The 71,159-nt window shown below is 42.1% G+C and overlaps 1 protein-coding gene and 1 pseudogene across 2 annotated transcripts; one reads left to right on the top strand and one right to left on the bottom strand.

Moving 5' to 3' along the window:
* The first annotated feature begins 10,434 nt into the window (after positions 1-10,434).
* Slc35f5 (solute carrier family 35 member F5) lies at positions 10,435-43,854 on the top strand. 2 transcript variants are annotated; one of them, XM_028771478.1, is made up of 16 exons: positions 10,435-10,646; positions 12,085-12,175; positions 12,306-12,447; positions 16,258-16,401; positions 18,298-18,360; positions 20,631-20,712; positions 22,206-22,396; positions 24,668-24,749; positions 26,170-26,257; positions 29,249-29,313; positions 32,919-33,023; positions 33,568-33,727; positions 37,150-37,240; positions 37,876-38,030; positions 39,131-39,227; positions 42,953-43,854. In XM_028771478.1, exons 1-15 carry the CDS (start codon positions 10,541-10,543, stop codon positions 39,204-39,206), a joined length of 1,641 nt encoding a protein of 546 aa, XP_028627311.1. In that variant the 5' UTR covers positions 10,435-10,540; the 3' UTR covers positions 39,207-39,227; positions 42,953-43,854. The 2 variants fall into 2 exon arrangements, with proteins under 2 accessions (XP_028627311.1, XP_028627312.1); XM_028771479.1 differs by lacking the exon at positions 10,435-10,646 and adding an exon at positions 10,809-11,098.
* LOC114624540 lies at positions 33,912-34,264 on the bottom strand (annotated as a pseudogene).
* Positions 43,855-71,159: the final 27,305 nt, after the last annotated feature.

Genomic DNA, 71,159 nt, shown 5'->3' with positions numbered 1-71,159 from the left:
TCTATCTATCTATCTATCTATCTATCTATCTATCTATCTATCTATCTGTCTGTCTATCTATCTTTCTACCTATCCATCTGTCGTCTAACTCCATTATCCTATATCTTTCTACTTGTTATTTGTTTCTATTATCTATCATCTATTATCCCATCTTTCTTCATAAACTTCTATTGCTTTTAGTTATTATCTATCTATAAGATTTTTGTATAAGTCCATTGTGTGTCTATCCTGCAGCAACATATCATCTAGATACAAGTCTATCTTCTATCATGTGTATCTATCAATTATCTATTTGTCTATCTCTATCACGTAAATTTATCTATCCTCTGTCTTCTATCTATCATGTGTCTCTGTCTAGGTATGTAAACCAACACCCCCTATTACTGCTACTCTCAGCAATGAACTGTTAAGAGGAGGTTGCAGACACTGTAAGTCCCTGTCTTTCCTCATGTGTCTCCTATAAACAAGAATATTCTTCCAGAATTCAGAACATTAACAAATTTAGTAAGCATGACTCAGACACCATATTACCCGTCTACTGCAGAGTCCATATTGAAGTTCCGGCAATTGTTTCTGAAATATTCTTTAACATTTTATTCATATAAATCTTCAATTCTGCATGAATTTACCATGCACATATTGATTTGAGTATTTATAATGTAGAATGGCTAAGTTGACTTGACATGCATGCATTACTTCCTATGACATTTGTACATCTTTTGTGACAACTAAAATCTTAGCAATTTTCAAGGCTATAATACATTATAATTAACTTCAGTCATTATGGTGTACCGTGGCTCTCTCCCATCTAACAGGAACTTTATACCTTGGGCCAGCCTCCCCATTTCCTTCTCTATCATCTTAGTAGTCACTACCCACTCTATGAACTCAGCTTTTTTAGATGTCACATAGAAGTAGAATGATGTAGCACTTGCCGATCTACGTCTAAGCAGCCTTTCTTAATCTTAAACTTCATTCATGTCATGAAGGATAAAATCCTCCTGTTAAAGGAATAAACTTTTAAAGGCTACTATCCTGCTGTGTATATAGATACCCAGTTTCTTTGTGTATTTTTTGATGGATAAGTAATTTGGTTACACATCTTAGCTGTTGTGAATAAAACTTGAATGAACCCAAGAGTGCAAACAAAGTGCTTCAATTACCTTTGATTGCTTCATCCAGTAATGGGAGTGCTGGATTGTCCCACAGCTGTACTTTAAAATTTTTGAGGAATCTGAATTATGTTTTCCACTCTCACCTATTTATACTCTCATCAGTGATGAGATGATTTTCTCTCTGTATGGTTCCAAAATTACCGTCCTTTTTCTTAAAAGGATACATTTCTAATGTTTAATTTTTAAAGATTGGTTTATATTTATGTGTATGGTGAATGTCGTCCCTGCATATATGTAACTGCACCATATGCATACAGTACCCATGGAGGCCAGGAGAGGGCGCTGGATCCCTAGAACTTGAGTTATAGATGTTTGTGGGCTGCTTTGTGGGTACGGGAAACCAAACCTGGGTTCCCTGCAAGAGCAGTACCACGTTCTGACCTGCTGAGCTATCTCTCTAGACCCCATGGTCTTTTTATATTAGCCATTTGATGTGTGTGAAGTGCTGCCTCACTGTGCTGCTGGTGTTTATTTTCTCAGGGTGGATATATACATGCTATGGCATATGTGTAGATGTGAGAAGACAGCTTCTGGCAGTTAGTAGCTCCTGTCTGTTTCCCACATCACGTTTGAGGCAGTGTGTCTCTTATTTCTGCTGTAAGTACTTCAGGCTGTCTGGCCTGCAACCTTCCTGGTGATTCTTGTCTCTGTCTCCCATCTTACTATAAAACTGCAAAGATTACAGGCACTTGCCATCCTGTATGGCTTTTTACAAGGTTTCTTGTGATTGAACTCAGGTCTTCAGGCTTGTGTAGTACGTGCTTTGTTCCTGCTGAGCCATGGCTCTGGCCTTCACCTGCTTTCAATTTGCATTTCCCTAGTGATTAGTGGTTTTGAGAATTTTTTCATGTATCTGTTGGGCATTTATGGACCTTGAGAAATGACTATTCATCGTCTTCTAGCTCAGCAAATACCACCTTGACTTGATTATAAGTCTTGTTTGGATGATTCCTTGAGGTCGGGCCAGTGAGTGTTCCCACAATATCTCCATGCTGCTCAACTTCTAGTGGACACTTAATGACGTGGGCTTTGGTCTTTCTGTCTGGGCATGGTGCTTCAGTGGCAGAAAGCTTGCCCACAGGTGCCCATGTCTTACATCAAGGCCTGTAGGTTCTCACTGCATACAGATTTAATGTCTAAACTCGGTTGTCTTGATTTCAGATCACACTTTGGACTTCCCACAGCTCACCTGACTAACCTGATTTTCATTTGCTTCACTACATACACGCTCTGCTCTGCCAAACCAGTTTTATGACTCTCTTTGGACACACCTTTTCCTCTTTCTCATACATTCTTTATTGGCTTAAATAACCCCACACTTTCCCCATTACTAACATTGTATCTTCATTATTAAAATCAAGCCCAAGGCTGGTGAGGGTGAGGTTGCTCAGTGGTTGTGGTGTGAAATACTTTTTCCGGGGACACACAACATATGCATACATGTCTACTCATGCCTGACAAGGAAGCCAAAATAGGTCAAAGTAATGATTCTATAAAGTTCAACTTGGTGAAACAATGATTTTATCAGGGTTATCGACAGGAGTATGAGGTGGTGTTTCAGGAGCAGAGAAAACTCAAATGCATTACTAAGAATCCTACCTCACTAAGGCTAACCACTCAGAAAGCTGCAGGATTTAAAAGCAGCACAACAGGTCCTAGACTCTCCTATCAGCAGCTCAGCTGGTCAGTCTCCTCCCCAGCAGTTATTTATTGCTTCTGTAATCCTGACGAGGGGCATTCCTGAACTCTCTAAGTTTCATCTTTCCCAGACAGGAGAGGTGTGTTTACTTTCTGAGTTTCATGAACCCTTTCCCCAACTTCCTGCTGGGAATGTTTCAACTAGAGGAAAAATTTTACACAACAGCATTGAGCATTTGGCTAGAATGCTTAAGGCCCTGGGTTCAATCTCCAGAAACACACACACACACACACACACACACACACACACACACACACAGGGCAGACATATACACACATACAGACATACACACACAGACAAAGCTCATATATGGAAACATACCTTGGGCTTAGGGACACCTATTCTACATACATATACACTACACACTACACACACACACACACACACACACACACACACACACACACACACACACACACACAGAGTGACATTTTATTCAGCCATAAAGACGGATGAAAACTTATGATGAGCCTGGGGTTCTTAATTTTAAGTGAAGTGAGTCAGACCCATAAAGACAAGTATCACATATTTTCTCTTATGTGTGGAAGTTAGAGTAAAATATTTATATGCAAAATGTGAACACAAGAGGGAGATTATGTGGGGGCAGGAAGAAGACCGGTGGGAAACATAGTTCAAGAAAGGGTAAGGACTAGAGACTATGAGCTAAGTACAGTGACACAGACCTATTTTTAAAATGCCCACAGGGCTTGTTCCTCCAACTTGCCCATAAACTTTATGGAATTTATAGTTTTATGAATACAATTATATTTAATACTTTAAGTGTCTAAGAACTTCCCAAGTTTATGACATCTGTCATATACCCATAAAATGCAGTATATTTCATGATTTAAAGGAAATATTGTATAAACAAACAATACACACTTTTAAAAAATAACCCACTTAATCATTTCTCAGAAGTAAATTAAATAAACTGGTATTTCCCTAGCCAGCCATGTGCCTAGCATGCTGATAGGTCCTGCAGGAAGTATGATGTCATACATTTGACATTTGTGAGAGGGTGAATGTGCTGACAGACCCTAGCTGGACTTGTATAAAAATAGGACTCTGACCCACCACAATCTGCAACAAATCAGGTGGCCATGACTTGACAAATAACTGCCAGCTTTCCTGGATCTTTCATGTCCATTTAGACTAGACCAGAGAAAGTCAATTACACACCCTAGCCAATCTTTCTATATGCTTACTTTTAATTAACTGGCAACCAAATTATATCTACTAATGGCTTCTCAGGTTCAGAGGGCATACCTATATTTTTTTTCCACTTCCACTAAAAGTGTTTTACTGCCTTGTTTGTTTTGAGTCACTGGCAAATACAAGCTGTGTTGGCTATCTGATTGGCTGGAACAAGCCTTATTAATATAGGTGGACCCTTTGGCATTTCTGGGGTTTTAATCCCAAGATTCCATTCAAACCCCAAACTTTGAGGATATTCAAGTCCCATACATAAAATGATATATTATTTGTACAAAGCTCAGCTATATTTCCTTTGTCTCCTTTAAATAATTTCTCTATTATTTATAGTACCCAGTACAATGTAATGCTGTGTAGTTTTTCTCTGTGTTCATGTGTGCAGTTCATAAATGTACAAGCACTTGTGCAAGTAGGTAGAAGCTTGCATGGCTGGTATCTGCAGAAGCCAGAAGAGGGTGTTGATTCATCCCCTGAAACTGGAGCTACAGACAGTTGTGAGCTGCTGTGTGAGTGCTGGAATTTGAACCAAGGTCCTCTATGAAAGCAATAGGTGGGGGGCTGGTGAGATGGCTCAGTGGTTAAGAGTATTGTCTGTTCTTCTGGAGGTCATGAGTTCAAATCCCAGCAACCACATGGTGGCTCACAACCATCCATAATGATATCTGATGCCTCCATATGGGTGTCAGAAGACAGCTACAGTGTACTTACATATAATGAATAAATAAATAAATAAATAAATAAATAAAAATAAAAAAAAGAAAGCAATAGGTGCTACTGAGCCATATCTCCAGCTCCCCATTTAATTTTTGGCACAGGGCATGACAAATGGGTTATACTGGCTGGCCAGAAAACCACAGGGATCTGTCTACCTCTGACCCTCCAGCACTAGGATTCTAAGTGTGCTATCTACCATTCTTAGCTTTTTTTTTTTTTTTAAATGTGGGCTCTGGAGGATAGATCTTGGGTCCTTGTGCTTACATGGCAAGTATTTTTCCCCTCTAACTTATCTCTCTAGCAATATAAAGTTTTTATATTATATTGCTTAGGGGAAATGACGATAAGAAAAAGTTTTCACATGCTCAATACAGGTGTAGTTTTTCTGAGCATTTTATATTTGTGGCTAGTTAAATCCATGGCATGTAACCTATAGACACAAGGACTGTCAATATCTCTGTTTCTTTGCATGTGGGTGCTCACTTATTCCCATACTTGGAATTCATGGATTTGAAAGCAGAGTTCAACTACCAACATAGAGGTCTAATGTCTTGGGGCAGAATCCTCTGTAAGTTCCTAGGCCTTGAACCTAAATTGCAGCCTTTGAGACTTGGTATACTGACTAGTCAATGGAGGACTAGGCTGGACACACATAAATTTGATTTTACATTATGACACACATAGTTTGAGAGGATTGAACTTTCCAGGTTGCATTTCTGGGAATGTTTTGAAAGGTGTTACATTCAATATCAGATAGATCTTAACAAATTATAATAGACTTTACAAGGCCTTTTAGAGTGATCAATTTCAGAGAGTAAAAATGAAATTAATAAAAAAAAATCAAGCCCACGAAGTTAGGTAAAGAGATATAAGCAGATAAGAATGAAGACAAGAAAGTGATTCATTATACTAGAATGATTAAGGGGCAGAAGGATGCTCAAGTTCATTTAAGAAATGTTGACTACCAGCCATTGGTGCTATTCTGCACAATGGAGAACAGAATGAAAATCCTTGTTGTTGTGGAATTAATATTGAAAGCATACCATTGAAATTTTGTGGGAAGGGAAAGGCAATGACACAAGTTTCTAAGACTTATCTCCCATATAATTAAGAGATGGAGCTGTTCAAGAATGGTGGTTTATGCATGGTGGTTCCAGTTACTCTATACCAGGAAGGTCGCCTGAGTTCAGGAGTTTGAGAACAGCCATAAGCAGACATTAGAGATAGTTGTCTTTGCCTACCATATGCAAACTCTAAGTTTGATCTCTAACTCTTTGAAGGAAAAACAAACAAACAAACAGACAAACAAACAAACCAATCAGAACTTGAAGTTACCAGACCAGGCAACAGACAGATATTTTCTAAGACTTTTAAGTGACTGAGGATTTAATGAGTAAAACATTTGGTGTATACATGGGGGAAAATGCCTGAATTGATCAGTGTCTTAGGATTACTATTGTAGTGATGAAATATCATGACCCATATTACAGTTCATCATCAAAGGATTCATCACCAAAAAAAATCAGGACAGGAACTCAAGAAGGGCAGGAACCTGGAGGCAAGAGCTGATCCAGAGGTCATGGAGGAGTACAGCTTACTTGCTTGCCTTTTAGGGCTTGCTCAGACTGCTTTTTTATAGCACCCAGAACCACCAGTCCAAGGATGCATCGCCCACTATAGGCTGGGCCACCCCACATGAATCATTAATAGAAAAAAATGCCCTGCTCTCTTGCCTACAGTCGATCTTATGGAAACATTTTCTCAATTAAAATTTCTACCTCTCAGGTGACTCAAGTTCGAGTCAAGTTGACATAAAACCAGCTAACACAGTCAAGCTGGTGCTGTAGCAGAAAAACCATAGCAGGGCCAGTGTTCTAGTTACATTTCTACTGTTTTTATAAGGACCTTGACCAACAGCAACTTGGGGAGGAACGGGTTTATTTGGCTTACATGCCCACTTCATAGTTATGGTGGTTTGAATATGCTTGGCCCAGGGAGTAGCACTATTAGGAGGTGTGTCCTTCTTTGAGGAAGTGTGTCATTGTTGGGGTGGGCTTTGAGAAACCCTCTTTCTAGTTACCTGGAAATCAGTCTTCTCCTAGCTGCCTTCCGAACAAGATGTAGAAACCTCAGTTCATGCAGCAGCATGCCTTCCTGGACATTGTCATGTTCCTGACTTGATAATCATGGACTGAAGCTCTGAACCTGTATGCCAGTCCCATTTAAATGTCATTTATAAGAGTTGCCTTGGTCATAGTGTCTCATCACAGCAATGAAAATTCGAATTAAAACAATAGTCTATCATTGAGGGAGGTCAAGACAGGAACTCAAGCAGGGCAGGAACCTGGATGCAGGAACTGAAGCAGAGGCAGTGGAGTGCTGCTTATTGACCTACTCCTCAGTTTTCTTATACAACCAAGGGACCACATGCACCAGGAGTGGCATTGCTCTCAGTGGGCTGTGCTCTCTCACATCAGTCATTAATCAAGAAAATACCCTATGGGGCAATCTGATGGGGGCATTTTCCCAGCTTCCTCATCCCAGATGATCCTGGACTGTGCCAAGCCAACAACAACAAAAATATCTAGCCAGATCAGCCTAGTTTTATGCAATAGTCTTGGAGAATTTCCCTAAGACAGCTGGGGGAAAATATTACTGGAAGAGTTAAATTAGTTTTAAGAATACATGAAGATAATCTACCTAGAATGATTTTATTCCACACACAAACACTGGCACCGCTGTCCTTTAGCAGATGCTCTGGGAATACATGGTAATAATAGTAGCACATGTGCAGGTGCTAACATTTTAAGCAACCCATATTCATAGATGGAGAAACCGAGGCACATTGTAGGTAATCCTCAATATTCTCTAACAGATTTCCGAATTAGAGCCAATGTGCTGGGTGTGTGGTAGTGCACACCTTTGATACCAGCATTCAGAATGGAGGAACAGGCAGATTTATGTGATTTCAAGGCCAGCTTGGCCCTCACAGTGGTTTCTTGTTTTGGGTATATTTAAAAAAATGGTGCCCGGTCCAGCTTGTTCCCACAGATCTGGACCACAGCTCTGGCTATCTAGAAACACCAGCCCTGGCACCCTCAAGACGCCAGTGTCAGGGACAGCTCTTCCAATCCACCACACTGTCTCCACAAAGCTTGGCTGAACCCCAGAAAATACCCGCCATTCTCGTGGTATCCGGTAGAAATGAGACTCTTAAAGCTTAATATTATCCAAAGGATTTATATATTTGGAAATGCTCAATTAACAAGATGCCCACACAATTAGAGTTGTTACCCAATACCTAACTTTTAGATATAAATTGTTACCTAGGACTGCTCTCGACCAATCCCTCCATTGTTGCCAGTCTCCTCTCTCTCTTCCTAGTCTCCTCCCCTTCCTCTTCTTCTCTCCTCCCAACTCCTCAATCTGCCTACCTCTCATACAGCCTAATCGCTGAGCTTTATTACAAATGTAGTGGGAAAATATCCCACTAGTTTCCAGGCCAGCTAAGTGAGATGCTGTATCAAAACAAACAAACAAAAAACCCAGAACCCACTTTTCTTGTCTGTCTTTCTGTCTGACTCCAAGTCTTATTAGCTGTCTTGTAACTCACTATGTATACTGGCCTTGAAATTAAAGTATTGGGATTAAAGGCCAGTGCCATCATGCCTGGCCTTGACTTGATCTTGAGAGACTGATTCACCATGCTTTATTGTGAACTATATCAGGCATTAAGCATAAAAAATTAAGTCTACTAACGATGTTAGTGAGAGAGAAACACTTGTGCTGGAATAATATGATGTACAGGTATAACCAAATCCCCACTATATAGTATAGTAATTTCAAGTATCTGGTACACTGTGGCTATAGTTTTTTCTACTCTGAATGATAAGTTTTTCCCCTTCCTTTTTAAGATCCCTAAGAAGGCACACATTCTTGGGAGTTGATGGAGCCAGCCCAAGTTCTGTCTTCCTGCTTCCAAGGTCCGTTTACAATATTGTTCTTGGAAAGAGGACAGACCAGATTTTAAACAGGTAAGAACAGACAGTATGTGTCTTAGTTCAGGTTTTACTGCTGTGAACAAACACCATGACCAAAGCAACTCCTATACAGACAACATTTAATTGGGGCTGGCTTACAGGTTTAGAGATTCAGTCCATTGTCATCAAAGCAGGAACATGGCAGCACCCAGGCAGGTGTGGTGCTGAAGGAGCGAAGAGTTCTACATCTTCATCTGAAGGCTGCTAGGAGAATATTGACTTCCAGGGGATTAGGATGAGGATCTTAAAGCCCACACCCACAGTGACACACCTACTCCAAGGCTACACCTCCAAATAGTGCCACTCCCTGGGCCAAACATATTCAAACCACTAAATGCTTAATCATTTCTTCTTAACTGAATGACCAAGCAAGTTGTGCTTGTTTGAGTGTAGGAGTGTACAGACGGAGGCCAGAGAGCATTAGGTATCCGCTCTGTCACTATTCTTTCTTACTCCTCTGAGAAGGATCTCTTACTGAACCTGAAGTGTCTGGCAGCAGGCAAGGTAGATCTTTCCACCTCTGTCTCTCATGGTCCTGGGTTACAAATGTGCACATGACCAAGCCCAGCTTTTTACATGGGTGCTAAGGATCTGAAATCAGGACCTCATGCTTTCAGGGCAAGGACTTTTGCCCACTGAGTTATCTCTCCTGTTCCAGCAGTAGGTTTCTCAATAACTAGAAGTGTTTGATGCCAGTCGTTTTTAAGAAGCTGACCAGATCACATTTGTAGTCATTAGACTATGTAGACAAAGAGTTAAGAGAAAGGATGAACCACATTCTGACTACATAAGCAAATAAAAAAGAAAAATTATTTCTTTACATCATTTGATAAAAATGCCAATAATGCAATTCTGGCTACAGATTTTGCGTTTTCCAAATATAAATCAGGATCCTGGCCAACTTTTCTATTTTATGGGAGCTTCAATATACTTAAAAAAAAAAAAACCCACACTTTAGTCAAACTAGCATCTGTGGAGGTCTTATGTGTCACAGGCTGATTTGATTCCTTTCTGTTTGAGAATTTATGCATACCTGGTGTAAATATACACTCGAAGCATTCACATGATTTTATTGTTTTTTTTTTTTTTCGGGATTAGAAAAAGTGAGGGCCAGGGAGATGACTAACTAGACAACTTCTAACTGCAAAAATGAAGCTCTAGTTTACGGACAAATACGATCTAGGAATCCAACGGGTGCCAAGCTACACTGCCTGTTTTTAGAAAGGGCTACTGGAAAATGCTTGCCTAAACTTTGGAGGAAATGGTGCCGTCAGCTTTCGCTTCAGGGCGGGTCTGTGGGGAAGTAAGGCAGCCTTGCCAAGGCTGGGCTCTCCCTCTTCTAGACATCCCCGCCCACTTCCCTTCGTTTTCTTCCCTTCTCTTTTTCCTTCGCGCCACCGTCACGACTCTTAAGCCAGAAGCCTGCTAGCGGCTGGAGTTCACACTACCGCAAATTCAACCTGGAGTCGCGCCCTCCGCTGGCTCTAAGTCGCGCCCAGCGTGACGTAACCCGCGCGCCGGCAGTCTTGGAGCTAGGGGGCGGGACCGCAGAAGCTGACTAGGCAGGGGCGTGGCCTGCTGGCTTGTCTGGGGCGGGGCTCTGTGCTGACCACCCTTTTCTAGGGTAGGGATTGTCAACTGGGGGAGGAGCCCTGCTGGACGAACTGACAGCTGAGCTTGACCAGTTGACTCACTGAGTGATGGGGAGCATGACACCTAGTTGGTGGACAAGCTGGGGGCCTAGAGTCTCTAGGATGGGGTTCAGGGTGCTTGGAGCGGTTCCTGTCTACCGGGATGCGCGCTCAGGTTCGCTATCCAGGGGCGGAGCTTGACGACTGGGAGCTCGGAGCGTAGACTAGCTAATTGGTCGGGGGCTGATCTAGGTGGTCGGGGGTGGGTCCTGGCTGGCTGAGGGGGCAGGAGGCGGGGCCTGCCGTTTGGCCATCAGTGGGCGTGGCCTGCCTGGCTGACCGGCCGGGGGCGGGGCCTGGGCCTCGGCCGCAATCCGGGCCTCCAGGACTTTCGCTGCCAGCGGTGTCCGGTGGCCTGGGTCACTCCCCTCCGTCGGGGCCGAGTGCTGGCCTGCCTGACAGCCGCGGCCCTGCGCCGAGGGGCGGCGCGGCTTCTGAAGTTGGGCCTGCCGCGCGGCACGATGCTGGGGTCTGTGCGTGCGGTGTGAGGCGGCGGCGCTGGGCGGCGGGCCGGGTCGGGGCTGCTCATGGTGCCGCCACGACTCCATCGAGGGGCAGGAAGGCCAGGTAGGCGGTGGGCCGGCGTCCGCGGCCATGGAGGACGGGTCAGAGTCCTCTGGCCCCTCCGGAGGCAAGAGGCTCGTTTTTCCTCATGTCTTTAACTCGCCAAGGGGCGGCTTCCCTGTCCCAGCTGTTTTCCATCGTCCTCTCAGACTGCAGCCGCGGTGTAGTGACTGGGCGGGTGGGGAGTGAGAATGATCCTTATCCTCACGTGAGGTGAGTGGAACCTCGCACATCACTTCCTGTCAGCGACCAAATCCCCTGGAGATGGAGGATAAGGACACTTTTTTGATGCACGCGCGCGTGTCTAGACTGCCAGGGGCGGATGTCCTGGGGGTGGGATCTAGAGAGTTCTGTTTATGAGATTTTGAGGATCTGTTTATGGCACTCTTTAATGTGCCATATGTGGAAACTTCTCCTCCTCCTCCTCCTTTTTTTCACTCGCGGGGCTGGAGGGTGTGTCCCGTCGGGGACAGGTCTCACATATCCGAGACTGGTCTCAAAATTATTTTGTAGCCAAAGATAACCTTGAACTTCTGTTTTCTGCCTTACAGGCATGCACCAGCACACCTGATTTATGCACTGTTTCCTTTGAGCTCAGGGCTATCTGCCTGCACTCAACGAACTGAGCTACACCCTCAGCCTGGGTTTCTTGTTTGTTTTTGTTTTGTTGTTGTTACTATTTTGTGATAATGGTCTCATGTGGCCCATGCTGGCCTTGAACTCACTATGTATTCTGACTGACTTTGATCTTCTGATTCTCCCACTCCCCTACTTCCCAAGTGCTAGGATTTATAGGCATGTGCCTCTGTGCCCAGTTTGGGAAGTGGTTGGGATGGATCCCAAGAACTCAATGCATTCTAGGCAACATTAGTGTACTGAGCTACATTCCCAGAGTGTGGCTTCTGTACATTTTGAAGGTGAAGTATGAAAAAGATGTGATTTTTGTACTTGAAGTTTCCCTAAGCATTATTTCTGTGGTGCTGTTTTAGGTGGGCTGAGTTCTTCACCTCTATTTAGACTGAGATCTGCCCAATTTGCAGGCACTGCATTTGAGGATCTCAGAGACGCCCTTGCAACAAGGTAAATTCTTACATCATTAAAAGCATAGACTATCAGCAAACATCTCTTGTTTCCTTACACTGGATTTACAATTTTTATGTAGTTCTTCTAAAAGAGACTCTAATGAGATCTCTGTTTTCTAAATTAACAGACTGCAAATGGTTTATGTATTTATCATGAACCGTGTGAATTCCCAGAGCAGTGGCTTCAGTCAGCGCAGGCGAATGGCCCTGGGGATAGTGATTCTCCTGCTGGTTGATGTGATATGGGTGGCATCCTCAGAACTCACCTCGGTATGTCTTTCTCCACCAATGATGTTGCACTGTGATAGAATTAACGTTGACCTATAGTATTTTGCTAATGATGTAGGATAACATGTAGTGTCAAGCTGCAGTATTTCTCTGTTAGTGCCTCATGCTTCTAACATCAGTATTTTAGATATTGTTGAATTCTTTGTTTTTCTTTGGTACTGAATTAGTGTCATTTCAAGTGAAAATTGACATAATGCTCTTTGTTGTTTCCTGAACTTACAAATGCTTTGTGTGTGTGTGTGTGTCTGTGTGTGTGTATGCACATGTGTACATGTGCCTGTGGGGGTCAGAAGGGGTCATCGGAGTCCTTGGAACTCAGATGCAATTGTGAGCCACCCAACATGGGTACCGGGGACTGAATGCTGAAGGAACACTAACTCTGTGAACCATGGATCCATTTCTACAGTCCTACCCGAAGTCTTCTCACTTTTGTAGGGAATATATCTCAGAATATATTTGCTTATTAAAGGTGGTTTTGTTTTAGTCAAAATTGAATTTATTTCTTCACAAATACTTATTTCTAGTGACCAAACATTGAGGGACAGTAGAAAGTAAGTATCTGGATATATATAGCTTAGTAGATTCTTGCTACATAAGAATACATTTGAAAAAGAGGGCATTTTTGGAAAAGTAAACATAAGTCATCAGATTTTTTTCATGTACAAGTCACTGTTATCCACAAGCATACACTGGCGAATCCACATTTGTGTGTTTACTGAGCCACACATTTTTATCAAAATCAGCGTTTGATTGGTTTCAGTTAAGCTTTTTAATTGTGTCTCATTGGTAGTAGTGTGATACTTTAGGTTTATAAGCTAATTTTACTTTGAATTTGTATACTTCTTTTTGGCTAATGATCTTTGTAAGAGGATGACAATTTTATTGTTTATAGCTTTTAGTACATTTATTTACTTGTTTATTTATTTAGAGTGTATACATGTGTACACGTGTCAAGGATTTAGAACATGGAAGCAGTAGATTAAATTATAGTTTAGCAATTTGTATCTAAAGGTTAGAAAAGTTATTGAAGCATTATATTGTACACAGGATATGTAATTTAGGGCACTTTTAAAAAATTCAGTTTGTTTATTTAGAGAACAATTTGTAGAAGTCTGTTTTCTCCTTCTACATGTGGATCCAGGGATCAAATTCATGTTGTTAGGGTTGGTAGCAAGGACTATTACCTACTTAGCCATCTGGCTATTACAACCTTTATTTTCAGAATTAATCACTTAGGGTTCACATATTACAGTCATAAGGAAATATCTACAAGGCAACATGTTTATAAGATAGCTTTAAATGTCAGAACAGGCCATTTGATATCGTGGATCTCACATTATAGCTAAGTCAATAATTGAGGTTATAGCTTGTGAGTAAATAAGTTTTTTGCCCTTCTGAGATTTGGCTCTGAAATACCACAGACACTTTGTTTTTCACTTGAAAACTCGTCTCTAATCTCCTTTTAGATCAACATTCCATAATTTTGCTTCAGAGAGATGTCTTTAGTGTTGATGAGATCTTAAAACTCACTTTTAAATTTTGCAGCATTAAATAAATAGTTTTGTTTTTAAGATAAAAAGCTTTAGGACAAGGTTAGGCAGGTCTTTAGATCCCAGTGCTCAAGAGACAGAGGCTGACAGCTCTCTCTGAGTTCCCACATCAGCTTGGTCTACATAGTCAGTTCCTTAGACGGTGTCACCCTGACTTCTCCCCTACTCCTGCCCAAAGGAAGGATTTAGAACACATACACAGTAGATTAAATTATAATTTAGCAATATATATTCAAAAGTTAGAAAAGTTATCGAAGCATTATATTATATACAATACATATTTATGGTGCTTTCTGCATATTCATTTTTTAGTATTTTCTCTGATAGGTTCTCCCTGTGTAGCCCAGGCTGGTCTGGAACTCACTATTTAGTCCAGGCAATTTCCTGTTAAGTACTGGGACTCTATGAGTGTCCCACTGTACAGAGCTGTAGTTTTCATCTGTCATTATACCTCAAAAGAGCTAGAACAGAAATTAGGTTTTAAACACATAACATGCTTTACTGAAAAAAATTATAAGCTTGTTATTTTTAGAGTATATATAACAGGTTTAAATCTTCAGCCAGGTAGACATATCAAACTTCAGGACAAAGTGTTTACCCCATAAGCAGAAGGACCAGAGTTTGGATCCTTAGAACCTATATAAAAAACAGACTGGTGTGGTGGTCTCCTGTAATTCCAGCACCCAGGAGACAGAGGCCAGGGATCCCAGGGACAAAGTGGCTAGCTAGACTAGCTGAATAGGCAAGCTTTAGTTTCAGGAGTGGAGAAAGATATGGAATGTCAGCTTCAGACATCTGCATACACACCTGTACACTCAAGTACCCATACACATGTGCACACCACAGACACACTAGAGACACATACACATGAAAAAGGAGAGAGTAAAATGGTGCAATAAGTCCCCATGACTCATCGCTTGAACAGTGGTCAGTCTTTCTAATCTTATCAACCATGTTCATCCCATGTTTCCTGGAACAGTTTATGCAAATTCTCACTATAATCATTTTTTTCTACTTATCTCATTGGAAATCACGTTGTTTTTCTTTTAAAAGCGTAATTGCTGCTGTTACTATATCTATATATATCTAATGATCTATCCATCATTCATTAAAGTCACATGCTAACCAGTTCATAGTCACATTCTTCCTGATGTATCAGGGTCACACACACGCAGAGCTCAGTTAGGCTTAGATCTGCACGACTTTTGTTGTACCTCTGAAGTCTATACCACTCCCTGTTTGCTTTTCCTTTGTGTATTGGAGAAACTAGGTCATTTATCCTGTGAGACACCTCACCTCCTTGCTCTTGTTCATTGCTTCCTTGTCCTGTCATTTAGTTTGTTCTTCCACTTCATATAAAATGGAGTTAGGTCTTGATTTAGGTTCAGTTCTTGGGCAAGAATATCTTGGTAGTACTGGGTACTTTATGACCTCAGGGCAGGAGGCATATAATGGCTGCACAGCTATTTTGGGTGATGGTTCAGTAGGTAGATGTGCTTGTCACCGTGCCTGACTGCGTAATTTTTATCCCAGAGACCCATGTGATAAACCAAGAGAACCAATTCCTACAAGCTCTTGGCTGATCAAGTAAAATTCAGCAACTGACCAATGGCCAGCCTAGTCTCCTCAGTGAGTTCTAGGCCAGTGAGAGGCCATGGCTCACACAACAGATGTGTTGAAAGATGACACCTGACACTGGGGCTTGTCTTCTGGCCTCCATGTGCATGCGCACTGACATGTCTACCCACAAATACATACACCTACACACACACACAGTAGAGACAGGGCAGGGGAGTTGGTGGTGAAGGGAGGGAGAGAAGCAGAGGAAACCTCTTGGGAAACTTCCATAACCTACACCTGTTCTTATCTCCCTTTGGTCCTTCCCTGACCCCTGAAATTCCTGTGTGATACTTAGCACATTTCTTCATGTGAGTATCTCTTTAGGAGCTGGAAAGACTGCTTTAGCTTTCTTTAACCCCTAACACAGAATCTTTTGTATAATAGGTTTTCAGTAGACTGGACCCCACCCCTGGCCTTTTTAAATGGTTATTGCTGCTTCCTTTGACAACATTACCTTTTATGTGCAAGGCACATAGAGTATTCAGAGACGAACTTCAAGTCTTTTTTTTCCTTTGGCCTTTCGTACTCATATGAACTTCTGAGAATTAAAGATGACCAGGTGGAGACAGGCAGAAAGATTTTAAACGTCTTACAGTTGTTTGTGTAACATGTCTCTCTACAGTATGTCTTCACGCAATACAACAAGCCATTCTTCAGCACCTTTGCGAAAACATCCATGTTTGTTCTGTACCTTTTGGGCTTCATTATTTGGAAGCCTTGGAGGCAACAGTGTACTCGAGGATTTAGAGGAAAGCCTGCTGCTTTTGTAAGTTTTCAATTTTGTCTAAGTATTATGTTTTCAAAGTTTAGTGGTATATCAGTTTCCTTAAAGTTAGATTTTTAAAGTGTTCATTTGCGTATGTGATGGTAGACTATGAAAAAAAGGCAGACAGGGGTGGGACTCACCTTTAATCGTATCACTCCAGAGACAGAGGCAGGCAGATTTCTGAGTTTGAGGCCAGCTTGTTCTACACATCAAGTTCTAGGACAGCCAGAGCTACGTAGAGAAACTTATGTCTCGAAAAAACCAAAAACCAAAACCAGCCAACATCCCCTCTCCCCCCAAAAGATAAAAAACAAAAGCTATTTGTGACCGAAATTTTATTTTATTTTTAAGATGGATTTTATTTGTGGGTGTCTGGGAGGGAGAGAAGAGCAAGTGTGCACACATCTGTGTGCAGATGTACATGCAGAGGTCAGAACTAGGTGTGCAGTTAACAGAGCTGGAGTTAACAAGCATATATTAACAAGCCTTACTAGTTAATCAGTGCTCAGATCTGAACTCCCATCCTCAGGGTTCTGGAGAAAGCACTTTTAACTGTTGCCTCACTTCTTTAGCCCATGTCTAAAGATTCAAACATACTCTTCCCACTTGGCAGTAGAATATCCTGTGAGGAATCACGAGTGCATGTCACGTTTTGTTCGTTTTGTTTTGATTTCTCTTTGAGTTGTTAATGATTGCTGAAGTAGACTACATCAGCATCTATGGAGAGGTTGAAAAAAGGCATAGGAACAGTGTCTAATGTCTTTAGTCATTTGCAGTTTGGTTGAGTCATGTAATGACCTGTAAAGTGAACTGTAAATGAAGTAATTCGGTTTCATACAATAAGTGAACATTTTTTATTCAGAATGTCAGATGTTTGGCCAATCACATGATATTCCTTCAAGCATACTTTGTAAGGTGCTCATTCACAGTGTTGATAAATATGATATGTAAGTAGCAACTTACCTTCTTTGTAATGAACACCTTACAGTTTTGAGAAGGAAGAGTATAAAACTGTCATTTCTATTCATTCTTTAGAAACAATTTCTCTTTCTTCACTCCTGTAGTAAACATAAGGAATGTTAAATTTTAGTCATTTCCTTCCCTTCTTATTATTACGAAATATATGTAATATCAAATTCATTATTTGGACCAATTGTTTCATGTACAGTTTAGTGGCACTAAGCACATTTGCTTTGCTGTGCACTGTCAATCTCTACAACTTTTTTTTTTTTTAAATCATTCCAAACAGAAAATTTGTGCTTATTAAATAAGAATCTTTAATCTCTCTAACCTCTCTGATATCCTCTTAAATACAGTTTTATTAGAACACAAAAAAGAGAAAAGCATCCCTGGTCTTCCTTCCTAGTCCCTAGTAGCTGTGATCTACTTCTCTGTTAGTTTCTGTGGGCTTATGTAGTAGTAGAGTAGCAGGGTTATGAAGTGGAACTGTACTTTTACAGTATTAAGTAGCTCTACAGTGTGGGCCTGTCCCTGAGCTCTGTCAGTCTCTTCCTCAGGTCAGCCCTAGTCTCGTGACACTACCCAGGGGTTGCTGTCTTCTTTCACTAACTCACCCGTCTTTCTCTTCCTGTCTGAAATATTACAGCAGTGTAATGAAAGGACTTGCTTGAGCTTTAACCTTACATGACTCACTGAGCTTTTAATCCAGGCTCTGCTACTTTGATGAAATAACCAGCCTCAATTTCTTCATCAGGAAAGACAAGGTGATAAGATCTACTTTGCATGGCTGCACCCTTTGCATTGGCTGCTGTTATTGAGAACAATAGTTAGATGCATAAGTTTATTCTGGACTATAGTTTGTGTTCATTTGATCTCTGAGTAGTCAGGCGTGATGACAAGCTTCCATGAATTTGATGTCCTGTTCTCTGTATTTAGTTTGCAGATGCTGAAGGTTACTTTGCTGCTTGCACAACAGATACAAGTATGAGTAGTTCTTTGGTAAGTGCTGCCTTTCTCATTCAGCCATAGCAGGAAGAGCCCGGACAGCTTTGATGCTACCTCACTTATATGAGAGATCCAAATCTGTATTGTGTGCTCTCTGAGAATACTTCCTTTTTTTGGGGAGACTGAGGGGCTGGGGTAAGCAGGTCAGCTGCCTTTGAGGAGAGAGGGAGGGTCGAAGCTAGCTACAGAAGGAAAAGGATAAAGCCCAGGTTCGGCCTGTGTTTCTACCAACTTTCAACTTAATGCATATTTCACATTATTATTACCATTAGGAATCAAGTATTGGTGCTCAACACTAAGAATAGTAGGTACATTGTTCATTCACTTATTCTATGTTGTTTGTTTGCTTGCTTCCTTTTAACACTTATGTAGTTATTTTCTCTGTGTGTACATGTGCATATGTGTTTCACAGTATGTGTGTGTGGAGGTCAGAGGATGGGTTTTGGGAGTCATTTATTTGTTTTCACCATCTGAATTCTGAGGATGACACTTAGGTCATAATTACTTGATGAGCCATCTCACTGGCCCTTCTAATACAAGTTTGAAAACATGGCTCTTGTATTGTTGTTGATTTATGAGTTTTAAATTGTGCATCAAAGGGGTTAGCAGATACTGTGAAGGCTTTATGAGACTGGAGAAAAAGCTGTTTGTTGTCTGAGATCATAAGCATCAGTGATATAATGTAAAATCATTTGCCTTGACTAATGAGAAAGACATTTTAGCTTTTTTGTAAGAACTAATCGGTAGCAGGACCCCCCCACCCCATCTTTTAATCGTTTATTTCAAGAATTGTTGATTAGGGATCCAGGTGGAAGCTCAGTTGCCACAGTCCTTGCCACATAAGCATGAACACCTGAGTTCAGTCTCCAACACCTACAGAAAATGCCAGGTGTACTAACAGTAGTTTGTAATCCCAGAACTGAGGGGCAGAGACAGGAAGATAGCTGGAGCTTAATGACCAATCAGCCTAATGGGTGAGCACCATGTCCCAGTGAGAGAGAGTTCAAAAATCAGATGGACAGCTGGAAAAATAGCAGCTGCTATGGATCTCTGGCCTCCATACCTGTACCCATACAGACAAGTATACCTCACACCCCTACTCCCTCATCAAATATTTGTTGTTGAATCTTATGTATAGTAAAATAATTTGACAAATACAGATATACTATGTCTTTGAATATCTGTTACTTAGTTGCCTTCCCCATTAGACTGCATGGTTCTGGGGGAAGGAACTTGGTTTACTCACTCCCATTCATAGGATTTAGAACAGTGCCCGTTTAGGAAGTGTTCAGAGGGATTTTGTTCTGATTTGTTTGTGCAGAGAGGCAAAGACTCACACTGTTGCATGGGCTGGCTCCACGTTCCTCCCTCCTCAGCTGCCCAGGTAGTAGGGCGTTTATATGTACCTCTTCCAGCGTAGAGTGCTATGTATGTATATCTGAAGAATGAAAAGAGGCAGAACATTTTCTGTTGCCTAACAGAGGCTTGTTTTTATGATACACAGGTATTAATTCTCAACTTTAAACATATTATTATTATTACTATTACTATTGCTACTATTACTAGTGGTAGTGGAGGGAGTGTCGAGGCACATGTGTATGTGCATGGGGAGCTTAGAGGACAGTTTTGGAGGAGTTGGTTCTTTCCTTTTACTGTGGAATTCAGGGACTGAAGCTTGTCAGGTGTCTTAGTTAGGGTTTTACTGCTGTGGAGAGACACCATGACCAAGGCAACTCTTATAAAGGACAACATTTAATTGAGGCTGTCTTACAGGTTTAGAGGTTCAGTCCGTTACCATCAAGGCAGGAAACATGGTAGCATCCGGGCAGGCATGGTGCCAGAGAAGGATTTGAGAGTTCTACATCTTGTTCTGAAGGCAAACAGAAGACTGGCTTCCAGGAAGCTAGGAGGAAGGTCTTAAAGCCCACACCCACAGTGACAGACTTCCTCCAACAAGGCCACACCTCCAAATAGTGCCACTCTCTGGGCCAAGCATATTCAAACCACCATATCAGGCTTACACAGAAAGCACTTTGGCCTGTTGAGCCATCTCAGGGCTGACATTTCTGCTTTTAAATAATTCTTTTGTGTCCCTGTCCCTGTGTGGACTGAGTTTTCTTTCCCAGTCTTTGGGGAAAGTCGTGCTGAGTGGACAGGTGTGCTGGGAACAAACAAGTTATGATGGTTCCTGTGTCTGCACATTGCACTTAAATCTGCCCAGTTGATTGCTGCTTATGTTTGTTTCTGTTTGTATTGTGTTCCAGAGTGAACCTCTGTATGTTCCTGTGAAGTTTCATGATCTTCCAAGTGAGAAGCTTGAGAGCACAAACATTGGGACCGAAAAAAGTGAGTCAAACTTAGGGTTCCATGCTTGAGAGTGAGTGGAAATTTAGCTTTCTTTAAGCCACTGTGGATTCACCAGGTTCACATGGTGTCTTGACTTGTATGGGGGCTGACATGGCCTTTGGTCTTCTGAAGTTTGACTGGATTATAAATCTGATACAATGTAATTTCTATATTAATTCAACTGGAAATATTCTCCAAATACCAGCAACCTCCATGGTTTCATCATGATCATTATATAGATGTCATGTGAAAATATATTTATACAAATGAATATATATTCATATGAATATATATGTATATTTCATATATTTCTTTTCCTTTGAGACAGTCTCTCATGAAGCCCAGGCTAGCTCAATTGTACTGTGTGCCAAGGATGATCTTGAACTTCTGGTGACCCATCTGTGCATCCTGAATGCTAGGATTATAGGCATATACTATTGTGCTTGGTTTAGTCAGTGCTGGGGAATGGAACCCAGGAACCCAGCTAGTGAAGTGCTCAATCAGCTATTAATGGAGCCACAGTTCCAATCACACACACACAGGCACACGCACATGCCACATGCACAAGCACACATATGTGCTTTCTATTTATTTATATTAATGAGTAATATTCTTATAAACATGTCCTCAAATACCCAAATACAATACAAAAGTTTGCTAGTTCTGTGACTTTTTTGTTTGTTTGCTTTGTTTTTTGGGTTTGTTGAGACAGGACTTCTCTGTATGACCCTGGCTGTTCTGGAGCTTGTTGTATAGACTAGGCTGGCCTCGAACTCAGAGATTTACCTGGCTCTGTCTTCCAAGTGCTGAGATTAAAGGCCTGTGCCACCATCACTTGGCTTTGTGAGTTATTTCAGAATGTCAGGCTCAGTGTAAGGCACAGCATTCATCTGTTGCTTCATTTCCAAGGTATGAAACTGCAGAGAAGTGTTCTGAATGCTTGCCTAGGAAAACAGTTCTCACAAATTAGCTAGCCATGAAGAATAATCAAAATAATGCTTTACTGTAAATGCTAAAATAATAAGCATAGTAAAATCATGAACCAGGTGACCATGTATATACACTACTATAAACCTTTTGTTGGGCTTTTAATAATTTAAGCAGTTTAAATTTTTAAAATTACTTTTAAACTTTGTTTTCTATGTCTGCATAGAGATTGAGAGTCAATTTGTTCTTTCCACCATGTGGGTGCTGGGGATCAAACGTGGGTCATGAGACTTGATGGTAGGTGTTACCCACTGAACCATCCTTCTCACCCTATTTAAACTCTTTAAAACATTTTGTAGATGAAATCCTTTTTTTTTTTTTTTTTCCTATTCACTCTTTTGGCTAAGCAAAGGTGCCCCAGGAAATAATATAACTAGTGTTTTTATTGTCTTACTTTGATCATAAGTGAACGGAATAGTCTGCATTTGTCATGAAATTAAACACTCTGTTTAATTTTTGTTGCATCTGAGGGTACATTTAATGTTTTGTATCGTTTTCTCTTTTAGCTCCCAAGAAGTCCCGTGTAAGATTTAGCAACATCATGGAGATTCGACAGCTTCCGTCAAGCCATGCACTAGAGGCCAAGCTGTCTCGGATGTCTTATCCCACTGTGAAAGACCAAGAATCCATACTGAAGACTGTAGGGAAATTGACTGCAACCCAAGTAGCAAAAATTAGCTTCTTTTTTTGCTTTGTGGTAAGTGTCTTGTTAAGATTTATTATTGTTGTGCATGTGTGTGCTGTGTGGGTGGGAGAGTGAGGGGTTGCGACAGCATGCATGTGGAGGTCAGAGGACACCTTGAGGGAAGTCACTTATGTCCTTTCACATCTGGGTGTGGTCTGGGATTGAACTGAGGTTGTCAGGCTTGCATGGCAGTGCTTTACCTGCTGAGCCATCCTGCCCTGGTTTCTTTCTTCCTTATTTAAGATGGTGCACATACCAGCAATGCAGTACTGAAATGTAAGGCTACTAAAGTTTTTTTTTTTCCCCCTTTTATCTGCTGTCTGGAACACTGTGGTAAATACTTATCAAAGACTATAAGTTAAGGTTGGGGAGAGAGTTGAGTAGGTAAAGTGCTTCCCTTGCAATCACAAGGAGCTGAGTTCCATTGCTGGCCCCTGTAAAACAGCTGAGTGTGATGCTGCACACTTGTATTCCCAGTGCCAGGGCGGTAGGGACATGGATCCCTGGGCTCAGTGACCAGCTAGCCTTTTTACTCAGTGAGTTCCAGAGAGCTTGCCTGTCTCAGTGAATGAGGGGAGTGAGGGGCAGCACCCAAGGAATGACAGCCACAGTTGACCTCTAGCTGCATATGTATAAACCGCATGCACCCCATATAATAAAGATATGAAGCCAGCAGGCCTGGAACACAACACCTGCATGCACACACACCTACACCTGCACACAATTTGGGAACTTCTGAATTTATTATTGCAGGGGTAGGTATGGCCATGCTTTACATCTTTACATGAATGTGCAATCTGAATTCAGGTCCAAATGACTGCATGGCAAGCACCCTCACTCACTAACTGGTCTTTCCAGGGTCCATGTGTTTTAATGTAAGAGATTCCCAAAATTTGAACTTAACTTAGATAAACCTAATAAATAAAGCAGGAATAGTGCATGAATAAAGCACTGTTAAAGTTGAACTGATACTCAATATTTCCTTTACCTCTTTTCACACACACACAAAATCTCTGAAGGCTGATTTTTTAAAAAAAAAAAAATTTATGTGTGCACATGCAGTGTGTGCATGTGCTTCAACACAGAGGAGAGTATCAGATTCCCTGGAGCTGGAGTTACAAGAGTTTCTGAGGCAAGCATTGTGAGTGCTGAGAGCCAAACTCAGGTCTTCTGTAAGAGCAACAAGTGCTCTTAACTGCTGAGCCTTTTCTCCAGCTCTGAAGACTTATTTTTTACCAACTTCCATTTTTTTGTTGGTAGTGCTGGAGATTGAACCCAGGATCTGCATGCTAGACAAGTTCTGTTTTTTTAATTTTTTAAAATTTTTGCCAGGCAGTGGTGGCACACACCTTTAATCCCAGCACTTGGGAGGCAGAGGCAGGCAGATTTCTGAGTTTGAGGCCAGCCTCGTCTATAGAGTGAGTTCCAGGACAGCAAGGGCTACACAGAGAAACCCTGTCTCGAAAAACCAAAAAAAAAAAAAAAAAATTTATTGTTTTTATTGCAATTTAATGTAAATTGTCTTTTGAGACAAGGTCCCATTAGCATGGGCTAGTCTTCAACCTATGGAACTTGTGATCTTCTTGATCTTGAATGCTGGGGTCACAGGTTTGTGCCGCTGTGTCTGACTTAGTGTCTTCAGAGAATCAGATAGCAAGATCTTAGGTATGACTATTAATGCTTGTTTCTATTTTTGGGCCTGAGATTTTTTTTTTTTTTCTTCTCAAAGAACAGTTTTTGAAACCACTTATGGGGACTGGAGAGAAGGCTCTGGGTTAAGAGCACATACTGCTCTTGCAGAGGACTAGAGTTTAGTTCCTAGTGCCTACACTGGGTGGCTCACAAACACCTGATTCCAGTTTGAGAAATCTGACATCCTCTTCTCACCTCTGCTGGCACTGTATGCAAGTTCTCACACCCCAGCACAGATACACACATACACCCATGATTGCTTTCTTTAATCTTAAAAACAAAAACAATGGGCTTGGGAGGTGGCTCAGAGGTCAAGAGCCTTGCCTGGCTTCTCTTCCAGAGGTCCTGAGTTCAATTCCCAGCAGCTATTGGTAGCTCATAAACATCTGTAATGAGATCTGCTGCCCTCTTCTGGCCTGCAGGCATACATGCAGGAAGAATACTGTATACATAATAAATAAATTAATCTTAAAACAAACAAACCTCATATAATAGTGCTTAGGAGGGTCAGGAAGGGACTGTAAATTGGATTTACAGATATAAATATTTTCCATGAGGTTTCACTTTCTTTTTTCTTTGTTTTTTGTTCAGTGGTTTTTGGCAAATTTGTCATACCAAGAAGCACTTTCAGACACACAGGTTGCCATAGTGAATATTTTGTCTTCGACTTCTGGTAAGAAGCGTGTCTTCAGAATCTGCTTTATGAATTGATGCATGAATTTCTAGTGATATTTGTATTATATAGATACAATTCTATTTTCTAAGTTTTTAATTCTCTACATTAGTTATGATAACTAACTTTTTGCAGGTGAGGGGGAGGGGTTGTTGCTGAGACTTCCTATTTAGCTCTGGCTGTTTCATTGTGTAGATGAGGCTGGCTTTGAACTTGTGGCAATCCTGTCTGTGCCTGTCTTCCAAGCAGGGTTACAGGCATGTATAAGCACGTTTACATGGTTATAGTTTACTGCCTGAACTTGACACTGTTGGAGACCCCTCAGGTACTTCATGGCTCTGTGTTTGGGTCTTCTTTATGTTCAGTGCTGCGGATTAGTCCTCAGCCTGTGCACACGTGACGTGCTTGCCACTTACTTTCCCATGAATGCATGGCCGTCTATGGTTTTTATCCTGAAATGCATGAACATCTTCTAGGTTTGTGCATGCTGGGCATGTAACCTCCCTTGGCCCCCAGTGGGTTTTGTTGGTTTGTTTGTTTTTATTTTTTATGACAGGGTTTCTCTGTGTAGCCCTGACTATTCTGGAACTCACTCAGTAGACCAAGCTGGCCTCAAACTCAGAGAACTGCATGCTTCTGCCTCTCAAGTGTTAGTATTGAAGGCGTGCACCCTACACCTGGCCCTCTGTTGTGTATGAAGGGTTTCTTACCTAGCCTCCCCAGACGGTAGTCTTGCCCTGCATTTTTCCTTTTCAGAGATCTTTTTTTCTAGATACTTTTGGTTAAATGCTACTGCTTATTTCATACCTAAAATTTGCACTCTAGTGGGGGTTTTATTTTTAACATTGACTCACCTTCCAAATCTGGAAGATAAAAAGTATTTTTGAAGCCGTGGAAATAACCTTAGAACATGGGCATGACTGTGATGAGCTCATAGAGTTACTCCGTAGGCTCAACTTCATACTTGCTAGTTTAAAAATAAGTAGGCCTAGCCTTATCTGTACTGCTGGAATAAATGTGACTTAGTTTAGAAGCTGTTCTTAATTTGACCTTTGAACATTTCCACTTAAGTAAATACAGTATGTATCAGTTGTTTAAAATAGAAAAGCAGTTAGCTTAAAAGTTAGGTAGTGTAGCTCCCCATATGGTGCACAGCTTTAGTCTCAGCACTTGGGAGACTGAGGCAGGCAGATCTACATGAGCTTGAGGTCAGCCTGATGTATGGAATGAGTTCCAGGACAGCCAGGGCCTCACAGGGGAAACCTCATCTCAGAGTTACCTTGTGTTGTCAAACCAAACCAAAAGAAAACAAAAAAGGTTGGTATGTGATTTACTCATGTCACCCTTGGTATTAGGGATGAGGAAGGTGGGTAGTAAGTAATCTTACCAGCTTTTCCTGTCCTTCTCTTTCTCCCCATAGGACTTTTTACTTTAATCCTTGCAGCTGTATTTCCGAGTAACAGCGGAGACAGGTTTACCCTCTCTAAATTATTAGCTGTAATTTTAAGGTAAGAACAACACATGCTAGTTTACTCTGCTTAAAAATATGCTATTAGGGCTGGAATAATGGCTCAGCAGCTAAGAGAGCTTACTAGGACAATCATGAAGACTGGGATTCAGATTTAAGCACCCATGAATCGAATTGGCCATTCCACAAAGCCTACAGTGCCTTCTCTGATATATCCAACACACTCTTCTGGCCTCTCATTGCCTGCAAGCATGCATACCTGTAAATATATGCACACATACACCTATGTAGACACAAACATAAATAAGGTCTTTAAAATATGATGTTGAAACAATTTAATTTATGTTATAATGGATAAGCAAAGAAAGATGAAACCAAAGAAGGCTTCCTGTGGATATGATGCTGTTTAGCACTGTGTCCTCTTAGGATAGCTGTAGGGAAAGATCTCACGACAGCTGCGGTGTCCACTCACTGGTTCACACTGACTGAAAAACTATTAAGAATTGGACTCACTTTCACATTCATTTAGCAGTAAATGTAATCAGTTGTCTATCTGCTTTCCTGACACAACCCCCCTTTTATGTTGTTTTCTCTTTCTTCTTTTCTTCTAGAAACCAAATTGAGTCTTTCCCAGTTATTTTGGCCTGTAGTGATCTTTCACTTTCTATTTAATTCATTTGACAATTTTATCTCAGGGCACAGCAGGACATTGTTAATAACTACATTTCAGTCTTTCCCATGTAACTGTGAGCTGTTTTCTCCTGTCTTCTCTACTGGGCTGTACATTTTTAAAGGACAAAACTTGGCTTCATGGTCTGTGAGTTGCCAAGAGCCTAGCAGAGGGCTTTTCCGGTAGATAGTACTCAAAGGAGTTGCTTTAGTTTGACAAAGCTGCTATTTTTAGAAAATGAGACAGCAAAGGAGGTAACAGAAGCACTTAATGATGAAACCGTTTCTTTTAGTAGTGGCTGAGACTGAGTCAGAGTTCTGCTGCTTCCCCTATGCCCTGCCACAGTTAGGAAGGAAGACTGTAGCTTTCTCCTTGTTGTAAAGTTTGGAGTAATATTTTTAAAGTATCTGAGGGACTTGAACTTGGCAAGTGTAGAAAACTGATTGCTCTTATTGTATTCTATATTACAGCTTGTGAACACAGGGGAAAGCTGACCAAGGTTGTTTAAGTGCTACTCTGGTTGACCCAACTAACATGCATTTAGTCTTCATAACTACCAGGGATATATTCTTTTGTATCCCTAGTATTTTAACCAAACATATTTTTGTATTTTGGAAATATAATATATTTATACTGAAGAAGTAAATGAGGTTTAAATTTATCAGAAATATATGCTAAATTTTAACTTAGTACCATGTGATACAAGTTTTCTTAGTATCATGTGATATAGAAGGAAATGGATATAAAATGCTGAACTTGCAGGTGCTTTGACAGAATACTACTTATTGTTAAAGTAGGCTAAGAATGGAGACTAGGAAACTAAATCAGCTGCCTGCTAGTTCTTACAAATAAAGTTTTATTAAAACAGTCATTTTCATTCATTTCCTTATAATCTGTGGCTGCCATGGGGCAGTAGAGTTGTAAGAGAAACCACATGTCCCACATGTCTAAAGTAGTTACTTTCTATCCTTTATAAAATGAAATTTGAGCTGTAGTTTAAGATAATTGAAACTTATTTTGTATGTGTCATTTTACTCTTAAGAATACTCTTACAAGCACTATTTAATACTTTGTTTTGAATTTACCTTAAATAATGAGATTTTTTGTTACCGCACATAGAATCTGATATAGCTACAGCCTTGAAGAACATTCGATGAGCTCGGAAATCTCACTGACTGTGATCCAGTCCCACTTCTATTATTAGTTTTGAGATCTTGTACATTACTTTAAAACCCCTTTGCCTGTTTCCTCCTCTGCAAACTGGAATCACAGTAGAATTTGTCTCATGGGAATGTTAGGCAGATGGATGAGGTCAAACTTCTAAACTGTTCAAAGAACAGCTTGTACTCAGTATATTTAGGCACCTTCATGGCACCAGCCTCTGGATAGAGAAGTGGTTTCTGTTATATTGTGGGAACCGGTAAACAACAGCTGACTCTATTCCAAACAGTGGTCATAGCAGGAAACCTGATGCTAAGAGTAGGAGGATCCAGTGTAAGGAGTATTCTGTTTAACTTCTAATCACAGTATTCCATAAGGGAATGAAATATTCTTTTTCTCTACTGCTCCTCAAATGCATCAGAGTCCTCTGGGTAGTAGGCAAGAGAATTGGACTAGCTTTTAAATTTGCAGCATTTCAGTTTGTTTGAAAAAATATATACACAACTAATAAGCTCCTCAGAAGTCAAAAGGCTGTGCAAGCACTTTGAAGACCAGAACCACTCATCTTATTCCCACACTGTTTTGCTCATTCTAGATTCTCAGCAAGTAACAGTTAGATGAGTCAATGTCCTCCTCTGGCTTCTCAGCAGCTTTCTGTTGTCTTCCTTTTGCCCATTAAAACCATGTGGTTAACAGGACTGGCCAATGTGTAAGGCAGCTTTTCTGTTTAGGTTTCACCTAAAGGAAAAGAGCCATTTCTAGATTTAGATGGGTTTGGCTTATTTCTCTCTCTGAAAGAAAGCTTGACAAAGGGATGACAAATTATCCCTTCTCCCTGATTAAAAGACAGGGACATGTAAGCATGACGGACTCTGGGGCTAGGCTACCAGTATACCGACTGCCCTGTTATGTGGTCTTGGTCAAGACATGTTACCTCTTGAGGCCTCAGTTTTCCCACACAAAGCGGGCTGGTAGTAAGAATTCCTTCCTGTAAGTCATCAGTGTGCATTTGTGAGGATTAGCTGTCAGTGCATCTCTACTCTACTGTGCTGATGAGCTCATGAGCCCTCATCAGGGAAATCACTCAAGTCTCAGACAGTCTTACCCCAAGTTAAGATGAGTTCTTAGTTTTTAATCTAGATGGTTAATCTCTCAGGAGCTTACTGTTTTGCTCATCAGTAATAAGTGTTACTCTCACAGCATTGGAGGCGTGGTACTAGTGAACCTGTCTGGGTCTGAGAAGTCTGCTGGAAGAGACACAATAGGTAAGAACCTAACAGCTCTGCTAGGGCATTTAGGCTTTGTGCTTTCTGCAGTGCATGCAGATACATGCACACACAGTGTGGGCACTAGCAGGTACTTAGCTTTATTACATTTATTTCATATCTGTGTGTGTGCATGTGATGTGTGTGTGCACATATTCCACATCTTATGTGTGGAGGTCAGAGGACAACCTATAAGAATCAAATATGTCCTTTCACTGTGGGTCCAAGGGATTGAATTCAGGTTTTCAGGCTTGGAAGTAAGCACCTCTTTACTGGCTGAGCCACTTTGCTGACCCAGTAACAGGGTCTTTTAAAAAGTTGTTTTTAATTGAACTTTTCCTTTGTAAGTGATACAAAAAAGGATGTTAATAGAATTCTTATATGACCTTCACCCAGATTCTCCAGATGTGAACTTACATAACCACAGAACAAATATAAAACTCAAGAATTAGCATTACCTACTAATTTTCTCATCCACTTTTGTATCTTTCATGAGCAGTTACTACTATAGTGAACACTTAATTTTGATAGTATTTGCTATAGACCCATCCGCCATCTCTCCCACAGTGTTTTTTTTTTGTTTTTTTGTTTTGTTTTGTTTTGTTTTACTGGCCTGGAATAGTTTATTGATTTCTATTTGGTTTTCTTGGTCCCCTAGTGTCCTTTCAGCAGGAGCCCTAATGCAGTCTGATTTGTCTTCTATGACTTTGACAATTTTGGAGGGCACAGCTAATTTATCTTTACAGTGTTTCTCCATTTGAGTTGGGTTTTGTCTAGAATTCTTTCTAGTTAAATTGATGCTGTCCAAATTGGTAGTAATATTACAACAGTAATATTTCCTGATGTGATTGGTGTTGCTGCATTTTCTCCAAGGACCCATGACATTGCTTTAACCTAGTGCTAGTCATATAGGTACTAAAATAATGTCTGTCAGGGTATTCCAGGATGAGGTGACTGATTGGTGAAGTAGTAAGCATCTTGTGGGGAGATACTTGGAGGTTTTTTTTTTTGAGAGTTGTATTATTTATCATTTAATCACAAATCCAATAATTTGCAAACAGATTATACTAAGAATATAGCTTTGCACAAAATGCACATGGAATAGAAAATAAGTTCCCATGTCTTCAAAGTAGAGTAAGAAATCACACTATAGCTGATTCAATTCCCTAATCTAGGAAGATCTCTTTTTGAAAAATTATATTTATTTATTTTATAATATTATTATTTTTACTTATTTACTTTACATCCTGCTCATTGCCCACCTTTTGGTTACCCCCTGCCATAATCCTTCCTCTATTCCCCTCCCCTCCTCCTCTGAGTATGCGCCCCCTCCCCAGCTATCATCCGACACCCCCGACCCCCCCATCCCCTGCCTCAGCACATCAATTCTCTGTGAGGCTAGGCACATCCTCTCCCACTGAAGCCAGACAAAGCAGCCCAGCTAGAAGAACTTATCCCATGTACAGGCAACAGCTTTTGGGATAGCCCCCACTACAGTTGTTCAGGACACACATGAAGACCAAGCTGCACATCTGTTACATATGTGCAGGGATCCTTAGGTCCAGCCTGTGTATGTTCAGTGGTTGGTGGTTCAGACTCTGAGAGCCCCAATAGATCCATGTTAGTTGACTCTGCTGCTGTTCTTGTGGAGTTCTTTCCCCCTCAGGCCATAATCCTTCCTCCTATTCGTCTATAGGAGTCCCCAAGCTCCATCTACTGTTTGACTGTGGGTATCAGTATCTGTTTGAGTCAGTTTCTGGGTGGAGTCACTCAGAGGGCAACATCCTGTCTGTAAGCATAACAGAGTATCAGTCATAGTGTCAGGGATTGGTGCTTGCCCATGGGATTGGTCTCAAGTTGGGCTGGTTGGTTTTGGTTGGCCGTTCCCTCAGTCTCTGCTCCCTCTCCCATGCCTGCATGTCTTACTTTTACATACTAGCTTTCACATCTACTCTTGTTCCTTTCCTTAGCAGTCACTATTATAGAAAGTATTTAATTTTGATCCACTGCCTAGATTTAGCAGAAACAAAGGTAACTAGAGCCCAAGATATTTGAAGTTTATAGAATAGAGCAGTGTTTTCCAAACTCTGTGGTTACTGCCTAGTCACCTGTGCTTTAACTTACATCTCCTCTTTCTGACTCAGAGCCACTTTGTGTATATAAACCACAGTATACATTTGGTTTTTTTAGTGCGAGATTTTATTAACAGGCTTTAAAATTTTTGATAATAATAAAAATAGGCTTAATAAATATTGTTCTTTCAAGTAGATTAAACTATTGAGTTTGGTCAGTTGGCACATTGCTGAATTGTTTTTGAAGGCTTATATAAGGGTCATTGAACACCAGTTAATGAAAACAGTAGTAATTATTCACACACTGTGAGATTCACATTATATTGTACATTTTAATCAATTATATGCCTTATGTTTGTAGTTTTCAAAGAGTTCTTGGTTTAAAATAAGATATGAGAATTATAAAATAAAGCCACTAGAGAAGTTAATGACATATTTTTAATCTTTGGATATATGGTGTGTGTTTTGTATACATGTGGTTGTGGATGTGTCACACAAGGCTTGTGTGGAGGTCAGAGGACAACCCCAGGTGTTGGTCCTTGATTTTTACCTTGTTTGCAATGGGTTTTTATTTGTCACTGTGTGTGCCTGGCTGTTGGCCTATAAACTTCCTGGGAGTCTCTTGTCTCTGTCCCCCATCTCATTGCAGGAGTTCTGGGATTAAAGATGCATGTACTTCTGTGTCCGACTTGATGTGTGTCATGGGGATTCAAACTCATATCCTCATGCTTGTGTAACAAGTGCTTTACGCACTGGGTCATCTCCCCAACCCATAATACTGTATTCAACATTAGTAAATGTTCCGTTCTCTAAAACAGAAGACAAATCAATGGGAAACTTAGCAGAGTAGAAAGAGGATGCTAGGTGTGGCCCTATGGATGTGGTGGTGGAGTAGCTGTGAGTTCATATGGAAGGATGGAAAGAACAAGATCAAGCAATGGTTTCAAGATGTGAAGAAGCATTTGTTACATTGTAGAATAGCATGTGTCAAAGTGGTTCAGGTAGAGCCTCTGTTTCTCAACCTGTAAGTTGCTGGAGGTCAAATAATGCTTACACAGAGATCACCTAAGACCATCAAAAAATGCAGATATTTACATTTATGACTTAGAACAATAGCAAAATTAAAGTTATGAAGTATCACCAAAATGAATTTATGCTTGGAAGTCACCAGAACATGAGGAACTGTATTAAAGGGTAGCAGCATTAGAAAGGTTGAGAATCAGTGATGTAGAGAAAAAAAGGAAGTGTATGTGTGCTTTAAAATAAGGACAAACAGTTACTTATCTGACTTTCACTGTCAGTTTGTGTGGGTATTTGGTTGGGTCACCAAGCAAATGCTTTTGCTTATATTTGTTTATTCATTCAGTCCCTTCTATCCTGTTGGAGGATCTGCATGGAACGAGCTAGGCTTTGCTTTTCATCTGTGCATGCTCATTTCTTTATTTAGTCTCAGTGTATTATCAGACTCTCAGTATATGTTGAATGAGTTCATGAATGGAGGCAACAGTCTAAATCATGGGTTGGTTTTTACAGGTTCCATTTGGTCCCTTGCTGGAGCTATGTTCTATGCTGTCTACATTGTGATGATCAAGAGAAAGGTAGACAGAGAAGATAAATTGGATATTCCAATGTTTTTTGGCAAGTACATGTTTATTTACTTGACATTATAAATTCATAGGTCATTTTTTGAGAGACTATGGAGGCCTTTTTTTTCCTCCACAAGTTTTTTACATATATATATATGTGTGTGTGTGTGTGTGTGTGTGTATTAATTTATTAATTAATTATGGATTCCAAGTTCTCTCACTGAACTTTCTGAAGCTCATGATTCAGCCAGACTAACTAGCCAGGGCTTCCTAGGGAGCCATGTTTACATGTCCTGGAGCTGAGATACAAGTGCACAGCACCTGCCTGCTGAGGGTTACACTCATGGTTGAGCATCTAGTGCTTTACTGGCTGAGCCAGCTCCCCAGCCAAACTGCACTTAAAACAGTTACCAGGTGCTTGGTGTTGTATTTTCCTGCTATTGATCTGTTTGTAGAAACTGATACTCAAACCAGCCAACACCTGTTCTAGTTAAACAACTCAAGCCCCTTGGGAGGTCTCATGTTTCTCATAGTGTTGTCAAGTTTGGAAAATTGAAGTCAGTCATGATTTTAACTTGTGTGTCTTTTACCCTCAGGTTTTGTAGGTCTGTTTAATCTGCTGCTCTTATGGCCAGGGTTCTTCCTACTGCATTATACTGGCTTTGAAGACTTTGAGTTTCCCAATAAAGTGGTACTGTTGTGTATCATTATCAACGGCCTCATCGGAACAGTTCTGTCCGAGTTTCTGTGGTTATGGTACGCTCTCTTATTTTTTCTGTGGTTCATTCATTGTCAGTTTGCTGACTTTTGAGTACTTTGGACATTTCTGGATCTTCTGAGTTCTGATGGTCCCTTCTGTGCCCTTCCCTTCCACATACATACTTGTAATTGAATATATTTACTCTGATACAGCACGGACTTTGATTTTTTTTTTTTTTTTCAGTTCAGCTCTTTTAATCAGCCAGCCAGCTTGCTAGCAACCAGGGATGGTTTCCGCTGAGGAAGGTCCTGTGGAGTGGGAATGTGGTCACCAGTGACCTCTGACTTATCCAGGGCTGCAGCAGGAAGCTGCTTGTTCTTCATCTTTGCTTTTGCCATGTTGTAGTCCCCAAAATCAAAATACTTTTGCCCTTTCTGCAATCTTTTCCTTAAAAAATCAGAACCGCCAGGCTTTTGTCCCAAGTGAGGATACCTTGCTTTTAACTTTGCTTCTTCAGCTTTCTCTGGACTAGTTACTTTATCTTCCATTTCCTTTTGCTCCTCTGCTGACGCTGCGGGGACTTCTGCGGACATGGTGCTCCTTCTATCCCCAAGCCTCTGGCCCTGCGACGTCTGGACTTTGATTTTTAAAAATTTTTTTATTGGATATTTTATTTACATTTCAGATATTATCCCCTTACCCCATTACCCCCCCCCCCACCGCCCAGGAACCGCCATCCTATCCCCCCTCCTCCTATGAGGATGTGCCCCTACCCCCCCCCACCTCCCACCTCCCTACCTGTGGGGAAATATTATAGGCCACAGCTGTGGAGTCCCAGTGGGCTTTCATGCTGCGGTGGGTCCCACATGCACAACGAACGTCTATGGTTCCAGCAGCCTGGAGGCTTTGGTGGCAGCAGGCCCCAATGACACGAGAAAGTCCTTGGTTCCAAAAGGGTTTATTGTCATGGCGGATGGTAGATGGATCTTGTTGTACCCCCCCACCCCCCACCCCCCCACCCCGTAAAACTCAGGGCAGTCCCAAGTTATATAGGGAGGGAGAAAGGGAGAGGATGGGGGAGGATCTGAGGAGGCATGCTTAATTTGCTCTGCCCTCTAGCCCTCATTAGTATGTAAATCCCTTGGCCCTGAGGCCTCTAGTCACACCCTCTACCTGTGCACTTTGGGAGGGGCTGTAATGGCTGGCCTACGTGACTGAACAATGTAATTCTATGGAGACTAGACTGCTTTTCAGGACCCTGGGTTCTAGGGGTACACCGAACTCCTGCCAGTTCTCATGCAGAGTCTCAGGGTTCTAGGCAACTGCCCAGCCATGACCCAGAATACCCTTACGCAGTCCCACACCTACCCTCGAATTCCCCCACACTTGGTGTCCAGCCTTCATGGTACCAAGGATCTCCTCTCCCACCTATGTCGGACAAGGCCATCCTCCCCTACATATACAGATGGAGCCATGGGTCCCTTCCTATGTGCTCCCAGGCTGGTGGTTTAGACCCTGGGAGCTCTGGTTGGTTGGTATTGTTGCTCTCCTCATGGGGCCTCAAACTTTTCAGCTCCTTGGGCCCATTGCAAAGAGGACACATAGAAAGAAGCTCAAAGTGTCTGTTTAATAAATGAATGAATACAAATATGTGAATGAATATTCCTTGTTTCCTTCTGCTGTGAGAAAGCATTGACCAGAAGTGACTTAGGCAAGGACAGGCTTATTGGCTTACACTTCAGGTTGCAGCCCATCATTGAGGAAGTCGGAGCAGGCCCTCCCATATTAATCATCAATTAAGACAATCTTGTAACTTCCATGACACAGGCCAGGCCAGTCCCTCAATTCAGACTCCCTCAGATGACTTTAAGCCAGCAGTTCTCCACTCTTTGGGGGTCAGATGACCCTTTTACATGAGTCTCATATCAGATATCCTGCATATCAGATATTTACACTACAGTTCATAACAGTAGCAAATTACAGTTATCAGGTTACCAATGAAATAATTTTATAATTGGGGGTCACCACAATATGAGGAACTTATGTTAAAAGAGTCATAGCAGTAGGAAGGTTGAGAACCACTGTTTTAGGTTGTATTAAGTTGACAGTGGAAGCTAAGTAGGACAATACAAATCATTTAAATTTGTAAAAATGCTTTCAAGGTGTTGGTTTACATGTATGGAACTGTCAAAAAATAAAAGATTTTTATTTTTAAAGTACAGTTTTGGGGGCTGGGATAATGATGGCTCAGTTGATAAGTTCTTGCTGCACACATGAGGGTCTGAGTTTGGATCCCTAGGCAGGGTGTCATCCATTTCTAACACTAAAACGGGAGACAAAGATGGAGACACCCACGGAAGCTGCTTGCCAGCTAACCTCACTGAGTCAGTAAGCTCTAGGTCCAGTGAGAGAACTCATCTGGAAACAAGGTGAAGAGTGAAACAGATAGTGGATGTTGACCTCTGGCCTACATGTGCACACATGTGTCCACGCCATATAAAGAGTAGTGTTATACAAATGAAAGTTGCCATGGAGGAATAGACATCCAAACATACGAGCTGGGAGTGCCAATGTGAATTCATGGATTCTTTGTGGGATTCTGGGATTGCTAACTTAGGGAGGAGTGGGGAATATTTGGTTATTCAAAGGTTTTTGTTGTTGTTGTTGTTTTATTCAATATTTTGTAAAGTAATAAGCTAGATATGGAAATCATGAATGCATTAACTTGGAATGCTAGCATATGTTACAATTTTTCTCTTTTAATGACAATAAGTTTAAAGTACTTTTAAACACAGTATCCTACATGGAGTTTGTGAGACTTCCATTATAGTCTTAGACTTAGCGCTGTTTCTCAGATTGAAGATTTAAGAGATGGCCTTTGTGGGACACAAGCTTATCAGCTTCTTAAAGTTGATGTATGAGATTCCAATTTTAATAATGCTGTTTTGGAAGTTGGAGAGAGGTCTGTGTGTTTAAGAGTGCATACTGTTCTTGCAGAGGACCTGAATTCAGTTCCCAACATCCGTGTTGGGAGCAAACAACTTCCTGTAACTCCAGCTTCAGAGGGATCCTACATCTTCTTGTGGTTCCTAAGGATACTGCATTCACATGTACAAACCCACACATATACACATAATTTAAAATTTATTTTTTTAATCTAAAGAAAGATTATGTGGTTTCGTTAGGTATCTGTACAAAACTAGAAACTCTATGACATTTAAACTATATATCCAAAGTTGAATAATATATACAAGCAGATCTCATAATTAGCATAAAGTACCCAGAACACTATAATTCCATGTTTGCATTTTTAATATTCAAGGATAAACTTTGGAGTCATTTTAGTAGCTATTATTTTTGTATCTCTGTCTGTTCTCAGTGTTCCCCTCTTAGGCACATATTATAGGACATGAAATGTTTGTTCGGTGGAATTTTCTTATGTTTTTAATGTAGAAGTTGTTTCCTTTCTTCTTTTCAGGGGCTGCTTTCTTACCTCATCATTGATAGGCACACTTGCACTAAGCCTTACAATACCTCTCTCCATCATAGCCGACATGTGCATGCAGAAGGTAAGTTCCTGAGATACTGCAGGACATTACTAAGGAGACCTAGTGCATTTGAAAAACAAAAAAATAACCCTCCAACAGTGTTTAGCATGCAGTCTTTTTTTTCACAGTATATACACAGAGGTTAAGTGATCTACAGAACGTTCACTTGCAAAAGTTGTCTTAAATGGTTTCACTTGGTTTTAACATTAAGAAGTGTCATGTTAACACTGTGTTAACACAGCTGTAACATAATATTTATTTTCAAATGTGAAAATTTGAAGATGGTGTGGGAAATTGAGGAAGAAAACTCCATTTATGAGCAGGAGATGAGCATGACAGAGGAAATGAGGGTCACATGGAGTCTGACCCAGAAACTCTGTTTGTGGACATTGCCATTCTCTGGCAGCGTGCCAATAACTATTGGCATACCTTTGTTGCTTTTCTTTTGCCTGTTTTTCTTTTTATAGCAGTAAGTATTGCTATTGGTTATTTAGGCAAGTAGAATTGTAAATTGTGGTCCTGAATCTTCTTATATAGTAATACTTTATAACATATTATCAGTGCTTAGCCTGTCTTCTTTGTATGTTAATGTACATTAAAGGTAAAAAATTGCCTTAATGATAATTTTGGGGTTTTATTTTAATCTTTTGTTTTAGGTGCAGTTTTCTTGGTTGTTTTTTGCAGGCGCTATCCCTGTCTTTTTTTCATTTTTTATTGTTACTCTCCTATGCCATTATAATAATTGGGATCCTGTGATGGTAGGCATCAGAAGAGTTTTTGCCTTTATATGCAGAAAACATCGAATTCAGAGGTATGTTTTATCCCATAGTGTTTTTTATTCTTTGTGTGTGTGTGTGTGCGTACATGTGCGCTCGTGCATGTGTTCATCCATTCATTACTGTCTGCATGAACCTACATGTGTGTACACATGCTTGAGTGGACACCAGAGTCCAATGTCAGATGTCTTTCCACCTTAGTTTTGAGTTTTGTACTAGTACTGGCCAATTTGGGTAGCCTGGACCAATTTGACTAAGCTGGCCGGCAGTGAGCCCCAGGGATCTATCTGCCTGTCTTACTTTTATTTTTTTTATGCGAGTTAGGGGGAGATTGATTTTATGTCCTTATGCTTTGGGGCAAGTACTTTACCAACCAGCCATCACGAGCCTTTGTTTTTATTTTTTGTTTGTTTTTGGTTTTGTTTTGAGCTATAGTTTTACTTTGTAACCCTGGCTGGCCCTGAACTCTTCTTGATCTTCTTGCCTTAGCCTATTAAATACTGGGATCACAACATAGATTTTTTAGTTTTTGCTTTTAAGAACTATGTTTGCATTTGGCCGTGGCTGTGCTTTTCTGTAATCTCAGCAGCTTGGAAAGACCCGTAGGATTCGGAGATTGGAGCCAGCTTGGGCTACAGAGGGAGACCCTGTCTCAAAAGACAACAGTGATGGGTTAGCTAGGTCAATGAAGGATCACCACAGTGGCCGCCTGGCTTTAGGGATTTTGACAGGAATTATTGAAAAAACAAATTATTTAATTCATATTGTATAAGAATAAAGAAATGCGCTTAGATCTGTAGGATGATGAAATAATTTCTCTACTGCTAATTTTTAGGAAGGAAATGTTTTTGATTCACAGGTAAAACGAGTACTTATTGATGGTCTACAATTAATTAAACGTAGAAAACTTTGGTTTGGGTGCAATTCATAATAGAACATGTTAACACTGTCTTATATGCTCTTTTCTAAGTGTTCTTTTTTTTAAACTTTTGTATTGTGCTTCAAAAACATGAGGGAAACGATTGGTTCTACCACAAGCTGTATCATGACCACCCAGCTTTACATAGGGTGGTGGGACATTTCTCAGGTTTCTTTTTAGTTCTAAAGCTTTGTTAACTGTTGCCTTTTTTCTTAGAGTTCCAGAAGACAGTGAACAGTGTGAGAGCCTCATTTCTATGCACAGTGTTTCTCAGGAGGATGGAGCTACTTAGCTGCTGTGGTCTGTAGTCCAGGTGTGTATTTGAGCCAGCACTAGTGCTTCATGGTGTTCTTATTCCTGCCTGCATGCCTGCCTGCCTGCCTCCCTCCTTCCTTCCCTCCATCCCTTGCTCCCTCTCACCTACCTACCTCCCTCTTTCTTCCTTCCTTCCTTCCTTTCTTTCTTTCTTTCTTTCTTTCTTTCTTTCTTTCTTTCTTTCTTTCATCTTGAGACAAGATTTCTCTACATAGCCTTGGCTGGGCTGGAACTTGCTATGTAGACCAGACTAACCCAAAGCTAAAGAGATCTACCTGCCTCTTACATCTAGAGTGTTTAGATTAAAGGGAGTGGGCAATGCCACACCCTGTCCCTGCAAGAGATTTTCTCGAATGAGTTGCTTGAGGTGGCCAAAGGTGCTACAGCCTCTGGAGTCAAACCACTTGGGTTCCAGGTCTCCAGGTTCTTCCATAGCTGACTGAGTGATACTTTGGGAGCGTCTTGAGAAATGCATTATAATAAAACCACCTTACGGGTATCGAGTTCAAAGTATCACAATAGTTCTTTTCTCAAATTAGTGAGTTCTAAGTCATTTTGTCTGTGTATGTACACTCATGGATGTGTACATGTGTCTGTTCCCCCATGTGCATGGATGTGTTCATGTATGTGGCCTCTGACCAGAGGTTGACATTGTTGTCTTCCTTTATTACTCTCAACTTTATGTTTGAGACAGTCTCTCACTGACTCTGAAGCTCACTGATTAAGCTAGACTGGCTGGCCAGCAAATCCCAGAGATCCTCCTGTCTCCATCTCCCAACCCTGGGTTTACAGGTGTGTGTTGCTGTGCCTGGCTTCTTATGTGGATGCCGGGGATCTGAGCTCGGGTCCGCATGCTTTAGCAGCAAACACTTTACCAGCTGAGCCTTCTCTCCAGCCTCATATATTACTCTTCTATATGCTAAATCATTTTATGTAATTATGTACTTTGGAAAAGCATTTTCTCGTTATAAAACTAAGAAAGATAGAACACTATAGGAAGAATTACATCTTCTCTTCCTGTTCCCCACCATGTGGGTACATGAGACTATGTGTGTGTGTGTGTGTATTTTATATGACTGATAGTGAGCTGCTTTTGTTAATGTTTCAGAGTCATTTTCCTACTTTAATTTTTTAAAGAATTAGTGCCCTTTATGTTTCTTACAAGACTAAGAGTATATGTGACAGATATTAGTTGACTAACAGATCTTGGAATAAGGTCAGCATGTTTTTGGTAGGTATAAATCCAATATATTTATTTAGAATAGGAAGTTCTAGGAAGTTCCTGAAATGCCAGGGATCCTGGCCTTTTATTCTGGGCTATCCCTAGACACTTCCTGCTGAAATGTTTCATGATTGTGGCTGGACTTTCCCTTCCCACCCACAACATCCTGCAGCTCTTCCAGCTTCTAGCAAATGCTCGGGCCTGTGGCCTAAGCGTAATCTGCCTGGTAAATTCACCCCTAAAACTACTTTTCTTGACTTTCTGTGGTTGTATCTTTGGACTAGCTAGAGGTCTAGCTTTGCAAAGCCCTACAAAGCAGCCTCCCCTGCCTTGGCTTCTCTGCTCACCCCAGAAAATCACATGGGGCCCACAATACAGCTGGGAAGGTATGGGCAACCAGTGTGTGGGCTTATGCCTACATATTGTAAACACAAATAACTGATTATTTTTCCAAGATATTTTTGTTAGCAGGTGTTAGTTACATATAATAGTGCATCTCATGATGGCATTTCCATGCGTGTATGGAAGGCATTTGGGTCATATCGATTCCTTGTTACTTTTGCTTGTTTCTCTCCACTCCTGCTGAGCCTCACCCTCTTCCATACTGCTGTCCTTCAACGTTGTTTGCTCCTTTTCCGTGTGTGTGTGTGTGTGTGTGTGTGTGTGTGTGTGTGTACGTGGGGGAGGAGTTACTTTGATAAGAGCACGATCAACCTATCTGTGGCTTCAGCACTGAAGAAAGCATCTCTCCTTTCCTCAGCAACCATTACCTTACTGTAGATCCTCAGGAAGAGGTGGGATCAAGTCTTAACTGCCTGTAAACCCCAAGTCTTAGCTTATTTTCTCAGACTTTCCTGTCTCTTTATAGATTATTCTCCCATTTCTGTGGCTTGTCTGTCCAGCTTTAGGCATTCCAGTTGACAAAACTTTTCACTAAGACAGACCAGGATCTCCACTCCCACACCACATGCTTGCCCTCTCTATTGCATGTCATTCTAGCCAGATTGGAGAGGCATCATCATCTGATGGTGCATGGTGACACATGCCTTAAACCGAGCATTTGGGAGGCAGATGCAGGAAGAGTTCAACGTCATCCTTCACCATATAGTGAGTTTGAGACCAGCCTGGCTACATGAGACTTTATTTTATTTCAAAGGAAAAAGAAAACACCAGTAACAAGACAAACAAAAGTTTCCCACCACCTTTGTGTAGCTGCTGCACAACTTTGGATAGATCTCTATTCTCTGTTTCTGTTTTTATGACTAAATAAGATATAATCACATCATTAAAATTCTACCTGGTATTTTCTCTAGAACGTCTCTTGCTACTGTGTTTAGAGAATAAACTTTTAACTTTTTCTGATGTATAAAATACAGGGAAGCTATCTGACTGCGTAGCTGACATCCCATGTGCTTTGAAGCAGATTCCTGCTTTCTGTTGCTTCCCTCCCACTTTCTGACTGTAACACTTGTATTTCTTCACAGCCACAAGAGTTAATTGCTGTTGCTTGATCTTCTCTTTTTCACATAGTTTCCTTCTAAGAACACTTGTCCTTTATTGTCTGTTTACTTTTTAGTGAGTCGTGGGAAACAGGTGTGTCATGTTTCAATTCAAACTAATGGGGCTGGAGAGAAGGCTCAGGAGCTGAGAGTGCTTGGGGTTCTTTCAAAGATTCTGAGCTTGGTTCATGCATGTCTGGCAGCTCACAACTGCCTGTGACAGCAGTTGCAGGGGATCCCATGACCTTTCTGGCCTCCTCAGCTAAGCATACATTTGTGTGTACACACCCACAGACAGAAAGACAGACACAAATAGAAATAAAAATCTTTACATTATAAATGAGTGTAAACGTATTTACAGCTTCTTAGTGCTGTTGCATTATTTATAGGTTGTCTTTCCATAGAATGCTTGTCATTATTCTCAGTCACATTCAAGCCCACCCCACCCAGGTGGTGCTTCAGTAGCTGGAAAAGTGAGACAGAGAAGGTAGAGCTAGTGAAGACCAGAGAAGGTGGAGCATCACTGAGTAGCCTAGAGTCGGACCGGCTGGGAGGAGGCGCTGCCCTACAGAGCACTAAGTAGACTATGCCAGGAGCAAAACTTGGTCCTGGCATACAGTTCTCACGCAGCAGCGGTACTGTCAGACCTGCCATTGCCATGGAACGTGCCCTGAATTCCTAAGGGTTTTTTACATTTATTTACTTGATGTTTGTGTGCACAAATGTGCACTGCCACAGTATGTGTTAGGAGGTCAGAATCTAATTTGAGGGACTTGGATCTCCTTTTACATGTGGGTTCCAAGAATTGAACTCAGGTCATCAGACTCAGTGGCAAGTCCCCTTTTCCCCTGAGCCATATTGTTGGCCCTGTCCTGAATTCTTCTCTCATTCAAGCACCAATTATTGAATAAATATGTGTGTTATTTGAACTTCTCAGACTCAACAGTATAGAAATTAAGATGATGTAAATGATAACCATTTTTTGTATTCTTTCCTTTTTAGCTTAATGGAACATTCTACAGTGAAGAGACAATCTGGCAAGTTCTTTGTAGAAGTGTTTCAGTGCCTAGTCTGAACAGGAGCTGTTTCAGTTCTTTGAAACTCTACATTTTCTACACTTCTGCTTCATTTTCAAAATGAAGGACATTCCCTGTAGGTTGTGTGCAGTCCAGTTGCTCTAAAGGACCAACCTGCCTTACATATCAGTGCAGTTCCTGAAATCAGTGGAACTATTGAAGGAACAAAATTCCCCTGGAGCCTCTGTTTAAACATACTTCTCAGTTTCCGAGACCACCTAAGTATGATAAACACTCTGACAGGCAGGCGCCAGTCTGTGCTGCCTGCAGTGGGTGCAGGTTCTGGTTTTGAGTTTGGTAGATTGCAAAGTAAACACACAGAAGAAATGTTAATGTGACAAGTATGTTCATGCAAGGTTGGTGGCACTTTAGAGGACGGGCCGACATCTGAGAAGACCTGCTGCACTCTGTGATCCTCCCTGGTGTCTGGTGCCTTCTATCTTAAAACAAATGACAAGCCGTAACAGTTTTAAAGGGAAGACTTGTAAACTGGAAAATCATGTATTTCAAAAGGCTCTGTGGCTATAAATTAGTTGAGAAAGCTCTGTTTCATTTAGAGTTTTAAAGGAATATTCTCTCTTCAATTAAGAAATTTTCATAATGGAATGGTTTAAATTGAAGTGATAAAGAATATTATTAGAATAAAATGTTTGTATATGTATTTGTGTATTAAAGATGTATTGAGTAATTTTGTATTTTTCACATATAAATGTGCTAAATTACTCTAAAACTGGGTGCTGCTTCCTTAAATAATCTTACTTTTCCTAAGTAAATTTAAATGCTTAAAATAAAAAAGAAAGGCAAGGAAAAACTCTGCTTTAACGATGACATTTGATATTTTTTTGTCTTATCATTATTAAATCATGGGGCTGGGAGTTCATCTCAGTTGGTAGAGTGTTTGCCTGGTACAGATGAAGCCCTGGGTTCCATTCTCAGCTTGAATAAACCAAGTGAAGTGGTGCACACCTGTAATCTCAGCACTCAGGAGGCAGAGGCAAGGGGATCAGGAGTTCAAACATCATGCATCCTACCTAGAGACTATAAGGCCAGCCTTGGAGAATGAGATATGTATCAAAAATTATAAAATATTCCTAACTGTGACTCCTAAATTGAGGCCTTAGGCATACTTGCAGTGTGTGTGCTTCTGGAACTGCTACTGTCAGTGAGCTCATGTCTGAGGACTCTGGCTCTTGGTTAGTCAGAATTCGTTCCTGTTTCAAGTTAAGTAACAATCATTTTCTGAATCTCTTAATGAATTTCATTTTTAAAAATTCCTTTTACAGAGTTCCACTTTATCCTGTTCACATTCTTAAAACTGGTCTAGTGTTACCCTGAACCTAAAATCTAGCTGTCTTTTTGCTTAGTTCTGAGACCTCTGTGTTATATTAATTTAAATATCAGACTTCTGTGTTTCTCACTTGGGGCCACCAGAAATTCTTATGCTAAAACTAATGCTGGTTGGCAGGGTAAAAGCCATACAAAGGAAGGCTGGGGAGATGTCTCAGCAAAGTGCTTGCCTTGCTAAGCATGTGGGTCTGAGTGCATCTCCAGAACAGATATAAAAAAATACCCCTGCATGTGGAGGTGATGGAGACAGGAGGACCCCTGGAGCTTACTGGCCCGGTTAGTAAGGTAGGAAGACCCTGACTCAAACATCGCTTTGTTGTGCCAGGGAGATGACTCTGATTACTGCACAAGCCTGAGGACCAGACTTTGATCCACAAGAACCTATATAAGCAGCCCTATATAAAACAGATGTGGGGATCTGCTTCTGTAATCCTAGCACTCCTGTGGTGAGGTGGGAGGTAGAGACGGAACTGCCAGGAAGCTGCTAGTCTAAAGTATCTAGTGCAGCGTTACAAACACTGTTAGCAAGGTGGGGGATAACAAGCAACTTGTGGTGTTCTCTGATCAACACACACACTCTGGCTTGTGTGGGCCTGTGCACATTAACATACAAAATATTTAAAAAACCAAGATATTCAGTGCTTGAAGAATGGCAGTTGATAGCGACCTCTCACCTATATATATTCCTCACATGTGCACACACACCCTCAAGGCAGACATGAACACATGCAAACACACACACACACACACACACACACACAGTGTCTGAGGTGAGGAATTTTTAGACCTATAAACAAGCCCGTCAATTACTCAGAGACTAATTCTGACTGGTTATTATCTATACCTGTTTTCTGGGATTTGCTATCATAGTTTACAAGAATCTTCAGTTTCCAGGGTGAAATAATTGAGAACATGGAACCAAAACTCAAGCGTCAGATGCTTATCAAAATATAGTGGGCAGGGTGGGTGGGCTCCTGTCTCATAGCTGATCATGGCCACTTGGGATTTAGAGACTAATGACTAAGTCTCAGCTACCCTGAGTGATGGCTCTGCAGCAGGTCCCTGGAAGGAAACATTGTTGTACTGGTGAATATTGGGGTGACTCACTGTCCCTTTACTCCCCTACCTGCCACCTTCCCCTCAGGTTTTTTTGGGAGGGTGATTTATTATTTTTTAAATTGATTTATTCCGGGTCGTTTTATATGAGTATATAATCTAGCATTCTCATCTTCCTCTCCCACCAACCCACTCTCCCACACCATCCTTCCACCAAGTCCCTATCTCACTGTGAGGTTTTATTTGCTTGTGCTTCCTTTTGCTTTGTGAGCCACTGTGAAGCTGTCCACTGACAAGTAACTTCTCATTAGTGACGGCTACATCACTAATGACAACGACTGCCTTTTCCCCAGCAGCTCTCCACTACTACTATCTCCCCTGGTGGAGTAGGGCCCCAGGAGCCCCTGCCCAATCTAGGACAACAGTTGGATCCTTTCAGTAGGACCTAGATCCCCATCCAAAGGCCATTGAACAGCTTTACAGTAACAAGTGGATTCCCTCTGGTGGAGACAGCCTCCAATGCAGCCAGAGTTAGTCTCCCCCTTAATGGTCACGCCATTATTACTCCGGTGGGTACATTGCTTAGCAGGTCTGTGTGTAGCACATAGGGTCCACAGCTGAGTAAGCCTGCTGATGACTTTTCTCCCCAGAGCTTGCAGACCACGTCTAGTCCAATGAAAGATAGCCAGCAGGAAGGAAGCTTTCAGTTTAGTTCCAGCAGGATTTCTTCCAAAGCATGTGAGTGTTCAGCAGCAGGATCTTCACATATTCTTCAGGTGGGAAGTATATGGCCCATGACGAACTTTTCCAAGTACATCTTGCTGAGCTCTCACATTAGATAGCGGTGAGAGCAGCCTTGCTAGCCCAGCTTCAGGCCACAAGTGTCACCCAGCAGCCATTCTGCTGGCTCCTGCATTGATGGCAACCCCACCTACCACCCTGAACTCCTGTAAAGACTCCACATTTGGATAGGTCATCTCTGCAGGTTCTGGGTACTCTGGGATGCTAGGTCAATAGTGTATGTGACAGAACCCATACCATTCTGGGATCTAGTTCTGTTGTGGCTGGCCTAGCAGTTGACAAGAAGGGGTTATGGGTCCAGCCCTGATAGCCCATGACCTCAGAACTAATATGTATGGTTTCAACAGAGGCCAGGATATTTGAAGACCCTACTCTTTCCTGCTTTCTTCTCCAAATGGAAGCAACCCATTTGTTTGATGTGGATATATGTATATCTGTGTGTGGATATATGCACATGAGTGCAGTGCTTTTGATCCGAAAGAGTATTGATTCCTCTGGAGCTGGAGTTATAGGTGGTTGTGAGCTACTAAGTGTGGATTCTGAGAAATGAACTTGGTTCTTTGTAGGAACAGTATGTGCTCTTATACGCTGAGCTGTCATCTCTCCAACTAAAGGTGTCTATGCTGTGGCCTCCTCCTCTCCTCATTGCCTTCTTATTTCTCTCTCTCTTTTTTTACCTCCTATTTCTTTCCCCTTCCCATTCTTGTTTGTTTGTTTGTTGTTGTTGTTGTTGTTTTGAGATGGTCTTATTCCCAGGATAGCCCCAGAATCACTGTCTAGTTAATTCTGTCTTTGGAACTCCTAATTCTCCTGCCTCAACTTCCAAAGTGCTGGAGTTACAGGTGTATGCTTGAACTATGTGATTTGCATTTTAAGGCTTGTCTCAAAAGTAAAGTGCTGGAAGTTGGGTTCCATAGTCTGTATACCACCTACTATGGAGGTAAGATTATTGGAACCCTGGAGTTGGGAGCTAGTATAACATAGCCTAACAAATATCTTAGTTTGCTATTATGCTGCTGTGATAAAACATTCTTACCAAAAGAAACTTGCGGGAGGGTGTGTGTGTGTGTGTGTGATGGGAGTTTATTTCTGTCCATTATGGAGGGGAGTAAGAGAAGGGGCTCAAGGCAGGAGCCTAGAGGCAGGAAAATTTCAAGGTTAATGATAATTGGAACTTCATGGGTAACAAAATGGAAATGAGGCAGTGTCAGGAGAACGTGGATGGATCTGTCTAGGAGCTTGGAGGGTCATTTGCTATGTTGTGCATCTATGTTTCTTCTTTAAGTAAATCTTAAAGTTTTTATTGAGATACTGGCTTCTGTCTGGATACTGGATACTGCCTGGAGTAATTAATTCTTCACATGAAGCTGGTTTTGCCTGGCAGCTGATGGATAGAGCTCATTGTCTCGGTAGAAGTGAGCTCACAAGGTTAAGTGCAAATGTTCTCAGAGATATCCGGCCCTGTCTCAAGAAGAATGCTAATGTCCACTTTGATATCAATCATACTGAGCCAACTTGGGGATGGAAGTTTCTAGAAGCCACTTTTCTCATCAGGTCTATAGCACCCATCCTCAGCATGCCTGCTCAACAAATGAAATGTCCCTAAAGGACACAGGAGCTAATTAGGAAACAGTGCTCTCTACAATCTTATTAACAAATGAATTAAAACCATCGTCAGCCTAAGCATTATTCAGTGTTGTCATTCCTTCCTGAGCTTCTTTCAGAATAGGCTTTGTTAGTGGGTAATATTTCTGGAAGAATTCAAAGAGATAAGAGATGAATATTATCTGACATTTGTGGACTTAACTTATACCATAAAATATTGTACATTATTTATTGTATGCTGAGTTTTTAGTGGTGAGGTGGTATGGGTGACCTGGTCAATTTATAGACTTATAGGATTTTAAGTTAGAGCTTATATCTTCAATTGTATTCATAGTTCCCTTAGTGTACTCAAAATTCCCTTTACAGAACTAAGGGACCTTAATTACTTTCTGTCTTAGGGTTTCACTGATTCAAACAGACACCATGACCAAGGCAACTATTATAACAACATTTTAATTGGACCAGGCTTACAGGTTCAGAGATTCAGTCCATTATCATCAAGGAAGGAACATGGCAACATCCAGGCAGGTGTGGTGCAGCAGGAGTTGAGAGTTCTACATCTTCATCTGAAGGCTGCAAGCAGAATTCTAACTTCCAGGCAGCTAGGATGAGGGCCTTAAAGCCCACACCCATAATGGCACACCTATTCCAACAAGGCCACCTCCAAATAGTGCCACTCCCTGGACCAAGCATATTCAAACCATGACACCTCTCTCTCTCTCTCTCTCTCTCTCTCTCTCCCCCTCCCTCCCTCCCTCCCTCCCTTCCTCCTTCCCTCTTTCCCTCCTTCTCCCTCTCTCTCACACACAGACACACAAACACATGTACACACACACACATTCTTATGTTCCTGTATGTGAATGCAAGTTCACACATGCCTTTGAGCTGGGAAGATAACTTAGCTAGCAAGAGTACTTGGTTTGTAAATCATGAGAACCAGAGTTGAGATCTCAGAACCCTCATGTTGGGAGTATGGCAAATGCCTGTTACCTCAGCTTCAAGGAGGATCAATAGGGCTTGACACTAATGCGCACACACACACACACACACACACGGACACATGCAGAGAGAGAGAGAGAGAGAGAGAGAGAGAGAGAGAGAGGGAGGAAGAGAGAGTTTTAAAAGTCTTTCTTTTTAAAACCTGAGCAAAGAGGCTATACCAAATGCAGACAGGCCATTAAAATGTTAATTCATTTTATTAACATAACATGAAATATTAGATAATAACAAAAATAAGTTAAATAAATGCCACCATATAATACAGGATAGTAGTTTACCTATCACAATCTAAAGTAAGCGCCCAGGTATGATTTAACATTACAGCTTAGCCAATTCTTGTGTAGGATTTTGTACGTTCATATTACATTCCTTATTGTTTATATTTTTGTGTCTGTGTGCATGTTTGTTCATGCTTTATGTCTGTGGAGGCCAGAAGAAGATACAAGTTCCTCTGGAAGCAGAGTTACAGGCAGTTTTAAGCTCCCCAGTGTGGGGGCTGGGAGCTGAACCCTGGACCTAGTGATTGAGCAGCAAACTCTTATTTACAGATCGTCTTTCCAGGCTCTTATCCTGGTAATTTTTGTGAAGGTTTTCCTTAATGTATGAAACATAAAGACTAAGGAAAAGAATCTTAAAAGGCAAGCTGTTGTACCTTACACAAAATAAGTTATACTATGCTTTTGTTAAAGTAGTGGTTAACAATTAGCCATACTCAGCCATGTTACATCCCAGAATGAAGAGGAATATTTATACACACACACACACATATTGTTCAGCACTAGTGTCCCCTAGGTTGACTTAATGAGAATTACAAAGCAAAACAAAACAAATGCTGATTCCATGATTAAGCTGGATGATCTGTTGTAGGCTCCCAGTTTACTCCGGCATTCCATGAAATGATTAACGGCCTGCATACAGAAAGAGGATTTTAAGGATCAGGAAGTTTTAAACTGGGTATGGTCTGATGTGGTTTGAATAGGCTCATGTGTTTGCACATTTGATGCTCAATTGTCCTCCTGTTGGGGAAGGTTGTGAAACCTTTAGGAGGTGGAGGCTCACTGGAGGAAGTGGGTCACTGGGGAGGCGGGGCTCGAGGCTTTGTAGTCCCCTCCCACTTTGCCTTCACTCTGCTTCCTGAATGTGGGTGCGATGGGATCAGCCAGCCCCCTGCTCCTGCCAAAATGCCTTCCCTGCTTCTTTCCGCGTCTTCCTTGCCACGATGATGACCTGTATTCCTTGGAACCGTAAACCCAAATTAGTCCCTCCTTCCTTAAGTTGCTTTTGTCAGGATATCATATCACAACAAGGGAAGAGAAGCTAAGACATGGTCCAATTTAATTTTCTTTAAATGTATTTGATCAGCGAGCTCTTGTTCTTTTGCTGTCTTGTACAGAGATATTTCCATTCCAGAGAACATGGCTTAGAAAAAAAAAATGCTGACTTAGTGATTGACAAAAAGCTGAATGTCTTTCTGTTGTGTGTGTCGTTTGAGGCTTTGACAGTAGAAATGTTTCTCCTCCTGAGATAATGAGGAATCTGAAGAGACAATCCATTTCTCTAGCTCTCTCAGCAGGCTCGGAGTGCTCTGCAAGCAAGTTTCTGCCCCTAATATGTACAAAGCATCTTTAGCTTGCAGTAAAATACCATGTAGCATAATACTTATAAGCAGTCCAAAAGTCTCCGATCCTTTTCAAATAGACTCCAAAAAAGCTGAAGCAGTGTCGCAATTAAGGCCAAAATGTCTGGGAGGGCATCGGGTTGTTAGAAGCAGAAGGGAGCTTTAAAAAGTCTCGACTACTGGTCATTGAGAATGAGGCTCCCTTTGTTGCTGAGATTCAGTGTGTGTTTGTTTTGAAATTGGAATTACAATTAATTGAGTCTGAAGGGTAAGTGGAGATGTGCCTTTTCCTAAACATAAAAACATAGGCTAAATAATTCAGTCAGAAATGGAAAAATCATTGTCCCATTGCCTTTACAATACAGAGCCTTGAAAGAGGGCACTGGCAGTCCTGGAGCACATAGGATGAGCCTCTGCTCTGGGTTTCCGATTGACACCCATTAAATCTGGATTGATGGGTGGTTGAGATGGCTCAGTGAGTAAAAGTACTTGCCACCAAACCTGATGCCCTCAGTTTGAGCTCTAAGATCCATATGAGAGGAAAACAGACCCTCAGATGCTGTCCTCTGTCTGTCAGAAGTGTGCTGTGACACACATGTCCACACACATAGCCTCACATAATTAATCTTAAAATTAAATTTTAAAGAAGGCTTGAAATAATTAAGGGAGAGCAGGAGATAAAGGTGAAGGGGGGGGAAAGGTTATTTTTTGGCAGATGACCTCTCATGTGTAACTGGGGAAAGGAAGGGAGACACACGGAGAGATAGACGGAAACCTTGAGTTATACAGCTGACTCACTGGGCACCTTTGTTCTTATAAATAACATTACCCACTTCTCAATTCTGCTTGCTCAACGACTGTGGTAAATGTTCTTTGAAATCTACCTGTACAAACACTATACATATACTAGATAACAGCTCTCGCATTGAGAAAGGTAATTGGATTCAACACATCTGTGTAGGGAGAGCAAGTGTTTGAGAAATTTTGGGAGTGCATCAGTGAATGACACATGCTTCAGCGTCAAGCAATGGATGCTCTTGAAGAGAAGCATGTTGTACAAAAACATATTAAAACGACAGCACTGAATGGGTTGCAGAAGTTGCCTTTGAAGAAGATTCAGAGGAGGGGGCATTCTCAGCCATCATGAAGAAAGAATGGCTTCATGTAGAACAGTGGTTCTTAATCTTCCTAATGCTGTGACCCTGTAATTCAGCCCCTCATGTTGGAGTGACCCTCAAGCATGAAATTATAGTCCTTGCTACTTCATAACTAATTTTGCTACTGTAATGAACCAGTGTTTTCTTATGGTCTCAGGCTACACTTGTGAAGAGGCCACAGCCCACGGGTTGAGAACCACCAACCCAGAAGATGACATTGGGTAGATATTGAGGGTGAAGATTGGCTTTTGAAAGGGATGGGGGAGAAGAAAGCAAACAATTTTGTAAAACTGTGCAGGCCTATGAGGTCCTACAGGAAAGGTGTTTTGGAACTAGAATAATAAAGTGTTAGGAGCTGTGGTGGTTAAAGCTGACTGTCAACTTGACAGGATGTCTGTGAGGGATGATCTAGATTGGATGCACTGAGGTGGGAAGACCCACTCCAGCTCTGGGCAGCACTATATTCAAGGACTCTGAACCGAGGAAATGGAGACAGTGAGCTGAGTATAGGGATTCACCTCTGCTTCCTGATTGTGGATATCCTGTGAGCAGCTGCCTCAGGCTCCCGCCGCCACAGCTTCCCCACCATGATGGACTGTGCCCTCAAACTAGGAACCAAGATAACCTCTTCATTTTTCTGGTATTTTCTCACAGCAACACAGAAATTACTGATGTAGAAAGCAATCGAAAATAGTGTAAACTGTGAGTGTTTGTGTCAATCTGCCTAGGCAGACAGCTGCAGTACCAAAAGCTTTTTGAAGCCATAGTGGCACCTCGGTTTCTTCTAGATTTTACCCTGTGTACTGCATTCCGTTCTGGTCAGCCAGCAGCTCTGTTCCCTGGGGTCTGTCCTGGGTAAACTGAGGAAGCGCCTGTGTCTCAGATGCCACCAATTCGGGTGGAAAGGACAGTATGGGACAAGTGTGCTGGTGCCTTTCTGGAGGTGGTTTACATCACAGAGGCAAACAAATCAGTGGACAAAGCCAGACATGACCACACCTGTCCTCAGTTGGGCAGGGGACATAGCCAGTCTTCAGAGTGGAAAGGGATGCCAAATATATTGAATAATTTACCCAAAACACTGAAAGCAAGAATGAGTCTTTTGCACTAATTATTCACAGGGTTACAAGCCACAGAGAATTTCCATAGAAAATCATATGGTTTGGAGAAACTGAAAACAAAGAACAAAAAAAAAAAAAGATCAAAAAAAAAACCTCAAGGGGTTGTGTCTGCGTGTGTCCCTGCACATGTGTGTACTTGCAGACGCACATAAGAGACAGAGACAGGCAGAGACAGACAGAGACAGACAGACAGACACATACACACACAGAGAGAATACTTGTTTTAATTTTTGGCTTCAGCCCTTCAGAAGATCTTATTTACAGGCCTCAGGAATCTGCAGTTTGAACAGGCAGCCAGATGGATGGTGTTTAGACTGTCTCATCCACAGAGCTTAGTTTAAGAAACCTGGAATTATGGAATCAGTGGGGACTGACAAAGGTGACTGAGATGGGGTGGTGACTGGGAGCCCAGCTGGGGCAGAAACTGAGGGCAGTGGGATGTAGGAGCAGCAGCCTGGGACAGGTAGGCACACTGCACGAGGAACAGCGATGGGTTTCTGGAGGGATTCTGGTACAAATAGCCAAGCAGCAGGGTAGCAGCGGAGGACGCAAATACCAGCAGCTGAGATTAAGAATGTCACAGGATGGTCTTGCTCAAGCAAATGGCTTTCCACCCATGCTCACGCAGTCAACTCTAATTAAATGCAGTGGGGCACAGCAGCAACAAAGAAACATGAGAGTCGGAGGAGGGGTGGACTGGAGATATGGCTTAGCAGCTAAGAGCACTTGCTACACACACACGCACACGCACACACACACACTCACCTTTCTAGGAAGCTGGAATCAAAGCTGGCGAGGGAACACAGCGCTTGGGAACTGTCTTCTCTATAGGGGTTGAGGGAGTCTCACTTAAACTTGTTTGCCTTTGACCAGCAGGGGGCGCTACGGCAGCACGGATGCTGATGGTTGACTAAACTACAGGATCCTGCAGGCTGGGATTATTAACCCGACCCACAGCACAGCATTTTGAGCGCTTCATTTATTACTTTTATAGCCATGAACCTTCAGAGGAGGAACTTTTAAGGTTTCTTTTTAATTATTAAGGCATCTAGGTTTTTTCTGAAGTGCCAATTCCGATAGTCAAAAAGAAATTAATTTCACAGAGTTTAAGGGAATTATTGCCCGTTTATTGACTTCCCCTGAGGCATATAGTGGAGATTAGGAAAGTGAGGAGACAAACCAGGAAGAGAAAAGTACATGGTGGCCACTGCAGGAAGGAGGATACCATGTCACCCTGGGACCCTTTTTGTTGTATTTTTAATTTTTTTTTATACAGGTTTACTTATTTAAAAGCTTTTCTTAAGATTTAAAAAAATGCTTATGTATGTGTATCTGCCTGTGAATGTCAGGAGAGGGTATCAAACACGCTAGAGCTTGGGTAACAGGCGTTTGTTTGTGAGCAGCCCAAAGTGGGTGCTGGGAACTGAATCCAGGTCCTCTGCAAGAGTAGCAGCTGTTCGTAGCTCCAACCTGTGTTATTTGTGTGTGTGTGTGTGTGTGTGTGTGTGTGTCTGTGCATGCATGTGTGTGTGTCTGTGCATGCATGTGTGTGTGTGTGTGTCTGTGCATGCATGCGTGCATGTGTGCATGCTTTATCCACTGAGCCATCTTGCCAGCCCCTGCACGTTATTGTATACTGTCCAGGTGATTCTCAGGAGTGTGTTCCTTCACTTTTGTACCAGTAGTAATGTCTGATAGCCTTATTTCACAACACCTCTCAAAACATCTGCATTATTAATCTTTTTAACATTTGCCACTCTGAGAGGAAATTATGGAAGTTGAGAGTAGTTTAAACTTGCATCTCACTCCTGGGAGGATAATACTTTTTTCTTACTTAAATTTTATTGGTATAGGCTTAGGGATGTAGCTCAGATGGTAAAGCGCTTGCTTAGCGTGTAAAGCCCTTGGTGTGTGTGGAGGCCACAGGGAAATCTACATATACCGCAGGTAGCATTCACCTAGTTTTTATGAGATGGTATCTCTCACTGGCCTGAGACTTACCTAATAGTCCAGGCTGGCCAATCAGCAAGACTCAGGGACACTTCTGTGCCCACGCCTCAGCCAGCATGCCTTGCTTTTTAAATGTGGGTTCTGGGGCATCTAATTCAGGTCTTCTGCGTGCAAGGCAAGCACATTACTGACTGCGCCATCTCCTCCATCCAACTTTATTTTCCATTACGATATCCTAGCATGCTGAAGTAGTGTATCATTTTGATTCTTGGTTTCCATTGTCCTTTTAGGCTCTAAAGCTAGGATGGTTTAATTCTAGGTGTTGTCTTGATTGGGCTACTAGATGCACAGATAGGTGGTTAAATGTTCCTTCCTGGTACGTCTGTGAGGATGTTCCCAAATAGGTGAACATCAGAATAAGTGGACAGAAGGAATAAAGCCATGGGATTCTCGGGGGTACGAGTGGTCATCTAGTTTACTGAAGGCTTAAGTAGAGCATAAAAACACAGGGGGCTTGAGCTAACTCTGCTTGACCCCTTGAGCGAGGATCTCAGTCTCCACCTTCCCTTAGCACGCCTGATTCCCAGGAGCGATTCCCATACCATCAGCTCTCTGACTCTTAGGAGTTCACACTGTGCCGAATCTAGTTTCTGAATCTCCAGTTTGCCTACAGTTCATCGCAGAACTCAGCCTTTATCTTCAGCAGCCTATAAGTAAGTAATCATGGAAACAAGCAGACAGGCCCCACGGGTTCTGTTCCTTAGAACCCCAGCTAATACAACAGTGATTATGTCTGAATGTGACATGTCCCCCATACACTCTGCATTTGAACACCCGTGACACTGAAAAGTTCTCGAACCTTCAGGTGGTAGAGCCTCACTGGAAGAAGTGAGTCACTTGAGTTTTATAGCCTAGACCTGCCTTCTGTCTTAGATTGCAATGTGACCAGCCAGGTTCCTGTGCCTGTGACTGTTCTTGAGCTATCCCTACTACAAGGGAATCATTTTAGACATAAACTTCAGGGCTGACGATCCATCACACTGTCAAGGAGTCTTGAGGTCTGTGTTAGTATTTCTCTAATGACCCTAATGCTAAGTATTCTTTTTCCTGGGTATGTAAGCTATTTTTATGTATTTCTATGAGAAATATTGATTGAAGTGCTTGGATCATTCCTAAATTCAGTTATCTTTTAGATGTTGAGTTGTGGCAATTCTTTGTATATTCTGGGCACTTCTCTCCCTGTAATGCAGGATTTAATTCATAGAGGTGACTGGATGATGAGAAACCAATGCCTTTAAAAGAGAGGGAGCATACCACATCACAGGGCCGCAGAGGGAGTGGAGCACTAGGGTGGGAGAGAGGAATAGGTCAGAAGTAGAGGGTTCTGCAAGCAAGGAAAGGCAGGACAGAGAAAACAGCCGAGGAGAGGCTAGCTTGAATAACACCACTGGACATCAGGCTGGCCTGATACCTGATACCCTAGGGTGATTTAGAGTAATACTGTCTTAGGCAGTTATACGAGAAGGTGGATGGCGGACCAGCCTTTGGTCTGCACTTGAAAGGGAGTTCCTGGAAAGCTGGGTGGCAAGAACTAGATGAATTCTTTGGCTGTAAATTTAATCTGACTTGAGGATATGGAGTAGACTGGAAAGTCTAAGAAAGCACAGAGCGATGGCAGACTCTGTTGTGGGTCCCCGATGTTGCCATGAGTGACACCCTGACTAAACACAGCTCAGGAGAAGAAAGGGACTCTTTCATCTTGTAATTCCAGACTACAGTCCATCGTTGTGAGGACGAGAGGCCAGAACTCAAAGGCACAAACTTGAAGGCAGGCCTGCTTGCTATTCCATATAGCGATACCTTGGAAAAGAAACTCACTTCATAGCAAAAGGACATCCAGTGGGAACTGTGGTGGATGCTAGTTGCTAGCTGGCTCTTCAGGCCGGTGTATACTTAAGCTTTCACGTAAATTCAGAAGCATCTGCCCAGGGCACTGAGCCTGCGGGGCTGGCTGAGCCTCCTACATCAATTAGCAGTCAAGGCAATCCCTCACAGACATGCCCACAGGCCCGTCTCATGTAGACAATTCCTCAGTGGAGACTTTCCTTTCAGATGACCCTAGGCTGTGTCAAATTGACAGTTGGGGCTAAGCAGGACAGCGCAGAACAGATGGAGCACTGGCAAACATGGTCTCCTATTAGGTAGATTGACTTCACTCTTCTGATCGTGTTCTTTGGTACCCAAAAGTTTTAAACTTTCATGAAGTTTATTTGATCTGCTTTCCATTTGACATCTGGCCTTTTCATATCATTCCTAGACATTGAATGTAAAAATCTAAGACAGTGAAGACTCATCCCTGTGTTTTCTTGTAAGCATTTTATTACCCGGCTCATACAGGGAGGTCTCCTTTCCTACTGTGTGTGACGGATGGGTGCCTCTCTTAAAAACTTCCACAGAGGAGAGAAATAAGGCAAGCTCTATGAAGAATCAATGTGCTAATTATCTATCACAAGTTCATACCCCTCCCAGTTTGCCTTGAGGAATTAATCCTGCAGATATGCAAATAACGCAGGTATGCATGGATGCAGACGTTCATGCATCCATACACTGAGCAAATACATGTCTATGCCACACATATACCATATTACACATTCTCTCTCTCTCTCTCTCTCTCTCTCTCTCTCTCTCTCTCACACACACACACACACACACACACACACACACACACACGAAGAGCTTTCTGTAGAGGAAAAATACAGAGAAGGAAGACAAGAAAACAGCCTTCCCTGGTTATCACGTGACTACTGACACACTTCATTACCCGGCTCCTCATGGCTGCTAATGCGCTAAATAGTCACAGCAGAACTGTGATCTATGGCCACTGATCAAAGCCTCAAACTGGTCCCCAGGAAGCTGAACTAATGGCCCTTGCCCCATTCACCCAGGGATGAGCAAACATCACACGAAAGATTTGGACAACTAGAGTCTCAATGGAGAGATGCTCTAGAAGCCCTTTCACTGGAGGACGACAGGTCTAAGGGAAGCTGTGGCTGCTGTCCTTCCAGTGAGGCACCTGTATTCACACACTTTGTATTGCTGTCCTTAGGTGATGGGGCACAGGAGCCTTTGAAAGGAATACCTTTCATGTGCAACCTTAATTCTGTCTCCTAGCTCGGGGTTGGGGAGGACTCAGATACAGATGAGACCCTTGTCACCCGAGATTGACTCTTGGCTCATTTGGAAAGTGTCCCCTTGTCTTTAACTGGTTCTAAAGCTGCCTGCCCTGACATTTCCCACCAGCCCTTAGGATGCAGTTTTAGCCAGCCCTTCTGAAAGAGCACTTTTTCTCTCTCAATTCTTCAGGAAAAAAAATTCATTTGGGGGCTGGGTGTGGCGGTACATACTTTTAACTCCAGCACTCAAGAGATAGAAGCAGGTAGATCTGTGAGGTCAAGGACAGCCTGCTCTATACAGTGAGTTCCATGCCAGCCAAGGCTACATAGAGAGACTCCTCCGTCTTAACACAACAAATTGTTTTGGGGTCAGTGAGTTGGCTCAAGCAGGAAAAACTGCCACGAAGCTACTAAGCCTGACAACCTGTGATTGATGCCCAAACACTCTCCTCTGACATTCACGTCTGAACCATGGCAGGCATATATGCATGCAGAGTCAACTAAAATGCTAAGCAAATTAGAAAGAAAAAATTTCAGGGACCTATGATATAATTTTGTGGGTAAAAGCTGTTGCACAATCATAGTGTGCTGAGCTCAATCCCTTGAACCCACGTAAGAACAGAGTTAAAGAGCAAGAACCTTCTAAAAGTTGTCCTCTGACCTCCACACTCACTCACCCGCATTCACAAATGTACACACATGCACATGTATGTGCGTGCACACACACACATATAAATTAAATTTTTTTGTGGGGGGAAGAGCCAAGGAGATAGCTCAGTGGGCCAAATACTTCCCTCACAAGCATAGGGACTCACTTGGGAAGCAAGCCTGTGTATCCCAGCCTGAAAATTCTCAAAGAATGTAGTACTCTCAGCCTTGATAAAATTGTAGTTAAATCTTGTCATAGATCTGGATCTTGCTAGGTAAACATACACAAATCAGTTCAGGATTGCCTTCCATCGGTGTGCTGAGTCCTCTGAGGATGTGGTAGCAGACACGCTTGGAGGCCAGGCTCCTTCCTGGGTTTTGGATCTGGTCCCGACCACTCAGTTTAGCCTCTTGGTGCATTGGTTTCCTCCTTTGTGACAGAAGACAACAGCAGTACTCATCTCTTGTCCTTATCAAGAGGACTGACTTAATAAGAAGGACTGAAGGATAACCCATTCCTAGTACTGGGCATTTCTTTTTGAGTTGATATCAAGCAGGACTTGTATGGTTATCCCAAATCTGAGTATCCCTTGGCATGAGTTTCTCATCATTGGCCCAACTTCACGCCTCTCATCCTCCACCATCTGGGGCTATGAGGCACAGGGTATGGGACAAGGTGTATGACTGGCAGGACCAGTAAGGACAGCTATTCTTGAAAGAAAGTGAGCAAGGAGACAGAGAGCCCTCTTGGGATGGTAGTGCCAAGTAATGTTAGCCACCCTGGCCTGTGTCTGGCTTTTTATCTTGTTTTCTGTGAGCCTATTCTCATGGTCTCTTCCCTTCTGGTCCGTCCACTTTCTCCCCTCTTCATTCTACATGCCTTTTTGCTATTTCCTAAATTTCTGTTTCCTTGAAACCATCTTCTTCAAAGACCAAGGGACACTAAAACATACTATCTCTGAGGAGTTGGGGACGTGAGACACAGGCGTTTTAATGTGTGGCTTTTCGTATTGTATCATGTTTAAGGTCATAGTGCAGTTGTATCTCTTTACCTATGTTTCCACTTCCTGTGGTTTCAGCGTTCATAGTTGAGCATGCTCAAAAAGATGAGCTGCAAAATTTAAGAAACAAGCAATTCATGATTGTTAATTGCCCAACCTTAAACATGATGAAATGTCATGTTGCTCAGCTCTGCCCAGCTTGGACATGAGTCATGGCATTGTCCAGTGCATCCTTCATCTGTCAGCCATTTCAGTAACAGACTGGCAGTTGGGGCAACACCTGCCGTCACATTACCCTCGTTTAACTGATAACACCCCAGGTCATAAGGTCATTCTGCTAATTTTATTATAGTATATTGTTGCAATTGTTTTTATATATTTACATACATACATACACACACATACTTGAAGAAAGAGAGGGACACACACACACACACACACACACACACACACACACACAGGAAGGGGGATACTCCAGGCTGGCATCAAATTCAATATGTAGTTTGAGGATGCCCTTGAACTTCTAATTCTTCTGCCTCTGCCTCCTCTGTGCTGGCATTATAGGAATGCCCCACTATGCCAAATTTATGGTATACTGGAGAGGACATCCAGGGCTTATGTATGCTAGACAAGCATTCTACCAAGTGAGCCATATCCCCAGCCCATAGTTTTATTTTTTGTTATTGGTATTATTATTATTCTCTTATTGTGCTAAGTAATTAATAAATTAAGCTTCACTATAGGCACATGCATGATGTTTTTACACACACACACACTCCCATACACCCCCTTCCTCACTGTGTTCAATCCCGTCTTGGGGTAGTCACTGGGGGGGTTGGGATATATCCCCTATGGAAAAGGGGGCATCACTCTAACATATTTCATAATTATGATATTATATAACATTAGACCAAAAACAAACAAACAAACCCCTGAACTAAAATGTTGCGTCGTGCATCTCGCCTCTAGATAATTCCATTTCAATGGTTTCAGGAGAAGGTCAATAGTGGCCGTGTTCTCTGCCTCTGTTATCTAGAAGATGTAAAGGTCGAGGGTTAGTTTGGGTGGTTGCCTTCCCTGTATCTGCCCTCGCCCGACAGGCACAGGAGACTTCCTCACTCACTACATTAGGCAGGGTTCCCCAGAGGAACAGAACTGTTCGTATGGGTGTATACACATTTTTAAACAGGGGTTTTACTAGAGCAGCTTACACACAGTAGGGCCTCTGTGACTGTTAGTTTTGTCAATGTGTCAGGACCTAAAGTCACATGGGCAGAGAGTCTCAGTTACAGATTGTCTAAATCATGTTGACTGTGGAGGGTTGTCTTAATTGAATTCATTGAAGTGGGAAAACCCATTCTGAACCACAGTGGTGATGTTTCCTGTGCTGGGCCCTGAGCTCTGTAACAGGGAAAGCCAGCCGAGCACTGAGCAATCAGGCAAGGCAGCAGTAGGGCCACATGTATTTATTCCTCTCTGGTTTTGACTATGGGTGTAACATGGCACACTGTCTCAAGCTTGCTGCTGCTGTGATATTTTTTTGCAGTGAACGGTGAGTGAAAACAAACTCTTTCTCCCAAAAGTTCCATGTTTTCAGTTATTTTATCATGGTGACAGAAATGAACCTAGGACTGCCTGGGCAAGGATGAGCCACCAGTGGCTGTCTGCACACTAGAGCCTGAGAACCAGTCGCTCCTCCTTCCATGAAGCTGGACACCTTAGCAGTTTCAACCAGGTGTTAAAGGCCTGAAGGAGCCTTAGTTACTGTTCATTCCATATCCCACACTGGAGGGCCAAAGCAGCTAAAGTATTGTGTCATAAAAAGATGACAATAGCTGCACTCTCTTGCCACCAAGAATGACAGGCAACCACGGTTTCCCCTCGAATCTCTTGACATCTGGGCTGCTCACTGGAAGGTGCTGCCCCCTCTGGGGGAGACTTTTCTCCCTTAATCCTACTTTGAAACACTGTCATAGATTGGCCCAGAGGTGTGTCTGTTAATTGATCCCATCAAATTTGACACACATAACCATCACACATGTCACGTCGCCACCTTTTCCTCCTGAGGCCCTAGGTGGGTGTTTACCAGATTCACCCTGCACTGTTCACCCCTGACACTTGCCCTCAGGAGCATCAGGTTCACTTTGTAACTTCATGACTACTAGTGAGTGAATTCCAGACCTGGATCCTTCAAGTTGGTACCTGCCTGTGCTCCGGGTATACATGTCTATCTGCCTATCAGATTCCTCATGCCTAGCCAAATTAGATGGGGCTCTACAATACCCTTGGTGTGCCCACCCTGCCAACTTCTGAAGTGAAAACCCAAAATGCTACTTGGTCCTCGCCAATTCTTTCTGTCCCCTCTGAGCTTTAGCAAACTGTCAGTCACTTGGGACTGTGTGTCTACGCCTGAGGACTGTCGCAAGATAAGAAGAAAGGATGAAACGCTGCTTTTATCTTTCTCTGGCTCTTCCTGCACCACCTGATTCTGAAATGTTTCATAAAAACATGACTGGTTTTTCTAGTCTATTCCAGTGCCTTTCATTTTTAATTCATTTTAATTTTATTCTAGCAGCTGTATGGTGATAGAATTTATATGCAATAAAAAATTGCGTTAAGACCAGTAATCAGTTTAATTTATTTTCGTAAATGTAGATGGCCATGGGGGCCTGGGGGTCAGGCAGGTCTCTGTAGACAGACAGGGGAAAGGGTTGCTCGGCAGATTAGCGTGCTTTCCATGCGCACACTTAAGATGGCTGACGTTTTGGTGGTTCTCCCTTCTCTAAGACAAAGAGATGCTTAGATTTTTCTTGCCAGAGGAAACCAGAACTTTTGAATCTCCTACTTGTGTTCCCATGACAGGAATCAATCTGGGTTTGTCTAGATTATTCAATTTCTTGGGATAGCCCAGCCAATCCCAAAGGGAGAAAGGAAACCCATCCCTCCTCCAAAAATGAAAGCATCAACCTTTCAGGTAGACCCTGACATGGGCTTTGGTTCCCTTCCCATCCTGGACAGTGTGTGCATGTGTGTGTGTGTGGGGGGTGCATGAGGAGGTCACCCTTCAGGCTCTGGGGCTCAAACTCAGCATGCCAGGCTTCTACCTAGTCATCTCACCTGCCCACAGTCTTTCCTATATGTACCCTGAGTGCCAGGCAGTCAACAATCTTCCTTTCATCTCTATAAGTTTCCCTTTCTTGAAATTTCACAGAAATGTTGGCGTGCATTGTCCTGTGTCTGGGTTCTTTCATTTAAAAGGTATGCTGTAGTGTCATCAGGTTATCCAGGCCATGATGTCAGTGGGTTATACCTGCTTCAGTATCCATGGTGTTGGTATGCTGTACATACCAATGCTGTAACATATTGGTATGCTGTACATATTGAGATATTGGTAAGCTTATTTACACCATGAAATTTGTAGTTTTACCCGTACTGTGGTATCTGAGGGTTTAATCCATGCTATAGAATCCATAGGTTTACCTATATTGCCAAATCAATAGGTTGCTCCTTTTTGAGTACCATTCCATCACATATCTTGCAAAACTTAGTTTGTCTGCTCATGAGCTAATGGACATCTGGGTCATTCCAAATCCTTGTTTATTGTGTATGAGCAATGGAGCTTCAAATATTTACATGTCTTTGTGTAGACATGAGCCTTCATCCCCCTTTCTCAAATATTTAAGATTAGCATTGGTGAGTCATTTGCTATGTATAAACTGAATTACTTAGAAAAAATACCACCAAGGGTGTGTGGATATGGGTCAGCCGGTGAAGATATGGCTGACACAATCCTGTCGACCAGAGACTGATCCTAGGAAGTCACTTATAAGCCAGGTGCTATGGAATGCATCTGCAATCCTGTCATGCTTACAGCAAGGAGTGGGGCTGAGACAGGAGCATCACCCAGAAGCTCATAGGTAACCAGCCTGGGGTACCCAGGGCTGTTAACAGGAGGATCAGTAAGGCAGAAGGAGAGGACTGACTCCCAAAGTCATCCCCTGACCTCCACACACATGGAAACATGAGCACAAGGACTCGTTCAATAAATGGACAAACAGTATAAACGTTTAGGAAATCTTCAGTCTCTTTTCCAAAGCAGCTTTGCTATTTTTGAAGCTCATCAACACATCCTTGCGGTACTTGGCATCTTCAGTCTCTTAATTCCTGGTACTTGAGTGGGTGGGTATTGAGAGACAGCTCATTGTGCGTTGAATTTTCATTTCAGTTATTAAAAAGACATCGAGCATCTTTTCATGCCCTCCATAGCCATTCATACATCTTCTCGGTGATATGTCTATTACAATCTTTGACACACTTTAAAGTGTCTCCTAATTACTGAGCCCTAAGAATTCTTTGCATGCTCAGGATGCAAATCCCTCATCAAATAACGGAGCTGTAAATATTGTCTTCATCCTTATCTTTGCCTTGTTCCTTTTTGAATGTTGTCTTTTGAAGAGTAAAACAACTTTAAATTTTCTGAAAGTATAGCCCATCAATAGTTTATTTTCTACCTTATACTTTTGAGGTCAAACCTAATTTTTGTCTCATAATAGCTAAAGACCATAAGGACTTTTCTCTTAGCTTTAAAGAAGTTTGTAGTATCAATTATTCAGATATTTTCGTATACACATTTTTGAAATAATTTTTTTATTGATGACAGGTTTCATAAAGACACATTCCTTCATGTTTATTATATACTATTCTTTTAGTACAAATGGCCAATAAGCTATGAAAAAATATTCAGCATCCTGGCCACCAGGGAAATACAAATTAAACACACATTAAGATTCTGTTTTACCCTTGTCACATGGTTGTCATTAAAAAATTCAATGTGGGGGTGGTAGCTCAGTGAGTAAAGAGTGTGCGGAGATCAGAAAGGCCTGGAAGAGCTAAGTGTGTGCTGTTGAGTGGTGCTCGTAATCTCAGCCCTGGGGAGGCACATATGGTGATTCCTAAGCCTCCCTGGCTAGCTGGCTTAGCTTAACACTCCAGGCCAGAGAGAGGCCCTGTTTTGAAAATACAATGTGGACAGTACCTGAAGAATGGCACCTGAGGTTTCACCTGACCCCCTATATCACTATAACTCTCCACACCATCTCCTAGACCTACTACACACACATCTACACACACATACTCCTATGTGTACCCCTACCCCTACACACAGCCCATTTACACACACACACACACACACACACACACACACACCTACTACATCCATACTTACATTGTATAAACACATACACTCCTATTCCTACACCCACCTCATACACACCTGCACACACTTACAGTACTCTACCATACACACACTTCTGCCTTTCTTCTCAGTATGTAACCAATGATTCTCTGCTCAGGCTGTTTTGAGTTCATGTTGATGACCTAAGTTTGATCTCCTCTGGTTGCCTCTCTCTATGTAGCTCAGGGATCAGATAGTGATAAACGTGCAGGTCCCATCAAGAGACCACAAGCCCCCAGCCTGGCCAGTGGCTCTAGCTGAATGGAGAATGGGTTCAGTGTTCTGTCACTGCTCAAGTCCTCTTGGCTTCTCTCTACTCAGGTTCCTGAGTGTTCCCCCCACCCCCACCCCTGCATTTCTTAAACAACTCAGAATGTTTAGAGATCATCCAAAATCTCATTTCCAGCATTTCCCCATGAGTTTCTGTCTGGTGTCTACATGATCCAAATATAATTATGAACAAATAGGAAGCCATACTTTACATATGTACATACTTACATACTTGCAAGTCTACTTGACTACTTAGCACTTCAATGGTTTGTGAAAAGGTTGGAATGGTGCAGATCCAAATGCCCCCGGGCTACCTATAGCGTCTCAGCTAACCATGTGTGCCCACAAGCATGTTTAAGCACCAACCCCTGACGGTTAGGTAAATCCTTTTGGAACATGGATACAGACCTTTAGCTCACACCAACCCCAAAGCTATGAATATCATCACACAGCATTTGAGGACGACCACAGAGACTCCCAGACTTTTCTGTAGCCCATGTATCTGATAATTGCTGTTGTAGAAAATTTTAATCCCAATCCGGGATTTCTTCCCTGTCTTTTGACTATTTAGTTCCTGGATAGAAGACATACACAACCTTTATATTTACAATAAGTCTTAATCAGCACTAGAGCTGGGCAGGCATCTACCCTCTACGCTATAAATCTATTTCCCATCGATAACCCTGAGTTATTACTTCCTATGTTTCATCTTGACTGCTCTTAACTCCAATTGGTCAGCACTCAGGGCCACGTTTTCATGAACTCACCTACCTCATGGTAGCTCCTCACTCCTCTTCACCTTCTTCTCCCCTCTGGTTCTCCTCAGACTCCCACAGGCCCGGGAACCCTAAAAACTGCCTATGTCTCTTCTGCCCAGCTATTGGCTGTTGGCATCTTGATATAACAATCAGAAATAACTTGGGAGCAAGGTCACATAGTGTCACTTGGGTCCATATACTGACTCTCTCATTTCTGGGGTAACCAGGTCTTGGGGGTCCACACTTAGCATTACATTCACAGCAAGAGACTAAACCTCAACTGTTTCCGCCCATATATTTGAAAAATATCTTTCTGTATGACTTTTATTTGTTCTATAACTATGAGAATCTTCATGAAATCACTGCCATGTTGGAACATGGAACTTGGGACCACCTGAATTTGTGTTTTGGGCCGTGGTTACTCATATTCATAAAGACCATCTCTTCTTCCCTCGGAGGGGATAGCCACGCTGGTGTGAGAATTCCCCTGGGCTGGCAGAACTGCATCCCTCCCCACCCTTTCTGTGCTGGCATTGCCTCTTTAACTGAAACAATACCAGGGAAATCTGTCCCCAGTGAAGCTTGTTCCTCTGCAGTGACAATCTACAACAGAACTGCTCCCATAGTTAAAGGTCCTGTCTTTCCTGCAACAACTGGGGTGTGAGATCAGGGTCCCCAAGTCTTGCAGTTTTAGATGATTTTTGGATTGATTTCAACCCACAAATATTTTTTCAGTTTTCTCTTTGAAAATTATTTTTCTTTTAACCAATCTTATGCTTATTTTAGGCCAACCAGTCCTGTCTTATATTTGTCTGGTTTTATGTTTAAATGGCTTGTCTTCCAGAGTCTGTAATCTTGTGCATAGTCTGAGACAAAGACCCAGCACTGTCCTTTCCCTAGACGACTGATGGGTTTCTAAGCAATGCTTCACTGATTGGATCCACACCCACCTGCAGTCTGTTTGTGTATATAATTTTTTGATGAGACTAACGTTTGAGCGTGCGTGTGTGTATACTTTGGTGCAGCTGTGGGAGAAAATGGCATTTAAATTTCCAAAGCAAAATGAATCATGTCAACATTTTGGGAGAGGACGGGAGGAGCTGTCTACAATGGATAAAATTAAGTTGTAGAAAACTTCCTGGAAATTAAGTCCTGTTGCAGACTGTTACTTGTTCTGTGTTGTGTCTGAATTTGGCCTGTTGTTGATACTAGGGACTTGGGGATCATATCCTCCTCCTAATTGCACCACTGTTGAGGATTACAAATAGCAACAGAGATAGTTTATTAAGAAAGAGAAGGATACATGGAAGTAGGCTAGTGAACAAGAAAGGCATATGCTAAAAAGCCCAGGCCAGGCACCTCCTGACCCTCTCTAGGTCATTTCCATGGCACCCTCCCCTGTTTCTCTAGAGCTGGTTCTTCTCAAGGCTCTTTTGATCCATGCAGTCCAGCTGGGAAAGGTTTCCAGTATTCTTTGTGTACTAGCTGTTTTCATAGAGTAATCTTGATGCTTTTCTTTTCCTGTCTCTAAATCTCTTGGCTCAACATGCTTTTGAAATTATCTAAAATGAGCTTTTCATTTGGTCTTGGTATACCTGACCAATATGCAGAATATTCACTCAAAGAGTAACTAGTACTCTTGTAGAAACCAGCAAACAAACAAATAAACAAAAGGGTCCCAGTCACATCCCTTGCCCCTTCGACATGAGCACACAGTGAAGGGGCAGCTATGTCTGAGCCAGGCAGCAGCTCTCTTGGGATGGCAGGTCTGCCAATGCCTTAACCTTGAACTTCCCAGCCTCCAGAACTGTGAGAAATTCATTTGTGTGTTTGTTACTTAGCTTGCTTGTTTGTTTGTTTTAATGAGATGCCCAGATCATAGTCTTTTCTCAGAGCCACTGAGCAGATTAAAGACAATAACTTACAAGTAGGAGAAATCACTTTTTGGTTAATGCTTTCATGGCAGTTTCCTTTAACTGGAGGATATTCTGCAGATCATTGCAGAGTGGAGGCAGGGCCTCACTTCTTTCCAAAATGATTGCCTTTTGTGGTATGTGTGTTTGTGTTGGTGTGTATTTGTATAGGCATCTGCATGTGTGTTGGTGCAGATGTGTGTGAGCACAAGAAGGCCAGAGGTCAACCTTGATCTCCTTCCTCAGGGACCAGCTACCTTGACATTTTTTTTTTTTTTAAGGAGAAAAAGTCTCTTACTGGAAGAGGCTTGTGAATTGGCTAGACCAGCTGGCCAGCAAATTCCAAGGACCCCCCTGTTTCTGATCCCCCAGTACTGAAAATTTAAACTACATCACTATGGCCCAACATATATGTGGCTTCTGGGGATGTTACTAAGGGAAACGCTGTATGGAAGAGTCTTCTCCTCATCCCCTGTGATGCTTCTTTGTTCAAGAAATCTCTTACACATCATGATATAGGGACATGAGTCTATGTCCCTTCTCTTTCAGGCAGCTAGACCTCTCTCTAAGACACACACAGCACATGATTAACACCATGTAGGACAATGATGTCAGCCATAGTCATGTGATTTCCTAAAGCTCCTCCATTTTGATTAAAAAATGACAATTCCCCCCAAGTAAATAGACTTGGTCCCCAGAACTAAAGAACCTAGGCTCCTGGCTTCCTTGATTCTCATAACAGCTGACCCTGAGAAATGTTTGTTGGGCATCTGACATTCTTTAATACATCACTCATGTTATTTCCTCAGCTACTCCAAGCAATGAGCTACTGTGGGCCACGTATGGGAAGTTTCAGCCTTTCTCTTCCCCCCCCACACACTCCTTAGGATTTCCATTGCTGTGCAAAGGCTCTATGACCAAGGCAGTTCTTATAAAGGACAACCTCTAATTGGGGCTGGTTTGCAGTTTCAGAGGTTTAATCCATTATCATCAAAGAAGGAAGCATGATAGTGTCCAGGCAGGCATGGCACTGGAGGTGCTGAGAGTTCCACATCTTGATTGGAAGACAGCTAGAAGAAGATTGCATCCTCTGGCAGCTAGGAAGAAGCTCTCTCAAAGCCCACCCCAACAATGACACACTTCCTCCAATAAGCCACGCCCACTCCAATAAGTCCACATCTCTCAATAATACCACTCCCTGGGCCAAGCATATTCGAACCACCACACCCTGTAAGTGGGCAGTGGCTTTGGATCTTCTGCTAGATGTCCAGTTAGCTGGTGCTTTCCTAAACACAGCCTGTGCTGCTGCTGAGTGAGTGACACACTCTTTGCTGTTTCTTTTCAACCAACTTTTTCACCAATTTTACAGTATAAGCAGTAAATATCAAATATCAGTGAGTTTCTCTCCTCCTCCTCCTCCTCCTCTTCCTCTTCTTCCTCTTCCTCCTCTTCCTCCTCTTCTTCTTCCTCCTCCTCTTCTTCCTCCTCCTCTTCCTCCTCTTCCTCCTCTTCCTCCTCTTCCTTCTTCTTTGACACCAGCCATTCTTAAGTGAAAGGCTAGGTCCTACGCTGAGAACTCAGCCCTTCCTGGAAGCATCAGTTTCCTTAGACAAGCTGCTTCATTATCTGAGCTAGCTACTTAATGCCATGGGGTATCCTTGATACTCAACAAACCCACCAAGGAGTAGACATGTTACAGGTACCTACATGGACAGCAGTGGGGTACTACATAGGCTTTGAGACTTGGAACCAGCCCTAGTCATTTCCAAGCCATGGGACCCTTGCGAGTCCCTTCAACCCTAGGGATCCAGGCCCTTTCATGTGTGAAATAAGGCAATGAGATTTAGCAGGAGGGTTTGTGAAATTGGAGATAATATCCAGAAAGTACTCAGAACACCATAAGTGCTACATAATAGTATTATTTAAACACTTTAATGATATCCATTAATGACCCTTAGCTTGGAGATTTTATGTAAAGATTTAAATAAAAACCAGATGTAAAGTGCCCGATACAATAGACTCTTAGTAATTGGTAGGCCACAGTGTAAGTTTCAAGGATACAGTCATCTAATGGGGTCATTTAAGTGTAATTTCCTCTTAAAAGTTTTGAATCTGCTGCTAATTGTTTGTGTGCTTTTGGGCATGTAGATCGCTCTGAGCCTCAGTTTCCTCATTTGAAAATTATAAACAAATATCCAAGATCTACCTTTATAAATGAAATATGGAAATGTGCATTTTTACATGCCTGTGTGTGCGTGCGAGCATGGGGATAAGCTGAATGCTGTTATTCCCTGGGTGCTATCCACCTGTGTTTCTGAGACACGGTTTCTTACTGCATTAGAGCTCATCCAGTAGGCTAGGCTGGCTGGGGAGCAGTTTGCAGGAATCTGTGCCTCTCCAGCATGGGGTTGTAAGTGCATGCTCCCATGCTTGTTCTTAAAGATGTGTTCTGAAGGTTTAAACTCAGCCAAGCAATTCATAGCTCACTTTCTGAGCTATGACCCTAGCCTGAAAAGGGTTAACTAAGTATAAGAAACTTTCTTATATTTAGAAAGGAGGCATGCAAGGATCCTAAGAATCCTTCCAGAAGCACGGCTCATGCTAACAAGGTAAAGTTATTAAACTTGCAAGATGAAAAATTCATTCAAACACACATGTAAGCAAAACAATTCACACTGAACAGAGCAACTGAACAGAGCTGCCTTCTCTTGAGGAAGAGTCTACATCCCACAGAATAGGAGAGTGCTATGAAGACTCTCAAAAAGAATGTGTCCTGTGGCTTACGTGCACCCACCAAAGCTTCACACACAAACTGCTGGCAAAGCACTCTGAGCTGGCAGCAAAAGATAAAAAACCAGTGAGGGAAACTGTAGAAGAATGCTGGAGAGGTCCTAATGTGTCTCCTTAAAGTTCCAGGCAGTGTGCCTCCCCAACCCCTCTTAAATTGCAAGTGATTTGCTATGGACCTCCCTTCAAGCCTTTAGCAGAAACAAGGGCCTTACCTCTCAGTCTTTCAGTGGGTGGGAGTCTTTCAGTGACCTCCTGAGGAGAGAACTTGGCAGCTTCACTGATGGGGGACTGTCTCCCAGGCAGGAGTGAGGCTGAAGGAGAGGTAGACACAGAACTTCAGAACAATTTTCCCCCTTGGGATTGAAAGCGTCTAGGTACTTAGCACCAGCCTTTCCCAAGGTATAGCGTGCCTCCTCCCCACCATGCCCCAGAGGCACACTTCCCCTTTGGAAATATGTCACTTTTTAAATTAAGGGTTTATAATGATGAGAATGTACTCATGTATAAAAGGACAAGTTAAAGTGTGCATGTAATTGTTTCTTAACAGCATGAAAATATCAAACTTACATAATAAGTAAAAGTATAGAGAAAGAATAAAACCTATCAAAAACTACTCAGATTCTGGTAATACAATTAGAGGGAGATATTTCTTCTCTTTCTCCTCCCCCATCCTTCCTTTTTTTCTTATTGAAA

The sequence above is a fragment of the Grammomys surdaster genome, unplaced genomic scaffold (assembly GCF_004785775.1).
Source record: "Grammomys surdaster isolate TR1022 unplaced genomic scaffold, NIH_TR_1.0 208, whole genome shotgun sequence".
NCBI lineage: Eukaryota > Metazoa > Chordata > Mammalia > Rodentia > Muridae > Grammomys > Grammomys surdaster.
The sequence above is the reverse complement of the archived record's forward strand: the minus strand, read 5'-3'. Positions and strand labels throughout refer to the sequence as shown.

Coding starts and splice junctions, on each gene's coding strand:
- Slc35f5 (XM_028771478.1), top strand. CDS start 10,541: ATGGGGAGCATGACACCTAGTTGGTGGACAAGCTGGGGGCCTAGAGTC. Junction 12,176..12,305: donor AGAGACGCCCTTGCAACAAG/GTAAATTCTTAC, acceptor CTAAATTAACAG/ACTGCAAATGGTTTATGTAT. Junction 24,750..26,169: donor TATTTTGTCTTCGACTTCTG/GTAAGAAGCGTG, acceptor TTCTCCCCATAG/GACTTTTTACTTTAATCCTT.